Source organism: Bidens hawaiensis, unplaced genomic scaffold (genome assembly GCF_021521415.1).
Source record: "Bidens hawaiensis isolate Kalapana, Puna unplaced genomic scaffold, B.hawaiensis_p1.1 tig00009540_1, whole genome shotgun sequence".
Classification (NCBI taxonomy): domain Eukaryota; kingdom Viridiplantae; phylum Streptophyta; class Magnoliopsida; order Asterales; family Asteraceae; genus Bidens; species Bidens hawaiensis.
Window position 1 is genome coordinate 182,044 of NW_027491708.1, and position 72,089 is coordinate 254,132.

A 72,089-nucleotide genomic window follows, 5' to 3' on the forward strand; every position below is an offset into this window, starting at 1 on the left:
CCCTGTTGAAGGTGAGTCTTGCGGGTTCAACTGCGCAGACGTCCCTCTTTGAGGTGAGTCTTGCGGGTCCAACTGGGCTCTGCTGGGACCTACCTCTTCATTAGGTTAAGTTATATAAAGAGTTAATGGTTCAATGTTGAATTATTGAGCAAGTGGATCAAGAAACCAAACTCATTTGCATAAAACTTATGCGACTCTTTTTATTAATATAAACGAGAACATAAATTAAAACGAAAAGTACTAATGGGCTTATATAACACTCAAATCCTATATCTACTCAAACATTGAAACAGTCCATTAAAATAAAAAAAACATAAATTTATCTTTAGCATAAACTAAATCCAAGAAAACTAAATTGTCCCTTGAAATTTGGATCTCCTCCAAACCGCTCCTGCAACCGTTGCATTCAGTTTTGGACAAAAGCATACTCAAAACTAATGAGTTTACGGGAAAGGGTTCTCATGTTAACACAAAAAGAAACAGAAAGAAATTAACAAGAAGACGCGAATTTTGTTCCTTAGCAACAACTAATTATCAGTAATTAGCAAACATGAATTAAACACAATGACTTTATTTATATTTTTGTCCACAGATTGAAAAGAAGCTGCTTCGGTGCATTCGGATATCTGCTTTACTTAGACTATCACAATCAACTTCTTTCAAGTCATCAGTTTTTAGGGTATAAACAAACAACCGTTTCCCTCCATTGGAGGTCAACAATATGTCCCCGTCATCGTTCCAACAACCACAAACCACCACATCCGTATACCTCGGCCAATCTAGATCAAACCGACACCGCAACACCCATTCTTCCCGCTTCAATACCCATAGCTCGATACGAATGCCATCATCCTTATATGCAAATCCAACTTCACCGTTTAGGTCAACCAACTGACCATATTGGCCTCCTTTAGGAGCATCTGTTAACCCGAATTCCTCCATCTTGACATCAAACCACACTACTTTTTCTCCATCGTTGGCCGACTGGAAACAACCATTACTATTGGACAACCAATGCAAGCGTCCGTGAGCAAATACGCCTTCACCGCGTATTGGAAGAGCAGGGGTTTGGGGTATCTCTCGCCACGAGCTCATCCCCGAGCGATGAACCATGGTGCATAGTGGTGGACTAATGCCTGGTAACCAGAATGATTCTTTACGAAGAACACACACCGTGGTTAAAGTGTTGGTGGAGTCATCAAACCCTATCCCTGCTGCTTGTAGTGAACCGGGACAGTCCCATTGGGTCTCCCTAAGCTTGACGGATGGCAAATCGTGACGTTGTTTAGTAAGAGGATTAATAAGTGTAAGCAGGGTTCCATGCCAGGGGGTTTTCTCATAACAGACTAGGGTTATGCCGTTGCATGAACCTAAAACCAGAGTTTGGTAAGGCCAAATCTTATAAGGAACATACAAGACGTGGTCTTTTTTTTATAGTCATAGTATTTTGGTCTGCACACAAAAAACTGATTTTGCATAGATTTTTGTTCTTGTTGGAATTAGCAGACGGAACCAGTTGGAAGATGACTGGCGTGGGTTCTTCTTTGAAACGATGAATGGTTTGGAGGTAAGGGTCGCTGATATATTTGAGCCATGACCTGCATACACACCGGAAACGAGCCAATGATTTGATCGGCAGTCTTGACAAGACTCCGTATATAACGTCTGGAGGAAACTGGTCACCCATTAATATTATAATTGAAGGTAGGATAATTTGATGATGATCGATAATATAGTGGTGATATTAATAGGCGAGTGAATCCACTAATGTAAAAGATTAGGGTTCATGATAATAAATAAATAGTGGGAAAATTCCCAAAATACCCATTTTTATCCACCTTTTTGCAATTTTAGCCCAAGACCAAAATAAATTCCAAAGATAGGCAAACTAATCCGTCGGATCTAACAAAAACCATTTTGGATCCGACAAAACAATAAGCCTATCAAGACGCGCCACGAAACATACTATTCCGTCAGATCTAATGGTTTTCCATTTTCTCAGATGGAGTAATGAAACAAACCGACGTATTAATAAACAGTCGGATCTGACGGTTCAGTTCATGCTTTTGTCGGATCCAACTATTTAAATTGTCTAATGAACCATAGATTTTTCAATTTGGGGATTCTTAATTTTGAGTTTTATAGTGAAATTGAACACTATGGTTGTGTTCACCTCGAAAAACTAAACGATTTACACTATTGATTTGCTTTATTTGGTGGAGAAATAAGAAAGATGGAGATGGAGGTTGGTTATCTAGGTTTAGGATTTAAGAGGTAGAAGATAAGAATTCCGTCGGACGCACTAAAATTTTGTTGGATCTATTAATACGTTGACATGTTGCGCGCTTTTTAAAAGTCCAAAATTTCCGTCGGATCCGACATAAAAAATAAACTATTTTGGGTTTTTTTTTGTAAATCTAGGCTACTTTAAAAAAAATTGATCAAATAAAGCCATCTTGATAAATTTCCTAATAAATAAAAGCGTGATTAGATCTCAAGAATATTATTGGTGTTAATAAATAATAATTTTACTATTAGTTATAAATTTATAAATAAAAAGAATGAAAGTGAAGTTGTGTATTACATTACATTAATAACAAAGTTAAAAGTTAAAAGGTGAATTATAATTATGTTTGATTGGTGCTAACGGAATAGAGAAGGAATTAAATGAATGAAAGAATAGAATAGGCAAAAGAATGAATTGACGTATTACTGTTCCATATCATTTTTGGTTAACCTATATGAGTAACATGAATTATTATTTTATTTTGTTTGGTAGCAAAAAAAATAAAATAATAAAAAAACGTATGAATGAAATAGAAACGATAAAAATACTCATATCTCAAAATTAAAAGAATAAAAAAATAAAAAAAACTACAATGGCGATGGTGGCGCCGGCAACAGCGTAGAAAGACAAATGTTGAGCACAAAAACACAATGACGAACAAAAAGACACAGTAATGTAATTTTATTTTAATTTTATCTTTAACTAGCTGGTTTACCCGCGCTTCGCGGCAGGGTAGTGTAATTTACCCGCGCTTCGCGGCGGGGTCATGTAATTTACCAGCACTTCGTGGCGCAACGTGAAGTTGTCAACTGCTATTTTTGTTTAGTTAATTTTAGTATCAACCTATCAGGGAAAACAAAGTACACTAACTATTATATCCATGGTTTTACATAGAGGAAACACACATTGTTTGCAACATTCTACCAGTATTGTTTTAGTAGTAATCAACATATCAGATCCTATAGTAATACCATCTGATTTTTTTATCGTCAGCATCGAAAGTCAACCTAATATCTAACCGTAGCCACGCCATCGACTGCAATCGTAAGCCTCTGCCACTTTAACTCTTTCAATAGTAGCTAACTGGGTGGATCAGAACCCACAGTAATCGTTTCAATAGAAATATCCATTAAAAAAACTCACTTTGCCCGGTATTGGAGTTTTGTTTGATGTCTCTGTTAAAAAAAAATCAGTTTCTAGAAAAGAAACCATTAACACAAAAACATATAAATTAATTTTGTATAACATATTGTTCAGCATCATCTAAACTTTTAACACCGATTATACACTTTAGTAATCTAATTTCTTTTTTATAAGTCCAATAATGCTCCTTTCGGTTCACTTCCGTACTCAGATAATTGACGCTTGGGATCTAGTGGTGCCCAAAGTTTTATCACAATTATAAAAAATATTTTAAAACCTTAAAACTTAAAAAAAACTAAACTAAGTTTTGAACTATTAAAACTGAAAGTTAACAAATATAAATGAATAATTTTAAAACAAATGTGGTTCGTGTTTGTGGGTTGACGGGTGCAACTGACATAACTCAAAAGTTGAACATGTACCTGAACCCGACAACTTAACGTGTAATCCAATCCAAACAAATCAAACTAATTTTAAAACATACGAGGTTCATGTTTGCGGGTTCAACCTAACAGAAACCCGAAAGCTGAACATAAACCTGAACCCGACCAGTTAATGGTAGTCCAATCAAAGCATCAAACGCATAAAACTTGAAAAAAATACAGAGGCTATGAACTTAATACCTTAACTTTAGATCAAGATTGGATACAACATCACACTTGAAGCAGTTACAAAAACGACAAACAACCTCTTCTAGAGTCTTTGTATCGTTGTCACAAAGTAAAAGTCTCACTTTACTTAAATCAATAAATCCCTCATCAGTCTTTCCGTCCGCATTTCCTTCACTACTACCTCTGTTTAACAGTTTGGATCCATCTTCCATATCAAACAACTCCATTCCTTATATCTCTCAGAAACACAAATTCACCAAAATGACACCCTTATCTAACTGCTAACTATCTAAAATACAATAAATGTTAGAGAACTTACATTAATACACAATCTCAGTTACTAAAATTGATAATTTAACAACAATAAGTAGTATAAAAGATGATGGTTCAGTGAAATATACGAGGCAACAAATCTGCAAATACCATCATCAATAAATACCAAAAGAAACTAAAACTTGAAATTCATCCATGATTTAATAATAACTATAAAGAGGCTCAGACCTACTGAAACATTGGTTCAAAAGATTCAAAGTGCCATGGCTGCAAAAAAGTTTGCAGGGGTACTTGCCATCCTGCATTTTTGCCACGCCAGGCACAGATCCTGAGCCGATGATAACTCAAATAACATTAGATCATCACAGCCACTAAACCTACTTTCATATTTCAGGCGACCACCCAAAATCCCCAAATCACATGCAAGTGACAACCAATTGCTCTGCCAGTTAACAGCCAATCGACATAGACAGAGGCGGCAACTGGCGTCAGAAAGCCTAGATTTGATAGCCATCACTTCCCCACACCAGATTACAGCCACCACCGCACAATCATCGCCTAGATTTCGCATATCGAATCCGGTAAAAATCGGCGGAATCAGGCGTCGTAAACCCTAGATTTAACCGCCGTCATTTTCCAACACTGAAGCACCGCCACAACCACACAATCGCTGCCTAGGGTTTGTAAATCGAACCCGGTAACAATCGGCGATGATGGCGGCAATCGATAGAAAACCGACTGGCAGAAATCAAAGATGATGGTGACAACAGATGAGAGAATGAATAATTGTTCGTGGGAAGGTGGAGAAATCAGAAGCACCGCCCAAAACATACAATGAGAAGCTACAAAAAATTAACGCTTTAGGAATTGTACCAGACCCTTGAAAACTTGTCGGGGTAGCACAATAACAATCTGTGAGTAACTGAAACTTTACAAAATATATATATATATATATATATATATATATATATATATATATATATACATAATATGAGTTAAAATTAGAAAACACAATTAACAAAATCTATAATACAATGCATAGAAAAAGTCAATTATAAAACACAATGAACAACCAAATAACACAATATAAAAAAATTCACTAACTTTTTTTTTATTATTTTTATAAAACAATATGACATTCATATTAAAGATAAAAAAACGCGTGTTATTATGGTAAAAAAATTCTAAAATAATGATATATGAAAAAGTTATAGATGTTTTAAAATGATGGATAAATTGATATACTAGAACTCACTCAGTGTAGTTGACTTTTAGTATGCATGCAGATACTTATGTTTAATGAGCTCGCATGAGGATGACACATGACATGGATTGAACGTCTGACATCTGAAGATGGAAGAAATGATGTTTAAAATATGAAGTTTTATGTTATGTTTTAAAGTCAAGTTTGGATGTTTTTGTAACGAATGATTGAAGTTAACGTTTCCGCGAAAGGTTTTAATTAACTCTGATTTGTAGAATTGTGCTTATGAGTAAATCCGACGTTCAAAGTGAGGCACCGGGAACAGGGCCTTACAATGAAGCTCATGATTCTTGTAGGAAGGTGGACTTTATATTTATTTTTATTCTACTGATTATTTATTTTTAAGAGGGCTGGTAATGTTGATTTGGGAAGAGGAAAAGGTTTCTGAAATTTGTGTATTTGGATCGATTCAAATTAAAACATGGTGAATTTGCTTATGCTCACATTATACAACGGGTTAATCTTATAAAGCTTGTTAACTTATAATTGTCCAAATGAGTTAAAGGTCATGTTTGTTTGGATATATTTGTATGCTTGTTGTTTTAACCAAATGAGTTAATTGTCCAAATGAATTAACGACCGGACACAAACAAGAATGTCTTGTTCATGTTTGTGGTTACACCTAACAACATCAATTGTTGCCGAGTTATTTAAAATAAGTTGTTAGACTTGGTAAATAATTACATACACCGTAACTGATCACATGTTTCAAGCATACAATAGCTTTTTATCATTGTCAAATAAAATTTTGTTATCTTTTGAACATAGATTTTTTTAGCTTATTGCAGATTAAAATTTACATGGAAAAGGGTAATTTTCGTGTTTGTTTATGCTGTTAGTGCCTGTTGTTTTTAAGTAGTAGCATGTTTAGGTGTTAAGGTTGTCAAGTAACTGCTTTGGGTACTACGCTTTCAAGTAAAGGACGTTAAAACTTAACTGAGAAATCCTTTGCGAAATGGGTAGTTTTGTCATTTTAATTAAAACAAGCCTTTTGCCTTATTTTAACTTTGTAAAGTCAAAATGGGGCCAAAAAGGTTGCACTAGAAGTTGTGGCTGAGTTCATGGTCTGTCTTCTGAAGTCAGCTGTAAAGATTTTTAATATTGATAAATCCTTCATATTGTTCGGGTTATTCTAAATTGTATCTATTATTTATTTATATTTAGATTTGGCAAGACTCGACAATGGCTACAATGAATGAGCTTGACGACTTGAAGCATTTGATTATGAGATTAGTGCTGGAACTTTTTGATAGATTGTTTGTAAGGACCAAATGATTCCGATACACGTTAATCTTCGATCTATGTATTTTGATGATGTTATCAATATATTTAAATATGTAGAATTTGTATTTTGGTATAAGATTTGGATTTTGATGTTGCTGGATAATTTTTAATTTTAGATAAGCTGAACATTTATTAGCTATAAAGCTGAATATTAAGCTGATATTGTTCTGGAACCGCTGTAAACAAATTGGAGCTGAAAACCGCTGTAAATAAATTGGAGCTGAAACCGCTGTAACAATTTGGAGCTAGAAACCGCTGTATATGGAACCGCTGTAAATAGGTTTGAAACCGCTTCAAAGACAAGACCGCTGTTTATGTGTTGTTTTGTTACAAAAACAGCGAGGCAATATACAGCGGTTCAAAACCGCTTTTTACACAACAAATAACCGCTGTAAAAGTGCTCTTTTTGTAGTAGTGCCTGTCGCTGCTAAAAGTATCAGCGGTGACATTTGGGGTCTTTAGCGACGAATTTTGTCGCCGCCAAAACTCATTTTTTTGTAGTGGAATTAACTCGGGCTTTTGGGCTTATGAAAATTCGAATAATATTTATCTGGCATTTGAAGATATATATCTTTGTTACCGATGATTGACAATTGTTTTATTATATGTGATTATGGACTTAGTTATTCCTTCTGTCAATATATATCTGTAAATGGTTATTTTTGTGTCAATATGATCATTGATATCAATCATCATTAAATCAAGAATCAAACTAAGAACAAGAGTAGAACAAAGAAATTTTCAATTAGGGTTGTCGCCCATAAATGTTACACGTCCGTCGGTTATATACGATCAATTTTACTGACGCGACGCTTCACAAAGCATCTCAAACATACGTATTACATTTTGCAACTCTGGTTTGGACATATACAACCCCTATACTAAATACAATGACACTTTAGACTCAATATAACTATTTTATAATTACATGAACAATGTTAAAGCTTGTATAACAATTAACTCCAACAGTCCATGAAGATCCATACCTTGAATTACTTAACTAGGAGGACAAAACTGCCAGGTGGTAGGTGGCTAACGGGCTTAGGCTAATTATATAAAGAGTTGATGTTCAATGTTGAATTATTGAGCAAGTGAATCAAGAAACTGAACTTTATGCGACTCTTTTTATTAATATAAACGATAACATGATACAATTAAAATGAAAACTACTATGTAACACTCAAATCCTACTCTACATAAACAGTGAAACAGTCAATTAAAATAATAAACATAACTTATCTTAAACATTAAGATAAGCATATAAACTAAATCCAAGAAAACTAAATTGCCCCTTGAATTTGGATCTCCTCTAAACCGCCCTGCAACCATTACATGCAGTTTTGGACCAAAGCGTACTCAAAACTAATGAGTTTATGGGAAAGGGTTGTCATGTTAACACAAAAAGAAACATAAAGAAATTAACAAGAAGACCCGAATTTTGTTCCTTACCAACAACTAATTATAGCAATGAGTTTATTTATAGTTTTGTCCACGGATCGAAAACAAGCTGCTTCGGTGCATTCGGATATATGCCTCACATCGACCATCCAGCTTAACTTCTTTCAGGTCATCAGTTTTTAGGGTGTAAACAAACAACCGTTTCTTCCCTCCATTGGAGGTCAACAATATGTCCCCGTCATCGTTCCAACAACCACAAACCACCACATCTATATGCCTCGGCCGATCTAGATCAAACCGACACCGCAACACCCATTCTTCCCGCTTCAATACCCATAGCTCGATATGAATGCCATCATCCTTATATGCAAATCCAACTTCACCGTTTAGGTCAACCAATTGACCATATTGGCCTCCTTTAGGAGCATCTGTTAACCCGAATTCCTCCATCTTGACATCAAACCACACTACTTTTCTTCCATCGTTGGCCGAATGGAAACCATCACTATTGGACAACCAGTGCAAGCGTCCGTGAGCAAATACGCCTTCATCGCATATTGGAAGAGCAGGGGTTTGGGGCATCTCTCGCCACGAGCTCATCCCCAAGCGATGAACCATGGTGCATAGTGGTGGATTAATGCCTGCTGGTGACCAGAATGATTCTTTACAAAGAACAAACACCGTGGTTAAAGTGTTGGTGGAGTCATCAAAGCCTATCCCTGCTGCTTGTAGTGAACTGGGACAGTCCCATTCGGTGTCCCTAAGCTTGACGGGTGGCAAATCGTGACGTTGTTTAGTAACAGGATTAATAAGTGTAAGCAAGGTTCCATGCCAGGGGGTTTTCTCATACAAGACCAGGGTTAGTCCGTTGCATGAACCTAAAACCGGAGTTTGGTGAGACCAACCCTTATAAGGAACATCCAAGACGTGGTCTTTTTCAATAGTAATAGTACCTAATTGGTTTACACGCAAAACACTGATTTTGCATAGTTTGCTGTTCTTGTTGGAATTAGCAGACGGAACCAGCTGGAAGATGATTGGCGTGGGTTCTTCTTTGAAACGATGAATGGTTTGAAGGTAAGGATGGTTGATGTATTTGAGCCATGATTTGCATACACACCGGAAACGAGCTAACGATTTGATCGGCAATCTTGAAAATATTTCGTATATAACGTCTGGAGGAAACTGGTCACCCATTACGATTGAAGGTAGGAGGATTTGATGATGATCGATAGTATAGTGGTGATATTAATAGGCGAGTGAATCCACAAACGAAAAAGATTGTTCATGATAATATACATAGATAGTTGGATGTGGCTCAATATTAGAGCACTCACTTCTCTAGTGAGAGGTAGAGGGTTCAAACCTCACTATCACCAACTTATATGGGAGATATGAGGGATGACCCTGGCTTGCCATGGTTCGAGTCCTGATCTCACACGGTTTACCGGCTCCTCGCTGTCGTGTCGTTTGGCGGGCGTGGGGGTCGGGTTTTATCCGGTGAATCCCTCAACAGGTGGACCGCTAGGGGCTCCGTCCGTCTGGACTAGTGGCCGGCTCGGGCTACCTTTAGCCAATTGGGCCGCGTACGTAGTACCCGGTGTTACTTAGTTGGCCGTTAAAAAAAATAAATATAAGCGAGATTAATTAGATCTCAAGAATATTATTATTGTTAATAAATATTAATTTTACTATTAGTTATAATCTATAAATAAAAAGAATGATAGTAAAGTTGTGTATTACATTACATTAAGATTTTTTAAAGGTTAATCTAATTTTTTTAACCTATAACTAGGGATGAGCTCGACATCATACCGATACTGACCTATACCAATCCCGATTTTCTAAAAATGCTTGGTACTGAAATGCTTGGGTACTCTTACTGTTACCGAAATGCTTGTTTTGGTACTAATACCATTTTCTCATCCCTACCTATGACCCACAGTGCCAAAACATTATAATTGAAGACCCGGGTTAACTTTTATTGTTGTATTCACGATCATATGATGACTATTATCTTTTAATAATCAACTTGTTACAAACACTAAAATCTCAACTTCTTTTAACATTATCTTAATATCATATTGATATCTTTGCTAGAAAAAACCTTTTTATATAAAATTAATATCAAATTGATATTTAAATGATGTGATGCCGTTTAAAAAAAATTAATTCACTGAAAAAAAAATCTTCATAAAGAGATGATAAATTTAGCCTTTGAACAATAATAATATTAAAATATTAGTTTAACATAATTTAGACTAGTAAGAAAATATTATTCAAAAATTTAAAAGAAAACTAAATGCTTATTCTGAAATTAATAAACTAAACAAACTCATAAAGTAAATAAAACACAACAAACAGTTTTTAAGAAGTTTGTTTAAAAGAAAGAAACAAGTGGTTTATAAGTCTTATTTAACTTTCAGTCTCTCAATATCTAAAAAGGCTCATACCATACTTATATATTGAAATGGGCCATGACTTAGTTGTTTAAAATGGTCCAGTATTCCTATATTAGTATTAGCTTATTAGGTCATCTTCCTCACTTCAGTCATTTTATTGTTCCTGCTAGTAGAGCCTTTGGTGACACCATAAAATATAAAATCCTGTAGTCTAGTTTCACTCTTTTTTTCATCTCGGTACTCTCTAGGGGTAACCTAGTATTAATTAGGGGTATTCTAATACATGAAAACAAATTTTACTCTAATTTTGTACTTAGCCATGAAAGTTGAGGGGTAACCCGGGCACACCCTGGATACACTATAGATTCGTCCCTGCCTTAATGACAAAGTTAAAAGTGGAATTATAATAAGCAAACTTACAAATAAAAGACTAATTGGATTTTGATAATCTCAACTATCTATTATTGGATGATTATAATCTCAACTTAGTTTATTCTCATCAATGGCCCCAATTTTTAAAAAGTTGGCTTTCAATGGTTCATATTAAAAAAAACCTAATGGCATTAATTTTTTCAAATTTGAAACTGATTTTATAGGGCTTTTTATCGAAATGAAAATACGAGTCGGTTGATGTAAAACTTAGCTTGAAACGATACTCCAAACAACTTAATTTTTGTTAATTTGAAGTTCAAACACCCGATTTAAAGCACTAATCAAGCCGTTTGGAGCATCGTTTCGAGCTAAGTTTTACATCAATCGATTCGTATCCTCCTTCCGATAAAAAAACCCTAAACAACCAGTTTGAAATTCGAAAAAAAAAACTTAACGCCTTTAGGTTTTTTTAACGGGGGGCATTGAGAGCCAACTTTTTTAAATTTTGGATTAATTGTGGGAATAAACTAAGTTGAGATTATTATCAGTCAATAACATTTAGTTGGTATTATTAAAATCTAATTTGCCTTAATTGAAATCATAAATCTCTAAAATATTTTCTTTTGTATAGCATAAGCTTTATATATTATTTGTAATTTTATCATCTAAATATATGATATTAGCAAAAATATAAAAATTAGACGGCCAATTATATAAACATTAATTTGAAAGTTCAAGGGCACTCACATTTAAGTACTATTCTACTGCTATTATTTTTCATGCAGAAGTTACAAGTCGTATATACACAAAATTGATGACACGTTGTATGATACGTGTTTTGAAGAAACACTAATCGACCCCGGGCAGATTATGGATAATCTGGGGGTTAAGTAATGTTTCCTACGAGGGTTAGGTCCGGCAAAGAAGGATGTTCTTCAGATGACCTGCAAAACAGACACCGTAAGCTCGTCACTGAGAAGGGGGGGTTCCTCCTTGTGACCACCCTCCGGCGTGAGAATCAGACTAGATTGCTCTGAATATAAATGTATATTGAGAGAAATAGCTAGTGAAGGTAAAATACCAGATGATCCTACCGTTCCAAGGTGTTGGAGTATTTATAGCCGAAGGTAGGTTTCCAAGCAGGTACAGCCAGCTGTAGAATATTCCTGTTCTACCAACTATGGGCTACGCACGTGCCATGCTGGTTGGTGGGTAGGCAGCGGCTGATAGTGACCAGGCCGGCTGTGTACTATTCCTGTTCCACCAACTGCAGGCTATGTGCGTGCCACGACAAGGGTTGGTGAGTAGGCAGCGGCTAATAGTGACAAATAGTACTAGAGCATGCTCCTCGTACTGTTTGTCGGTGAGCTGTCACCCTGTGATTGGTTCATGGGCTGCTTTGGTCAGATCTTGTCTATTTTGTCCATACCTTGGCAGGTATAGTACAAAAGATCTTCCAGAAGCATACAGACTGGCTCATTTGGGCGGGAGTATTCCCGCCTTGCTCGTTCCTTCAGGTGACACTGAATTATTGAGTTAGTGCCTTGTGCGTGTAGCCTTGCTATTAGTGCGGGTAGCCTTCCCTGATGGCTTGTATCCGCAGCTGCGGGGACAGGCGGGATACTTCACACCATTGGGAGGCTTTCCCTGCGGGAACAGCTGGCGTACTGCGCGTAAGGTCTTCATCTCTGAGCATGGTGGGTCCTGCGGAACCAGTTGGTCCTTGCGCAAACGTCCCTCTTCAAGGTGAGTGTTGCGGGTCCAACTGCGCTCTGCTGGGACCTACCTCTTCAAGTCCCCCCAGTCCAATGTTCTTCTCATGAATTGTTAATAAGTGAGGTGAACTTTGGACTTAATCAAGGGGTTTTGAAAAGTATTTGGTTTTAAGGTTGTCCGTGGGGATTCTTCCCGCGGTTTCCCTAATGTCACACAGAAATTCCCGACTTTTCTGCTTGATCTTTGGGTATGATGCGGGTAGGTGTGTAACCTCCTCGCAAGTCAGGAGCGTTGAGTTCCACTTGTGTAGATTCTCCATGAGGTTTTGGTAGTTTTGAACAATCTAGTTCTCGACGTTCCCACTATGCGGGGATGTTATTCTCGTTTCCGCAAGCATGGCCCAGAAGATCCTTCTTGGTTTCAATTCCCTGCGGAGTGCTAAGTATGTGAAGGGTTTCGCCTTGACACTGTACCCGCACTCGTCTTATAGTTACTTTACTTCCAAGGTATTCCTGGCTTCAATTCCCTGCGGGTGCTAAGTATGTGAAGGGTTTTGCCTAGACACTGTACTCGCACCTGTCTTATAGTTACTTGGTTGCCAAGGTAAGGGGTATTTTCCCGCTTACTTTTGAATCTTTTTGAAATTCGAAGAGTTGGTGAAAGGATAAGAACAGTCCAAACTGTTGAAACGTCGTCCGACGGTTTCTTCTGACAGTGTCAGGACGTGCAGGAAGTTATGGCGACGTGACAGTATATGGTCATTCCAGGCGCTTTTTCAGGCGCGTGGGCGCGATTTTTCTGGCGCGTGGCCGCGAAATTAATGGCACGCGTCCTTTCAACAGCTGTTGCCAGCTTGCTCTTTGCCACATGTCATAGTTTCATTGCACCTGCGATTTCTCTCTCTTCCGCATTAAATTCATCGCATTAATTGCGATGAGTATATAAAGGGCGAGAGGGTGCACCTTAGTCCACACTTTCACTTCTCTCTTCATCTTCTAAACGATTTCCGGCGAATACTCACTATTCCGTCGAGCATTCTTCTGAAATCGTTGTTCTGTACATCCAAAACATGTCTTCTACCCGTGATTTTGAGGCCACTGCCGAGGAGTCTGAGTTGTTCGTCGAGAACCTGACGTCGACGTCCGAAAGGGATGACAAGAGCACTGCTGGCGAGTGCCAGTGCCATCTTCCTATTGACCTCTACCAGCACATCGTCCGGAAGTTCATGCTCGAGCCTTTCGAGCCTGAGTTTCCGGAGCCTCATCAGACGGTGTACGATGCCCCCAAGGACAAGATAGGGGTGTACGCTGCATTCTTCGTCTATGGGAATCTGAGGTTCCCATTGACGAAGTTTGTGTACCGTGTTCTGGAGAGACACGGTGTACACTTGACGGAGGTACACCCAATGGCGATCGCGAAGATCCGCCATTTCGAGTGGGTGTGCCTCATTATGGGTGTAGAGCCCCATGTCGACCGCCTGATGACCTTCTACTCCTGGAGGTGCATCCAAGGGTGGTACACCCTGGTCAACCGGATCAAGGGTCTGAAGATTTGCGCCACCGAGCGTAGTCTTCGGTCTTGGAAGCGGGAGTTCTTCTATATCTCTGCCCGTGTCGTCCCTATTGCGATGACATTCAAGAACGGGAGAGCACTCCCCAACCTTCACGCCTCCAACTACCAGGAGGCGGAATGGTTCTCCAAGATTTCCCGGATCCAGACTCCGGTTTACCGGTTTGCGGAGTCCGGGATGGTGATGCTCGGAATGAGCCGGGTATGGAAGGATGCCGGCTCTGAGACTCCGCAAGTGCCGATCGTCCTCGAATACGGTTTGAACTCTGTCCCTTACGGTATGCTTTATTTTATTTGCTAGGTTAGGGTTTTTGTTCTAACCATCTCTTTATTTTCAGAGGGAAACGACTTGCAGTCTCTCCTGCAGCCGCGGGAGGCTGGTGGTCCAGCTCGGATGGGTACTCGCGCTCTTGACGAGAACGAGTTGCCCATCCTTGAGCAAACGGCGGATCGGTTCGTGGAGGTCTACCCGCCAGGCCACGAGATCCTGAGCGCCAGGCGGCCAGGTAAAGAACTTTTTAACCCTCGCCCTGTCAATGCTGAAACCTCTGCGGGAATTCCTCTAATTTTGTCATCTTCTGATGAGGAATCCGCAGATGGTCCTTTCTTGGCGAGGAAGAAGAAGGCTGCCGGCGGGAAGGGCAAGGCGAAGGTTGCCTCCACTGCCGATTCGGTGAATCGGTCTGACTTAGAGACCGAAAGTGAGGAGGTGGCGGGGAACCCTGGTGGTGAGACCACTGTTCCGGAGGTTCAGACGGCTGTCACCTCCGAGCAGCCCCGGACGACGACGGTGACCGGCGTGAAAAGGCCGGCTCCATCGGGTTCGTCTTCGCCTGTTCGCACCTTCAAGCTCAAGAGGACTTGTATGTGTAAACTTAATAGCTTTAACTTCATATCTTTCTGGCAATGTTTTTAATGTCTTGTCTTCATGCAGGCGTGGATGCAACTGCATTCCAAAGCGATGCGGGGAGGAGCGGTTCTAGACCCATGACGGTAGGTTTGGTCAACCTACCCGAGGCGATGACCCAGGCGGCTGCGTCTGTATGCAGTATTGGTTCAGTTGCCCATCCTTTTGAGGCAACTGTTCCAACTGTATCGTCATCCCCGCCGGCTGTCAGTGCCATATTTACTGAATTTTTCACTGAGCCGGCGGTGACTATTTCTGCGGGCGCCTCCGCAGCGGCGACCACGGTTGTGAGTTCACCTCCGGTGAGTTCACCTCCGTTGGTTTCCGTTGCAGCAGCCTCCACCACACCTCCTCCGGCGCCGGCGACTACGGCCGGTCCTTCAGGTATGCACGGGGTTGGGGCGTCTAGCCAATCCTTGCCTCCTTACCATCTCTCTGACCTTTTGGATGGATATCCCTTAGGTTCAGGTGATGGGTTTGGTAGCTATCGGCCTGTTGTCGACCCTACAGGTGCGTAGGGTTAATTTGGCCTATATTCCTTATATCATTTCTTTTGCTAACTGTTTTTTGCTTTATTGCTGTTCGTGACTCCAATGAGGTGTACGCTCCTCGGTGGAGTATCCGCCGGGGAACGACCCTCCGGACTGCTGAGGATTGTGTCGAGTGGACACGCCACGCCGCCTCCGCTGGTGCGCTGGGGGAAGCCATGGCCAGCTACCAGGAGGGTAGGCTGTCCAACGAGCTTCGGATTCTCGTTGCCCGGATGCAGCCGCGTGTCGAGCTGCTTTGTCGTGAAAACGACAAGTTAAAGGCGGCTCGTAACCTGGAAGTGGCTCAGGCGCGGGGTATCCGGGAGGAGAATGCGAAGCTTGCCGCCGTTGCTGCGGAAAAGGAGAAGGCCTTCAAGGCCCTCGAGGTTGAAGTTCAGGCCCGGCTTGAGGCCCGTTCCAAGGCTGCCCAAGCTGTTAACAAACAGCTTCGGCTGGCCAAGGAAACTGCACGGAACGCAACCGAGAGGGCCACCAAGGCTGAAGCTGTTGCTGAGCCTCTACGCATCGAAAATGAGGAACTTAAAGCCAAATTGGAGAGGCTCCAGCAGGCTCATGATGCCTTGGCCATGGAAGATGCCAAGAAGCTCCAAGAGATCTTGGACCAGAGGGGGGTGCTTGACCATACTGAGCGTAAGCTAAAGGGCGTCGAAGAGGCTGCAGCCAAAGATGTGTTGCTTGCCAACCTTACCAAGAACGAAGCCGAACGAGCCCGTAATGAAGCTCAAGCTGCCCTCCAGGAGGCTCTGGTTGCCAAAGCATGGCTTCTTCGAGAAGCGTTGTCGCAGGTATGTGCAGCTTCCTAACTTCTCACTTCTTTACGCTTTTCTTTACTCTTGAGTTTGACAAACTTCTGTTTTGTAGGTTGTGCATCGGGTGTTCACGAACACATCATATGACGATGCGATGAGCGCAACCCTCAACGCTTCTCATGAGGATGGGGAAAAGGCTGGCTTCCTGCTTGGTCTAGGGTTTGTTGAACAAGGCATCCCGCCTTCCAACTTCCCTCTTTACAATGTGGATACTGAAGCTGCGTATGACCAAGCAGTGAATCAGTATGCTGCCTTCCCGCATCCGGTGGTGGAGAAGGTGAACGAGATTGCTGCTGCTGATGATGGGCTAGTTATCCTTAAAGCTTTCCTTGAACCGTCACACTCTTAGCTATCCTTAAAGCTTTCCTTGAACCGTCACACTCTACTGATGGTGCGGGTCCAAGTGGAAGTGGTCCTGAAGCTTGATCCTTTAGATCCCTTTCCACCATTAGAGTAGATTTTTATTTTTGTATAGCTTCTCTTGTATGCGGGTATGTACCCAGCAATCCTTGTAATATTTGAATTTCGATGGAATAAAGATTATTTGCTAATGCCTTGCCTTGTTTATTTCACGCATATTTTGATTTAACTTAGCAATTTCTTAAGTACTTGGATAAGTTAACTTTTCAACGTGGCAGATAAATAAGTTAAAGTTTTGCTTCCTCTTTCGTGATTGTGTTGGTATGACCTTCACTTTCACTTAATAGGATGGCTAAACTTTACTTATATCTGTCATGCGTGGAAGTTTTCCTCATCTTTTCCTTATAAATTTTCTAAGTTTTTTGAATAAGTTAGCCTTCGTACGCGCGGTTGTTAATTGGTTAGTGTTCAGTTTCCTCTATCATGATTGTGCGGGTAGGACCGTCACTTTCATTTAGTGGGATGACCAAACTTTACCTATAACTGACCTGCGTGAAGGTTTTCCTTATCTTTTCTTTAGATATTTTTATCGTTTTATGTGTTTATGCGGGTTTTGCCGCCTTCCACACGCAACGACTTACTTCTTCCCATATTTATGCGGTGAATACCGGCATATCAATGTGGGAAGTTCATAAGTATAAAGGTAAGGCTATCAACACAATGTGAAAGGAGAATCATTTCCATTATAAGTGGCTCTAGGCCTTTTCTTTACAAGTTTGGAATTGATCTACATGTAACATTTGCGTAATTGAGCTCCATTCCATGTTCTTGGGATGGGAGTGCCATCGAGCCTTTCGAGCCGGTATGAGCCCTTTCCCAGAACTTCTTTGATAATGTATGGCCCTTCCCAGACCGGGGCCAGCTTTCCTGGGCGTTGTTGGTTCGAAGCCTCGTTGTTACGCAGTATGTAGTCTCCTACATTGAAGCTGCAGAGTTTTACCCGCGTGTTATAGTACTTTTGCATTTGTCGCTTATAGTTCTCTTCACGCACTGCGGCTAAGTCTCTGCGTTCCTCGGTTAGCATAAGGTCTAACCGTCTTTCCGCATCATTGTCTTCCGGCTGAATCAAGACCCTCGGTGAGGGTAAACCAATTTCGACTGGGACCATTGCTTCAGTGCCATAAGTGAGGCTGAACGGGGTTTCTCCCGTACTGGCCTTTTTCAGCGTTCTGTTTGCCCAAAGGACGTGTGGAACTTCGTCCACCCAGCCGGATCTGTGTTCCAAAAGTCTTTTCTTTATGCCGTCGACGATGCTCTTATTTGCTCTTTCCACCTCACCATTACCCTGCGGGTGTGCCACTGAGGTAAAGGTGTGGGTGATTTGAAGTTCTTCCAGCCACTTCTGTAGCTTCTTGTCAGCAAAGTTGGTGCCGTTATCGCTCACCAAAGTCTGTGGAAGTCCAAAACGACAAATAATAAATTCCCAAATAAATTTTTTAATATGTTTTGCGGTTGTTTGGGCTAAGGGTTTTGCTTCTATCCACTTGGTGAAGTAGTCGATGGCCACCACTAGAAACTGAACGTTCCCTGCTGCTGTGGGAAATGGGCCTGTCACATCGATGGCCCACTTCTGAAATGGCCATGAAGAGGTGACTGGAACAAGTTCATTCTTCGGGCGATGCGTGTTGGGTGCGTAGAGCTGGCAAGACCTACACTTTCTGATGTATGTCAGCGCATCCGTATGCATCCCCGGCCAAAAGTATCCCGCGTTGTTTAGCTTGGCTACAACAGCGCGTGGACCTGCGTGTACTCCACAGATGCCCTCGTGTATTTCCCTTAGGAGGTAGTCAACATCTTGGTTGTCTACGCATCTTAGGAGTGGGCCAAGAAAGTTACGTCTGTAAAGGATGTCATCGATGAGTTGATAGTTTAATGCTTTACAACGTATTTTTCTTGCCTGTGTTTTTGACTCTGGTAGTGTACCCGCTGCAAGGTAATTTATTATTGGTGTCATCCACATTTCTGTACCGGTTTGGATGACACAAATTTCCTTGTGCGGGACTGATGGTGCTTCAAGGAGTTCAATGCAGATGTCCTTTCCCAAATGGGTGAAGGCTAATGATGCAAGCTTGCTTAACGCATCCGCAGATTTGTTTTCGCTACGCTTGACGTGTATGACTTTACAATCATTAAAATCGCGCATAAGGGTTTTTGCTTGTGCGAGGTACAGGGCCATTGTGTCGTTCACGGCCGTGTACGTTCCATTTATCTGATTGGCTACTAACATGGAATCCACGTGGGCTTCCAAGTTTTTCACCCCCATTTTACGCGCAATTCTCAGCTCTGCCAAGAATGCTTCGTACTCGGCTTCGTTATTCGTACTTGGAAAATCCAGTCGAATAGCGTAAGTGTATTCTTGGCCTGCTGGGTTGGTTAATTTCAACCCTGCGCCTGAAGCCTCGTTGCTGGCTGCTCCATCAGTGTAGAGTCGCCAGACATCATTGATGTCCTGTGCTGGGGAGGGTTGAGCCTCCTCCTGGCACACTTTCTCCCGCGAAGCGGGGACTTCTGCAATAAAGTCGGCCAGGACCTGGCCTTTCATAGCTGGTCTTGGCTTGTACTTTATCGCATATTCCCCCAACTCAATTGCCCATTTGGCTAGACGTCCCGATACTTCGGGTTTGCCTAGAACGTTTGCGAGTTTGAAGTTGGTGAGAATGGTGAATGGGTGACCCTGGAAATATCGTCTTAGTCTGCGTGAAGCTTGTACAAGTGCTAAGACTAATTTTTCCAGGGTGGAGTACCGGGTTTCTACGTCTGTTAGGACACGGCTAACATAGTAGATTGGTATCTGGATGCCTTTCCGCTCTGCTAGCAAGACTGCTCCGTTGCTCTATCTGTGGCGGAAACGTATAGGATTAATTCCTCACCCGCTTCTGGTGCTGTGAGCGTTGGGAGTTCAATCAAGCGTGACCGAATCTCCTGAAAAGCTGCTTCCGCTTCTGGTGTCCAGCGGAAGTGCGTTTTCTTTAAACAGTTCCTCAATGTTGACACGAAAGGAAACGACTTATCCGCATGGTTTGCCAAAAAGCGGTTAAGTGCAACTAGTCGTCCATTCAGTGTCTGAGCTTGCTTGATGGTAGTAGGTGATTCCATTTTGATAATGGCTTCGACCTTTTCAGGGTTCGCTCTGAAGCCATCTTTAGTGACGATGACCCCTAAGAACTTCCCTTCTTCCATCCCAAAGGAACACTTGCTCGGGTTGAGCTTCATGTTTATCTTCCTGAGCGTGTTGAAAGTTTCTTCGATGTCTTTCAACATCGCTTCTGCGTCAGGGCTTTTGATGACCAAGTCATCCATGTAGACTTCCAAGTTCCTCCCAATTTGGGCAATGAACTCTTTGTCCATCAGGCGTTGATATGTGGACCTGGCATTCTTAAGTCCGAATGGCATCATTTGATAACAAAATGTGCCATCGGGCGTCCGGAAAGCGGTTTTGTCCTGATCATCAACGGCCATGTGGATTTGATGATACCCCTTATACGCATCCAGGAAGCATTTAAGGCGAAACGGTGCTAACGAATCTACCTTAAGATCAATTTCGGGTAACGGATAACAATCTTTGGGGCATGCTTTGTTTAAGTCTTTGAAATCTATGCACATGCGCCATTGTTTGTTATTCTTCGGTACCATAACGGGATTTGCAACCCATGTTTGATATCTGCTAACGCGTACGATGCCCGCGTCAAGGAGTTCCTTGACTTGGGTTCTACACGCGTTAGCTTGTTCCGCCCCCATTACTCTGCGCTTTTGTATGACTGGCGTAAAAGCCGGGTCACACTTCAGCTTATGCTCTGCCTTACTTCGAGGTACACCAGTCATGTCAGCTGGTGTCCATGCGAAGATGTCAGCGTTTTTCAGTAGTAAGCGTTTGAGTAAGGTGCGCGTGGGATCAATGACTGTTGGGCCAATGGTAACGGCCTGGTCAGGGTATTTGCCATTGAAGGCCCATTCTTCCGGTTCGATGAATGTTGGTTTAGCCATCTTTGGTTTGGGTTTAGATGAGACAGATGCGATGCATACCTGGGGAATGCCGGTGATCATCGCTACACCCTCAGCTGTGGCCATCCCATCATGCCGTGGACTGAAGATACCACGGCGTTGAATCTTGCCATCCCGTCTCTCCCGAAGAGAATGTCGTATGTGTGGTGTGGCTTCCTTATTACGACAAAGTCCACATCTTCTGTGCGGGAGTGTTTCCCGTCCGTGAGAGTGACGGGGAAAGATAGGATACCCAGGGGGGTGTTTGTGCTGCCGTCGAACCCTTCCATCGAGGCGCAGACCGTTTCTAGGCGTTCCTTGTCTTCGTCATCTAGCTTGTCAAAGAACTGCCTGTACATCACCGTTGACGAGGCGCCGTTGTTAGCAAGAGTGCGTGAAGTGATGTAGTGCCCCAGCTGGTTTTTGATGACGATAGGGCCTTCTTTGCTGGGTACTCCTGACACTCGCGGGAAGCGCACCTCAGCTTCCTTCCACGCGCATGGCTCTGTCGTTCGTCTTTTTCTTCCTGTGATGTTAGTATGAACCATGTGGATGCTGATGTCAACGGGCTTCGTCCATTGCCTTTGTACCGTTTCTCATTCCTCCCTCCATTCTTGATTGATGCCACGAGGTGCGTAAGTCTTCCATCCTTGACGAATGTTTCAACAACATCCTTCAAGGATGTACACTCCTCAGTGTTGTGACCCTTTGTCCCGTGGAAGTCACAGGATTTGCTCTGATCCGCATTAGGTCGCTGCCGGATCATTGGAGCTTTTGGCCATGGGAGTTTTTCGGTGGCAAATATCTCCGTGACGCTTTTGGTGAGTGGCGTCCACCGGTGTTTTTGGCTTGAAGGGTGCGTGTTATCCCTTCCGCCAACAAGAGGGCGAGAGCTGGATGAGGTGTCAAAGTTTACCCTTGACTGCCAAATACCTAGCTTCCTCTTTTTGTTCTGCCGGGCGATCCGAACATTGTTTTCTCTGGTCCTCTGCGTGTATAGGTGTGTACTCTGGGGGAGATCCCTACCCAGTTGCTTCTCCGTCTCGGCAAAGCGCTTGGCCGCCGTCATGATGGCATCCCATGTGGATGGCATGCCGTCCTTACCCGTCAACGTGCGGATAAGCTCTGGGTATTTGGCACCCTGGATGAAAGCGGCGCGAACAAGATCTTCACTTATGTTGCCCAGACTCAGCTTTTTGGAGTTGAAGCGAGTGATGAAGTCTAGTAAAGATTCATCCTCCTCTCTGACGCAGTTGAGGATCGTCCACTGTTCTTCAGTATATTTCCTCTGTTGACTGAAGTGTTGGCTGAACTTGTTCTGAAAGTCCGTCCAATCATAGATGTGGTGGACCGGTAAACGATCGAACCACGCCCTGGCCGCTCCAACCAGCGTCATCTGGAACATATAACACCACGTGGGTTCCGTCCAGCTGCTGACGGTTGCCCCCGCTATGAATCTGTTCAAGTGATCATCTGGGTCGGACATACCATCATAAGTGCCGATGTTGGACATCTGTTTGGCACTTCTCGGGGCGATTGCTTCCGCAATGTCCCTTGCAAACTTGGACTTTCCCGCATTTGCGGCAGCTGGTCTAAAGGTTTTGGAGAAGTCACGTGGGTTTCCTCCCGCGGTCCTTGGTTTGAAGGTTTCTCCAAAATTCCTTCTTGGTTGGAAGTCCGTTTCCTTACGCTTCCCTTTCGCCCTGTGGCGAGGGTTTGCGTCGGTGTCGGATTCCTCCCGATCATCGTCCGAGTACTCGCACTCACTGTTCATGTTGAGCTGTTGTCGAGTACTTCCGAATTCGTCAGCCTGTTGGAGTGAACGCAAACGTTCATCCAACTCAGCTTGGAACTCTTTCTGACGTGCTTCGGCCCACGCCTTAACTTGATCGAGTGTTTGGCGAGGGAGCCTCGCCTGTTTCTCCAACTGGGCATCAGTGAACCCCAGTGAAATATTGTTTACTGCACTTGCCCCGGCTTGGGTAACCGGGGTAGTGTTCGTAAAATTTGTATAACCGCCGGTTTTCCCCCAGTAGCTGGGGTTGTGGTTACCGGGGTTTCTTGGTCACTTACTGGCCTTGGGACCGGAGTAACGTCAACCATTTCTTCAAAAATTTTGAAAAAACTGAGAATTAGTTCTAGCTTTTATGCACGGATAGCGCCAATGAAGAAACACTAATCGACCCCGGGCAGATTATGGATAATCTGGGGGTTAAGTAATGTTTCCCACGAGGGTTAGGTCCGGCAAAGAAGGATGTTCTTCAGATGACTTGCAAAACAGACACCGTAAGCTCGTCACTGAGAAGGGGGGGGGTTCTTCCTTGTGACCACCCTCCGGCGTGAGAATCAGACTAGATTGCTCTGAATATAAATGTATATTGAGAGAAATAGCTAGTGAAGGTAAAATACCAGATGATCCTACCGTTCCAAGGTGTTGGAGTATTTATAGCCGAAGGTAGGTTTCCAAGCAGGTACAGCCAGCTGTAGAATATTCCTGTTCTACCAACTATGGGCTACGCACGTGCCATGCTGGTTGGTGGGTAGGCAGCGGCTGATAGTGACCAGGCCGGCTGTGTACTATTCCTTTTCTACCAACTGCAGGCTATGTGCGTGCCACGACAAGGGTTGGTGAGTAGGCAGCGGCTAATAGTGACAAGCAGTACTAGAGCATGCTCCTCGTACTGTTTGTCGGTGAGCTGTCACCCTGTGATTGGTTCATGGGCTGCTTTGGTCAGATCTTGTCTATTTTGTCCATACCTTGGCAGGTGTAGTACAAAAGATCTTCCAGAAGCATACAGACTGGCTCATTTGGGCGGGAGTATTCCCGCCTTGCTCGTTCCTTCAGGTGACACTGAATTATTGAGTTAGTGCCTTGTGCGTGTAGCCTTGCTATTAGTGCGGGTAGCCTTCCCTGATGGCTTGTATCCGCAGCTGCGGGGACAGGCGGGATACTTCACCATTGGGAGGCTTTCCCTGCGGGAACAGCTGGCGTACTGCGCGTAAGGTCTTCATCTCTGAGCATGGTGGGTCCTGCGGAACCAGTTGGTCCTTGCGCAAACGTCCCTCTTCAAGGTGAGTCTTGCGGGTCCAACTGGGCTCTGCTGGGACCTACCTCTTCATGTTCTCTTCTCTATGATATGTGTTATGTTCTCTTTTCTCTGATATCTCCCTTACCTGTATCTCATATCTCTTCTTTCTTATGTTCAAGCTTCTCTCTCTAAAGCCTCTCTATCTTCACTCCTTTTCCGGCATGTTTCTATCGCTGCTTGGATATGTGATGTCTATAGAGAGAGTGACAGAGAGGGAGCGATCGTGATTCAAGAGAGAGAAACAAACAAATGGTCGTTGGCCTCCCGTTGCCGGCGGTTCCGGCCGTCCTTGGTGGCGGCGCTTTTGAGACTGTTTTGCCGGCGGATTTGAATCTGTGTAAAAACGTGACAGTTGGCTAATGTTGCCGACGACTCCATCGTCTATGGCAGTGCGAATTCGATTATGTGTAAAAATGTGACCTTTTTTTTGTTGTTTCCAGCGACTCCGGCCGCCTGTGGCGGCGGTGGCGACTTTGAGTCTGTTGGTATCGTCTATTGTGGAAGTGGCTTTGAATTGGCCACTCCGGCCATTGCATGTTCATGAACCTCTTATGTGTTTTGTGATTTAAACTTTCAACTTTTTGGTTTGACTCCATGATAGTAAAAATGTGTCTAGGCATTCCACTGTCGGCTCCAACTATCTATGGCAACGGTTTTGTATGTTAAAGGCTATGATGATATTCTAGACTTATCTGAGCCTCTTTAGCCACGATAACTCAGTGATGATGAGCATATCTTTGTCTGAGAGGTGTTTGTTTACTTTGTTGTGATTTATATTGTAGTTTGTTTCTTTGAACTTTTTCGCATATCAATTTGTTTCTTTGAATTTTTTTCACTTGTGTATTTGTTGTGATTTTCGTTAATTTTTTTATTCATTGTAAGTTGCTTTGTATGAGTTGTGTGTTAAGTTTGATGTTTTGGGTTTTAATTTATCTGATTGGCATAGGCAGAAATTCTTGGCTGACATTCATGCATTTTTTCTTGGAACTATTCAGTACATCTACCATGAAATTGGATCCTGATCTCTTACTCATAGATCAAAGAACCTGATCAATAGTTTCAGCGAGTTTAATTACTTCTTTTTTTGTTAATAATGATACAAATTGACGGCCAAAGTAGGGCTTATGGCACTAAACAAAGGAAATGTATTGATAAATTTAAATATGCCTTTAATTGCTCTTAAGAGAAGTATTAATTTGCAGTAATGTTTATTGCTCTTATGAGAAGATAGTATTACCAGCTCTAAAAATTCAACATTCAAGCGGAGAGTACTTTTTGTAATGATTAAAAAACACACTATGGGTAGAGTTAGCATACTTGTGAAATTCGATTACGAACAATTGATGTTAAGACATGTAACATAATGAGGCGTAATATGCACCAACAACGGGCAATTTCATGGCCACGTCGCGGAGCGTGGGTAAACATCCTAGTTTATATAAAAAGATGATGGTTGGTTAGGAAAAACTAAGCAAACATCCAAACTTTACATGAAGAGAAGAGGGTTACGAAGTCACCCGTCCAAGAGATATTCATGTTTTTGTTTCTAGTATAACAATCTGTAAAAAACAAAAAAAAGGACTATTGAATAAAAAAATAAGCTCTGTCTTCATATCATTAGTATTGTAGATAGCTTCATTCTTATGCTTCCAAATCACCCACCACATAATACAAATAACTCCTAAGACTGGTTTCTTCTTCTTTAATACAAATCAAACTGCCCGAGCCAATTTTGTATCTTATCCGGTTGCATTGGGGAAGTAGCTGAAATCTAATATTAGTAATTTCACTTCATCTCTAGCTCTTTACTAATAGTAATTTCACATGCAATTGAACATGAGTAAACATATGTTGTTTTTAATAAAAACCGGGACTCTCGGTAGTGCTTGTCCTAAGATTATGTCAATCGTCACTGCAAAACATACTTTAGTTCTAATCTCTAGCTCTTTACTTTAGTCCATTCATAAAATATATACTCCCGTGATTAATCGTTTTTGCTCAATCAGTATATTTGTTTATTTTCATTAAGCGTTTTTGGGCAATTTGATGTTCATTATTCGTTCGTGAATTAGTAAACTAGCTGTTTTTTAGCAATAATACATTTTATTAGTTATGATTTTTTGGTTTCATAACTGTAATTTTTTTTGATACATGCGAGCTTTTGGTTAGTTCTTGAATTTGTGAGCGTTTAGGTTTTTAAAAATGAATTTATGAGCGTTCGGGTTTTAAATATGAATTTGTGAACGTATTAGCTTTACTAATGGACTTGTTAGCGTTTTAGGTTTACAATTTGAACTTCTTAGAGTTTTTAGTTTGGTTAACTTTATGTTCGTATTAAAAACTAGGCGTTTATAGGTTTAGCTAAATGCTCATGTAAGTATGATACACTTGAGTTTTTAATTTTATAAACAGTAATTTAATGTAAGTATGATACACTTGAGTTTTTAATTTTTGAGCGTATTTTTGTGTGTGCCTTTTTGTAGATAATGACGGTATCTTATCAGAGCATGAAGAAAATGTTATTTATATCGGATGTTGTTTCTTCTTGTAAACATGTTAAAGGACTGATATTCTCGTCAATAGAACAAGCATACGATTTTGTTGTGAATATGAAAAGAAGGTTGGTTTTGGTGTTCGTAAAGGTGGATCAAATATGTATGAAGGTGTACTAAAGATTATGTATTTTACATGTTGTAAAGAATGACACAAGCCAGCTAAAAGTTATGATTTATTGCTAAAAGTTATAATTTAATTGCTGATTTTAATTATTCAACTAATGAATATTGGTGTTCGTAAAGGTGAATCATATATGCATGAAATTGTCTACATGTAACGTGTTTCTAAAACTATAGACTGGCTTTGAGGCTTTTATACAAGAAAGTGGTAAGAGTGTCCAAAGAGTGGATAAAACAACTAATGAATATTGTGAAAGACGACTCGGGTTTTGATAACTTATCAACATTGAACTATAACGAAAAAAAAGGGATACATGTGTGGTTTCAAACCCAAATGGGATCTTCAACCAATACCTAGATTTGTTTGCAAGAAATTTTTGACGGTAAGATTCTTATTGAGTTTCTTATATACATGTATATATATACTTATATCGGAAAAAAGTTAAAATGTAAAGGGAGACAAAAATAAGATTTGTGAGAATAATTTGTAGCTAGAAAAAAAAACCACAAAAAAATAATTCAAAACAATACTAACAAAATCATAACACAAAATATAAATAAAAAACTTAAAAATAAACTAAAAAGTTTTCCTCGTCATTCCCGTTCCAAAAAAATGATGAAAATACACAATGCGGAGAAAAAAGACACAATAACGAAAATAAATAAAAAAACACAACGATAAATAAAAAAACATAATAGATCGCAAATATAACACAATGCCAAACAAAATATAATACAGTATTGACTATTAGGAAAAAAACACAATGTTAAGAAAAAAATACACAATCAATGACGAAAATAAACAAAAAACATAATGATAAATAAAAAGACACACTGATATTTTTTCTCAGAATTGTGTATTTTTTTAACGAGGAAAACAGTGAAAACATTTTTGTGTTTTTTAATTTTTGTGTTTTTTTTATTAAATTTTGAGTTATAATTTTTTATTAATTTTTAGGGTTTTATGTCTTTAAACCATTTGCATCCTTCTCTTTTACGCCCCCTTTGTAGAATAATATGACCCTACTTATATAATACTTAAAAGACATTAATTTTGTAAATTCAGGATTCATGAAGCACTAAGCACTATGATGAATGTGTAGCTGAGATCGATAACATGGTGGCATATGAAAAATTGACAACTATTTTGGTTGATTCAAAACACGACACACCTCATCGTTAGTCTGATATATCATTCTTTGAGACACCTTAAGAGCTTCTTCAATCTTTTTGATATCCCGGTTCGTCAATCAAGTAGAAACCTCAACATCTTTGATGTTCTCTTTCGTTATCACAATAATCATGAGTTTGATGCATTATAGAATCACCCCTTGCCATTCCATGCAATACTATGAAAGATTGTTTTAATTGAAATGATCAAGACTGCTATTAGCTAACCAGATTATGAAATCCAACAAGATTTTACTAACATGGTTTTTGGAGTAGTTGAGTAGAGTCGATTGATAAATCTTATATCCAAAACGAATGATAATGTGTAACGGACTCTAACCATTGCAAGGTATGAGACTTATCCAACATCGGTTGTATGGGCAACTGATGTGGGGTTTTAAGCCACATGGGTTCCCTCACCTATCATACTAGTCTTTTGGGTTGAGTTCTTATGTTTGGCTTGTAACATTGGTATCTGAGCCAATCTCGGAGTGGTGGTCTAGAGTGAGCCAGCCGTGACCAACGTGGCCGTGACCAACGAGGACTTGGAGTGGTGGCCTGGAATGAGCCAGCCGTAACCAACGAGGACGTTAGCCCTTAAGGAGGGTGTATTGTTACGGACTGAAACCATTGCAAGGTATGAGACTTGTCCCACATCGGTTGTATGGGCAATTGATGTGGGGTTTATAAGCCAAATGGGTGTTCCCTCACCTATCAGATTAGTCTTTTGGGTTGAGTTCTTCTGTTTGGCTTGTAACATATTGAAATTAGCAAAGGCAACTAATTAAACAGATTATGAAAACCCCAAATCCAACAAGATTTTATTAACCTAATTGAAGTGATTGATTAACATCAGTAAAATCTCTTCAAGATGTAAAAAATCTGATGTCCTACTGTGAGGTTAACGATGTTGTGTTCCAGGAATCTTTAAGAAAAGGGAATTCTCTAACCCTTAGTAAGCCATTATCCTTGTAACAAAATGGACGATGGCATCATATATGTGCTGCTCTGTTTTTTATTTTTTTTTCGAACTATGAACTTTTATAAACAAAGTCCGGAGCCGCAATGTCACACCCTGACTAGGGGGCTGGACGTGACGACTAAATACCAACCAAAACACAGCAGGAATAAGGTAACAAATTTATATTAAGACACTAGGTCAACGTTACAATCAAATGTCTAATACAACTACAAAACTAAGAATTCAACTACCATCTAATTAGGTGAAAATGTTCTACTATCCATCATGGCTTCTTTGGGTTACGCTCTATGGTTCGACATAATTCTTCTAAAAGTATCTTCTATCTCCAACCGAGCTCTTGTCTAAGACTCTAAATCTCCATATTCGAATAAAAAGTACCTGAACACATGCTTAAAATAATTGGGTCAACTATAAAGTTGGTGAGTTCATGAGTGTAAGTTATGAAAACATTTAAATAAAAATGATCTAAATAGTATGGTGCACATTAAGCAAGTTCACAATCAAACATGTGTCCACGACTCGTGAACATCTAAAATAAATACCCCTTACCCATACCCCTTATTGTTATGGGTCAAATTACACTTATGTCTGCCCAACATAAGTTACAAATGGCACGGATATATGTCACAAGATATACATTTTATCATTCAGCGGGTGGTCGTCCCATGATGTAGGCCCACTTGTGCGGGGGTCTTCCAGATAGTACTACCCATATATCTCGTGGCTCCTTTCGGAGTTAATGATTGTGCTACAAAGCCGGGGATTGTTTAAGGCAGCTAAATCGGTCTTGATTAATAGTACACCAATAAGTTTAAAAACATATAGAAGCATGTATCCATCCAAAAATTTAAGAAAAATGGTAGTGCATGAACTCACCTGGGTCTATGCGTGAAGATACAAATAATAAGAAATCATGTATGCTATGCCAAAGACGGATCCAAATGACCTAAATCCATATACCATGTCACTAAAAGCAATATGCATGATAATATCAGTGCTCGTGACCTACGTCGTATAGCAAATTCCTAAGGTCGTTTTGGATTATGGTGGATTTTGTTGTGTCAAGAGTTGAAACAAAGTTTCTTTATTTAATAAGTTATGGATTTTAGTGTTTTAATTTATCTAATTTTTGCTTTCCTTTATATGTTCGATATGTCTAAAAGTTTTCAAGAATATGGTTTCATATATTAGAAAACTCTAATATTAGGCGTTTTAGAGTTAGGCGATAATACAATATGCTATTAAAATTCATGTGACAAGATAAATAACAAGTTAGATAAATAATTTCTTATTAAATTAGAGTTTTCAGAATTTGTGAGCTTCACGTTTCTACTTAGTATAGTTAACCTAGTTATTTAAAATAGTTTTGAAACAATAAGACTCTATATGGCATTTTTCTTGATAGACTGTAATTTAAGTATCCCAAAATTAAGTTTCATTCAATAATTAAGTTTTACTTCTAAAATTCTAAAACATATATATTCATATAGTAAGTATGTCTAGTAATAACTTATTGTTCCAATTGTGGCCTTTCAACAAATTATCTAATAGTGATTTTTATAAATATATTATGTTAACTTAGTTTATCTTTAAAAATGCAATTATTTTGACATACCTAATAAATTATATGTGTAATAATATAGTAACGAAAATATAGTTAGTTATAATATTTGTAACAAGAATGCGAAGTTATAAATAATATATGAGTGGATGGTATTATATGTATGTATTAAGTTATATTAATAGATTATGTAATTCAAGTTTGTGGATACTTATACAATTCTATAATTCATACTCACAAACATATATTATACGTGATTAACATGCTTTGTATTCTTGTATATCACACGTTGAAGTGTGTTGGGTTTGGTTTGTATACTTTAGATCGAAAACTCTATGTTTGGTTTTAGAATTTTTGTTTTGATTATTACCTTTGATATGTCGTCCATTGGGACTAATTCATTAGTTAAACTGTGCACCAGAATTTAAATTTTTAAGTTTGGACGGGTCTACAGTTGAAGTATTTATAAAAAAAGGTTAGGCCCTAAAATCAGAGTTGTTACAGCAACCCACCTCCACAACCAGGATGAGGGCACAGGAGCATAACGCAACTGCAACATAGAAAACTTACGCCAATTTGACCAAGTTTTCGATTTGCAAGTTCATCTATGCTTGAACCAAAGAAAACTATAGGATCTAATGTCTTTGATATTCACTTCTTTTCCTTCAAAAATTTTCTCATTATGGGCCATCCAAATGCACCAACACAAGATAATAATGATACCCTGAAAGACCTCCTTCTCCTTATAGCCTAGCCCCGCGTGGTTGTGAACTTCTAGAAGATCTTTAACAGAGAATGCGAAGAAGGAGGAGGTCTCACACCAAGCAATAAAATCATCCAAAACTGCCCTGGTTATCGAGCAGCTAGTGTATGTGCTCGGAAGATTCCTGCTCGACATTGCAAATCACACAGAATCTGAGAGTAAATTTAAGTTTATCATATTTATAGAACCATATTTCTCATTAAATTTAAGTTTTTGTTTCAACGATGTTAGCTATTGTTTCCAATAAAGAATCATTTGTTCATGTAAAATGATTTATTTTAAATAGAGTTTATTTGAGATTCCTAATCACTTGGTGTTAGACTTTATTTTTTAATCACAAATAGGGTAATAGTTTTTAATATTGACGAATAAGTAATTTGGGTTTAGATGTTTAAATGTAAGATAGGTTTTAAATCAGAATCTCTTATTTGCACTTGATACTGGCGAATAAGTTTAATAGCTTTTGATAGAGGCGAATAACATGTGACTAATGCTATTTCCTATTGATAGTGGTGAATAACCTTAATATCATTTGATATTGACGAATAAGGGCTAGTTTAATTGTTAAACAAACTTTTAGTCATGTGTTATTAATTTTTTTTTTTTTCACATACATAACTAATTTGAAAGGTTTTACATAATTTTACACGTCAAGCCAAACAAACCAAAACATGGTAGGATGGATGTATCCTAAAAAAATAAAACGGTACAATGATAAAATCAAAAACAATGATCCTAATACATAGTAGAACAACAAAAACTAAACATAGTAGGATGAAACACGTTAAATATCAAGCGATAAGACTAACACTATTCACGATCGTAAACCACACGCCATCTATATAATTCGTCGGACATCTGACATGGGTACTTAACACATGCCTCTTCAACGTTGTTTTTGAATCGACAAGGGTTTGGGGCACATCAAACACACCGGCATTAGCAATGTTACCATTGTCTTGGGGCACATCAACTTGACTTAAACCAACATACATTTATTTTCTCTCAGAGTGTTTGGAGTGTCGACAGTAACATACACATAAAACTAAAATTTTGTTTAAAAAATAAAATAGCTCTTATTCGTCAATATAAAATTGTATTAAGCTTATTCGCCACCATCAATGGCAAATCGCATTGGTCACGTGTTATTCGCCACTAACAACCTTTAAGTTTATTCGCCATTATCAAGTGCAAATAAGAGTTTATTATTTGACATCCCTCTTACATTCTTTGATACCCCTCTTACATACCTAAACTCAAATAACTTATTCGTCAATATAAGAAACTATTACCCTACTTATGATTAAAAAATAAAGTCAGCCCTAAGTAATTAGAAATCTCAAATAAACCTTACTTAAAAAAATAGAAATAAATAAATTTACATGTAATACAGATTTTAGGACCCTTAAGTCACGTATCATTTCTACATCATGGGATTGACTCAAAGGTTGTTTTAGTAAAATATCAAAAGTTTGTTTTAATAATCTCCAAAGGTTGTTCTAATACATGTATAAACTAATCTTCAAAGCTGGTTCTTTTAACTATTCAGCTTCAAGTTTATTCATCGTCACGTATAGCCTATAAACTTTAAGATGCTTTTCCACTAACGTTTTCATGGAATCTGTCCAGGGTCATTTTATCCCTCACGTGATCCTAACAGTTACCCCGATAGCTTGGATTCCCAGCTAGCTGCAGGATCCTGAATTAACCGACTATGCGTGCTATATTTATGTTGTTCTTGTAGTTTACGCAAGACTCAAACGGTCTACAATGGCTAGATGACTCATTCTACCTAAAAGCTCGGAGAAACAACTGAAATACACATGGGATGAAGACTAAGTCGTCAAATGATCATGGCGGCTAGGGTTCCCGGACTTGTAGGACTTATTGTTATTTTCATTTTCTATATAAATGAGGCTATTGAGAACGTTATATGACACATTCTGCACTTGCAATATTCACACGTGTACTTAGCTTTCGTTCTCAATTAGTTCTCGAGCTGTAACCACCATTTTACATCAATAAATTAGGCAAGGGATAGTTTTACCCTCTCCAGGTTTTTTTACAAGGATCCTCAACAGGATCTAAGGTTTTTCCTCGCTACATCGGTGTGTTCACCTTTACTTTTACCGCACTTGTCTACCATATCACTCACCTCACTATTGAACAACACAGTACCTCCCTTAACGTATTTTCTCAATTATTGCTTCTGTAATTTTTGACCAAAACATTTTGGCGTCCACCATGGGGAAAGTGGTGTTTTTCATACTCATATCCGTATTCACTTTCTTCCTAAACTGTTACCTTGCAAAACTATACTAAAAGATGGCCTTTCAATCATAAACTACATCTTCATTCATGCCGTCCGCAGTTTCCGGAGTTGATCAACCACTTCATCCTCCACCTGATGTCCAGAGGAAGGCGACCATCGCCGGTGTTAGCATCTCAGAAACAGGAGGATCAAACAACATACTTCCTTCCACAACAATGCCTTCTACCGGGGTGCTCATCCAAAGATCTGGGTCTCCCAACACGAGGCCAGTCCTTATGTCTAACGATGATATTTTTTGATGTTTTAATGAAGTTGAATGAGCATATGGAGACTCATAAGCGAACCAACAACCTTGTATTGAGGGAGCTCCCGGATATCCGGGCACAATTGAATAAAACGGTACAATGATAAAATCAAAAACAATGATCCTAATACACAGTAGAACAACAAATACTAAACATAGTAGGATGAAACACGTTAAATATCAAGCGATAACACTAACACTATTCACGATCGTGAACCAAACGCCATCTATATAATTCGTCAGACATCGGACATGGGTACTTAACACATGCCTCTTCAACGTTGTTTTGAATCGACAAGGGCGGCTTGGGGCACATCAAACACACCGGCATTAGCAATGTTACCATTGTCTTGGGGCACATCAACTTCACTTAAACCAACATACATTTATTTTCTCTCAGAGTGTTTAGAGTGTTGACAGTAACATACACATAAAACTAAAAATTTGTTTAAAAAATAAACTAGCTCTTGTTCGTCAATATAAAATGGTATTAGGCTTATTCGCCACTATCAATGGCAAATCGCATTGGTCACGTGTTATTCGCCACTAACAACCATTAAGTTTATTCGCCATTATCAAGTGCAAATAAGAGTTTATGATTTGACATCCCTCTTACATTCTTTGACACCCCTCTTACATACCTAAACTCAAATTACTTATTCGCCAATATTAGAAACTATTGCTCTACTTGTGATTAAAAAATAAAGTCAGCCCTAAGTAATTAGAAATCTAAAATAAACCTTACTTAAAAAGATAGAAATAAATAAATTTACATGTAAAACAGATTTTAGGACCCTTAAGTCACGTATCATTTCTACATCATGGGATTGACTCAAAGGTTGTTTTAGTAAAATATCAAAAGTTTGTTTTAATAATCTCCAAAGGTTGTTCTAATACATGTATAAACTAATCTTCAAAGCCGGTTCTTTTAACTATTCAGCTTCAAGTTTATTCATTGTCACGTATAGCTAATAAACTTTAAGATGCTTTTCCACTAACGTTTTCATGGAATCTGTTCAGGGTCATTTTATCCCTCACGTGATCCTAACAGTTACCCCGATAGCTTGGATTCCCAGCTAGCTGCAGGATCCTGAATTAACCGACTATGCGTGCTATATTTATGTTGTTCTTGTAGTTTACGCAAGACTCAAACGGTCTACAATGGCTAGATGACTCATTCTACCTAAAAGCTCGGAGAAACAACTGAAATACACATGGGATGAAGACTAAGTCGTCAAATGATCATGGCGGCTAGGGTTCCCGGACTTGTAGGACTTATTGTTATTTTCATTTTCTATATAAATGAGGCTATTGAGAACGTTATATGACACATTCTGCACTTGCAATACTCACACGTGTACTTAGCTTTCGTTCTCAATTAGTTCTCGAACTGTAACCACCATTTTACATCAATAAATTAGGCAAGTGATAGTTTTACCCTCCCTAGGTTTTTTTACAAGGATCCTCAACAGGATCTAAGGTTTTTCCTCGCTATATCGGTGTGTTCACCTTTACTTTTCCGCATTTGTCTACCATATCACTCTCCTCACTATTGAAAAGCACAGTACCTCCCTTAACGTATTTTCTCAATTATTGCTTCTGTAACTTTTGACCAAAACATTTTGGCGTCCACCATGAGGAAGTGGTGTTTTTCATACTCAAATCCATATTCACTTTCTTCCTAAACTGTTACCTTGCAAAACTATACTAAAAGACGACCTTTCAATCAAAAACTACATCTTCATTCATGTCGTCCGCAGTTTCCGGAGTTGCTCAACCACTTCATCCTCCACCTGATGTCCAGAGGAAGGCGACCATCGTCAGTGTTAGCATCTCAGGAACAGGAGGATCAAACAACATACTTCCTTCCACAACAATGCCTTCTACCGGCGTGCCCATCCAAAGATCTGGGTCTCCCAACACGAGGCCCGTCCTTATGTCTTACGATGATATTTTTTATGTTTTAATGCAGTTGAATGAGCATATGGAGACTCATAAGCGAACCAACAACCTTGTATAGAGGGAGCTCCCGGATATCCGGACACAAGGGAAGAAACCGGTGGAGGAATCTTTCACTCCATTGCTACCTAGTAACATGAGCTTTGATGTGTCATAATCCCAAAGGAATCGCTATGATGATTTCTTTCTCATGCAATTTGCGGCCAGGACGATTGATATCGTCCAGTCCACCAGGATCACTCCTACTCGAGAATTTAGTGTTTTTTCGGGATCCCCATATAGGATTCCGATACTAGTAATTTCAATATATTATGCATATAACTAACCATGATGTTGCGCAGGATTCTGGTATTAGTCTAGTGATTCAGAAGGAATTGCAGAAGCTGAAATAATTAATCTCCAGGGTACCTGGGATAGTCCAGCCAATTCTGGAAGTGGCTCCAAGTAGCCACAGGATGTCAAGATTCGCACCCCCAAATGTGATGCTGAGATCCCGAAGTGATTCCGGACTCCAAGCATGAAGCTGCACGATGGAACCACGGATCCTTAAGAGCATGTCGCCCAGTCCCGAGAGAGAATGGAGATCAACCCCATACCTCAGAATCTCATGGAAGCTTGCGTATGCAAAGGCTTTAGCTCAACACTCACCGGAGCTGCATTGAAATGGCTCCTAAGTGTCCCTCCTTTCTCTATTAAATCTTTTGCTCATTTAGTTAACTTGTTTAATAACCAATTTTCTTGCAGCGAAAGTTTTGAAAGGTTAACTAGTGACTTGTATAGAGTAACACAGGGCAATGATGAAACTCTTAGGGATTTCGTCGGCAAATTCAGCAAGGAAGCTTTAGAGATCCCCAAACTGGATATTACAACAGTTGTGCAAGATTTCAAAATGGGTCTCAAGAAAGATACCCCTTTCAATGAGGATCTCATAGTGAATCCTTGCAGGAATCTGGACGAAGAAAGAAACAAGGCTCTAAGGTTCATTAGGCTGGAAGAAGATATGGTGATTCAGTAGAGGCTGGATCGTCCTAATAGTTACCACCACCCGAATAGGAAATCAAATTCCCCATAATCTAAACCAAATTGATCCAAACCCTATTCTAGAAACGACAGGGTCAATGTAGTGGACAATGATGAGGAACATGATTCTTATATGTAACACCCTGGCTTAAGCAGAAACGCTGAGTGTGACGTACATATTTCTCAAACACATGTGTAACACCCCGGCTTAAGTGAAAACGCCTGAGTGTGACGTACATATTGCTCAAAACATATGTGACATTATTAAGTGACAATATTATCTTTAATTCATAAAAAGGCATCAAATACACAAGTTCATAATAAGGAAAATACAAGGAAGTGAATCATTTCAAACATTTATTTAAAATAACCTAAGTCTAGTGTCATCATCCATGTCATCCTCTAATAATTATACATGTAACATACATATAAAATAATGTCAACTAACTAATAGTTGGTGAGTTCATACAACATTAATACTACATAAAAAGAACTATACAATTCCATGAACTTGTAAAAACGCAAATAATGGTTCTTTACACTCGAATCAATATACTGAGTGTAAAGAATAAATGAAGGTGCTTTCCCGTTAGTACCAACCAACGTACTCGGATCAGAGTCCGTTTTCCACTCGAAACATGGTCCTGGGTGAAAAAGGGGCGCATGATCATACTTATCAAAGAAATCCATCCACGCAAGTTTGAGTAACTAACAAGTAAATACACAAGTCCATGATATGAATTGTAGTTTTGTAAATGAATTAGTAAAAAATTGATTTGATAGGATATATATGTTACCCCCAAAATATTTGAAATATTAAAAAGGGGTGTGAGAAACTCACATGTTAAAGTAAGCGAGTAAAAGCAAACTATGCATTTAAGCGAGCTGAACCAGACGAGTTTGGTTCGACAAGCGGTTCTAGAAAATATGTCTATGTTCAATATAGGATTGAAGAAAGCAGACGAAAATAGAAGACTTAAAAGAACGCGGTTCATGGTTTAGTGTATTAAACCTTTAAAAGATATATATATATGTATGTATGTATGTATGTATGTATATATATATATATAGAGAGAGAGAGAGAAGATGGAATACACTGATCCCTATCGTACAAAACCGTACGCGACAACAACAAGCGTCGATCTACACTTATCATTCAATTGAAAGCGGTTGAGGAGATCCCGTGTATTTTTAAGCGAGAAGGGTACGATTGTCTTTTTGATTCGTCATTTAAGTACTATATGCAGAACCAGTTGTTCAGTTATCACAAACAAGCTTACCAAACGCTCATCAAACGCACAAGACCAGTTAAAGAACATGTCATTCAGTAATTAAGAACAGTTACCAAACGCTCATCAAACGCCTAATACTATATGCAGAACTAGTTGTTTAGTTATCACAAACAAGCTTACCAAACGCTCATCAAACACACAAGACCAGTTAAAGAACATGTTATTCAGTAATTAAGAACAGTTACCAAACGCTCATCAAACGCCTAATACTATATGCAGAACCAGTTGCTCAGTTATCACAAACAAGCTTACCAAACGCTCATCAAACGCACAAGACCAGTTAAAGAACATGTTATTCAGTAATTAAGAACAGTTACCAAATGCTTATCAAACGCTCATCAAATGCCTAATACTATATGCAGAACCAGTTGTTCAGTTATCACAAACAAGCTTACCAAACGCTCATCAAACGCACAAGACCAGTTAAAGAACATGTTATTCAGTAATTAAGAACAGTTACCAAACGCTTACAAACAGAGGTTAATTGACAACGTAATAACCAACAATTAAAAACAAATAATACAATTTAACATAAAATTAAACCCTAAAACGATTACATCTATTGATTGTTGTCAAAAGCTCATGAAAACAACTGTTAAAATCTCTCTAAAACCTAAAACGATTACAGGAATAATAAACAAACACCTGATTTATTAGTAATATGAGGTTTATCTTGTTTATGCTTTGATCTTCGTTCCTTTGTTGAAGCAGATAAGTAGGGTTCTTTGTTTTATCCATCTTCATTACGATTGAATGTAGTGTGCTTCAGTTGCTTCGTCGCCGGAACAGTTGATAGTTTTAGTTGATTGAATGAGTATGCTTCGTCTCCGAGATTAGTTGATTAATAGGTTGATTATTGCGAGTGATTTTAGGAAGACTAATTGACAATGTTACCCTTTTTGAAGAAAGAGGCGCGTGTTTTAAAAAACTTGATCGGACGCTTGATTGTGTCGCGTGCTGTTTGTATGATAAGGGATTAATGTATCGTTCTCTCTCTCTCTCTCTCTATATATATATATATATATATATATATATATATATATATATAATACATACTTTATAATTGCCTTTTTAGACTTTCCATCGTAAACTTTATAAGTTGGTTATTTTTAATTGTTTTATAAAAAGTTGGGTTATAATATATCTTAGTCACATTAATAAGTCGCATACATTTCGAGAAAAATACGAAACGGCCCAAAACAAGTTTAAGCGAGTGGTTCATTTCCGGTCGGACCCGAACTCACTTTATGTTGAGTTCATTTCCGATATGGTAAAAATATTATATTTCAGAGAGTGAGATGAAAAGAAATAGTATTAGATGTCGGATAAATAAAATAACTAAACCGAACCGAATAAATACATAAGCGAGTCAAGTTCGTTTTTGATGAGCTAACACTAATGTTAGATAAATTTTAATATAACATTAAGTTCTAAACGACCGAACAAGCAGTGGCAGATCCCGAAATTTTCCCAGTGGGTTCACTTTTGTTAAATGCTATCATTTTATACGACCGAGAATAAAATATTTCAGGCCAGTTCGAAGATTCGGGTCGAGTAAAGTTCATTACATAATATAAATGCGCTAAATTAAAAAAAATATCCTCATAGAAACAAAAACATGCATAATAAGGATATGATATAAGCAATGCACTTTACCGGCATGAGTAAATCAACACCGTACCCTTTCATTCACAAAACCATCATTGTGGCCAATTTCATTGATCAAGTAATAATATAAGCAGCACACGCTATCCGTTTTGACATTATATTCTAACCAATTTCCATGTCCTTGTGTGTACCAATCCTTACTAAAACGTCTTAACTTACCGCTAAAATTTGTTTGTGGAAACTCATGCTTTGTTGGCTGACGTGGACCTTTAAGCAAATACGTTAGTCTGATATCATCTTTTTTACTGGGATGATAAGATGAAATTGGTTTCCTTTCTGAAGGAAACCACAAAATATCATCCAAATCTATTCTTGAGGGTTGTTTACTACTAGATGATGATTGAATGTTTGACGATCACTTTGTCTCTTAATATTCGTAATGCCCACAAATCAAATTTAAACATCACTAATTGTCAAATTCAATTCACATATTTCGACATAATCATTCTTTTGTAATTTCAGTTTCAATAAATAAACGAAAATAAGCAAAATATGAAAATAATTAATTACCTAACCCCGAAGACTGAAGTGAATGACTGAACTCTGAAGACAAGGGTGGAGACTATGAGAGAGTCTAGGGGCAGAGGGCGGCGCATGGAGGTGGAGGACGATCGGAGTTGGAGTTTGATGGTGGTTGTTAGGGTTTAAAGTGGTCAGGGAGATGTTTATGTTCTTGTTATAGAGATCTGGCCGTGGGGTAAAAAACATAAACCCCAACTTAGTTAACAGGTAAAAAAAAGGATAAAAACAAATGCTCTAAGAAATAAAAATAAAACTAACGTTGGCATGAAGATTCGAACTCGGGTTTCCTCAAATAAAAGTAAGGGCGCTTACCAACAGAGCTTGGCTGCAAATTGTTTATGGGTTCACTCTGAAAATATATAGGGTTTACTCTCATAACTTATATAGGTATTCTATATAAATTTCGAAACTCAGTGGGTTCCCGTGACACCGTATCTAAGCATGTAGATCCACCCCTGCAAACAAGCAGAAAATACAAACATGACATACCCGGAAAAAGAACTTAGATAATAAAAGAAGAAATCTTAAACTTCATGGTTTGACTTCATAAATCAAAGTATGTTAAAATCACCAAAATAAGAGCATAACAAAAATCTTTTGTAAATTGAGTTATGAGAAAATGAGAAGGAATGAAGCTCGATTGATAAGTGAATTGAGCTAGAGGTATTTTAGTTGAATTAAATTGGTCAAAATACTTAATGAATCATTAATACCCTTTAAAGCTTGTAATTGGTCATAAAAATTAAGTTGTAACATACAAATTATATTCAAACAAATTTATTATCATCATAAAGAATTTTTGACCAAAATTTTAATGTAGTAGGAATGTATTTTTCATCTTTTAAAAAAATAACTTTAGGTAAAAATAAATGTGACATAACTAAATTAAAAAGATGTACTTTGATTATGAATTATATTTATGTGATATTTGAATAAAGAAAAATCATGAGTGTTATAACTGATATATATATATACCTATATAGGTCGGGGATGGATCTTACGAGAAGTGATATTAAAGTGAGAAGTGCGAGAAGTGAAGGTGCAACTCCATAAATCCCTAATTTCACTCTTTCTTATGATGTTACATATTTATGTCTTAGCTACACACATTCAAACCTACCTACACACATATACATGCGTACCTACACACATTTAAACCTACCTACACACATACAAACGTACCAAGCCACATTCAAACCTACATACCTACACACATACAAACATATATACAACGCACCTACACACGTACATACGCACCTACACAATAAGAAATGGAGTGAAATTAGGGATTAATGGAGTTACACATTCACTTCTCGCACTTCTCGCTGTAAAAAAACTTCTGAAATGATCCAACTCCTATATATATATATATAGAAGTAACGATTAATATCATTAAATAACTTTAGGAAAGAAAAACTTATGTAACATACGAGTATATGTATAACTAACCGAATCACATCGAATAATATAACGGGTCGGTTTAACGAATACAATACAAATAATAGAAATTGATGAATGTCACATGAAATACATAAAATACATAAGACGAAACCGCTAGATCAAGAGATCCAACGCTCCAGATTTCTTCATACACTTCTTAGACATACCTTACTTTTAACAAAAATAAGAAATGTAAGAATCCATATTAATTGGCATGTGTCAAGTGATGATCAATGAAAAAAAATGTATAAAAGTAATAGTATATTTTTTTTCTCTCTCCACATACAAGTCACATGTTAATTACCCTATTATTTTAACACATTTATAACTTTTTCATATGATATTTGAAAAAAAAAGTTCACCATAATAACAAACTTTTATTTTTATTTTTAATATGAGTATAATTTAGTTATATAAAAAAAATTACGTCATTGTGTCTTTTTGCTTACCATTTTCTCTTTTTTCGTCATTGTGTTCTTATGTTTATCATTGTGTTTTTTAGTCATTGTGTCTTTCAAATCATCATTGTGTTTTTTTTAAATACTAATAACACCGTTGTGTAATAATAATATGCAAATATAATAAAAAAATACCAACAAGTTATCTAATATATAAACACAATGATGAATACATATTACACAATAACCTTAAACGTAAAACACAATTATGAATACATATAAAACAATGACGTGAAACGTAAGACAGAATGATGAATACATATAACACAATAACCTTAAACGTAAAACACATTGAAATTGTGTATGCATTATATATAGGTTTCAATTGCATGGGATAAATATTAAAATTGCCAATAGGCACATGCTTCCAAGTTGGCATTCAATGAGAAGTTTTTAAACTTAAAAGGACCAGAGAAGAAGAGGGGTTGAGAAAATGATGTTTTGAGGCATTCTTTAATACAACTGGTTACCTAAGTGGCAACCATGAAAGTAAGCATCAATTAAAATACAAAGTTAATAATAATATCCAAATGTTTATAACTTTATATCAAGAGGATAATTGTTAGACGCGGGCTAACCTAATAAAAGAAAGTCAACTTGCAGTTATATCGTTTTCTTTGAAACAGTAGGTCTAGGTGGTTGTTGTAGACCATCAGACGTATAAAGCGAACTTGTCAAATGGCATCAGCATATATCAAACAATGACATTTTCAATTTATTCTCCGTGTTAGATGTTAATAATATCTAAATGCTTATATGATCAAATATATATTCCTTCAAGATCTCATCGTGTGCCTTAGGTGTCATTTTTCTCTTTTTAACACTAGCGAATTGAACCCTCATGGCCGGCCTCACCACATTTTTATCCAACACATTGATACAGCTTGGTTGATTTTTATTATTTGGTAATAGCTTATCGTAAAACACTTTCAATGATAAATTCATCTAAGAAGTCGAAGCTCGATCAAACATCAATAAATGATTCATCTCTATAATTACCTGATCATTCCTTAATTTCATCGTGCCTTTATTTCCCCTAACAAGTTTTATACGTATGTGGAGCTCATATAACTTTGCGTATTTGTTGCCTGGTTGGTCTAATCAAAGATTAAATTGTAATGTTAATGTACAAATTTGATTACCCTTGGGAGTTTTGCAAGATTTGATGTTTTACGCAGATTGACCGCGGGGAATCAATGTGATAGATGCTTCATGAAGTGTTGCATCCCTTTGAGGCTTTGACAAGCGTAATTTAATCGGCATGTTCCAAACGCTGTGTTTTAATCGGTTGCTAATTATTAACTTTACAAGTTTACGTAATGAAACTTTTAGCTTCTAGTCTTAATTTGCAAATAAAACTTTAATGTGTGTAGATGTTTATAATACATGAGATTGAAAATAGATAAATCTTATAGTCGATATATGCATATATCAGCCAGAAGATATGTTCTAATCACATGGTATCTTAGGAGTCATCTTATAATTTAAATTACACAAAACATTTACGTACATATTGGTTCCTGCATCATTTGCTATGATTATTTATGTATATAACCCTCTACTACACATTCAAATATACACATGGATACGTTGAAATGAGAACAATCCTATATTTGAAAGTTGAAACAACCACCATCTACCTCGTTCATTTCTAAAAATATTGAGCATTTGCGGTAGAAATCGCACTGACTGAGTGATTTAATAGCCTGAAAAAACATGGGCAAATAAATGAAAATAATAGTCGGTCGCAAAGATCGCAAAATTTGTGACCTTTTCTTTTTGGTCGAATTAGTCGCATAAATCGATGGAAAATATACAATTAAAATTAGGTCGCAAACTGGTCTCAACTTACGCCCATTTCATTCCGATCTATTCCTTTACACTGTGTTCCCGAGTCTTATTTAAGGAGGGGAGGGGAAGGAAGGGGAATTAGAACATGAAAGAAAGCTAGGGGAAGGAAAATGTGTGATTTTATTTCGTGTTCCCGAGTGTAATGAAAAGAAAAGAAAAAGAAAAAAAATTAAACATTTTACGTGTTTCCGAGTTAGAAGGAAAAGAAAACAAAATACAATTTTCCAATTATACCCCTTAAGTAAACTATTCTTGAGTTTTTTAACCAATGAAAGAAAAGGAAAGAAGAGGGAAGGATAAGAAAGGAAAGGGAAGGAATTTTTTTTTAATTAGGTATGTTCTTTATCCTTAGTAATCATCCCATTTTTAGGAGGATAACTTATTGGGAAAATACATTAATTTAATCTCTCCAAACTCCTCCTACTCATTTCCTTTCCATCCTAAAAAAAACTCAAGAACACCCATTTTTTTAACTATCCTTAGTTTTCCTTTCCTTTCCCTCCTTTAAAAAAACTCAAGAACAGGGCGTAATAGAAAGTTAGATATGAGGATAATTTAGTAATTGATAAGAATTAAAATATTTTCTCTTCTAATCTCTCCAATTTGGGAGGATGAATGTATGCTCCTATTTTTCATCATTTTCCTTCCTTTCCCCTCCCCTCCCTTTCTTAAAATATCTCTTATTCATGATTATTTTATATTTTCCTCTCTTTTCCTTCCCCTCCCTTTGTTAAATGAGACTCGGGAGGGAAAAAACTAGAAAATTTAAGTCCATACTCATCCTCTCAAATCGGGGAGATTATGAGAGAAAATCCTATCAATGACTAAATGACCCTTAAAACTAATTTTATTTTAGTTTTACTTAAAGGGTATAATAGTAAAATTCTAACTGTATTTTCTTTTCCTTAACTCGGGAACACATGAACTATTTAAATTCCTTAATTTTCCTTTACTTCCCTTAAACTCGGGAACACAAAAAAAAGCTTTTCACCTCATTTCTTTTCTCTCCTATTTTTTTTTTCTTTCCCCTCCCCTCGTTAAAGTTGCATATTTCACAACCATTTAGTTTCGATCATAATGCTATTTCATTTCGGTCGCGAAACAGTTACAAAACTAAGGGAGGCACATTTAAAAAAAATTAAGGTCATTCACGTAAATTTAAGGTTAAGAGTAAAAACTAAATTAAACTATATCAAAAAAAAATTATTATGTTTTATGCATATACAATTTTCTTTGGCGCAATGAATTTCCTCAACGACGTTTGGGAAATGTCATCTAACTATACTATCGAAGCAATAAGGTTTTTGGACAAATGACCTTTACTTATTGGTCAATATGTATATATTCCATATATACTAAGCCTTCTTATAATTTCTTGATATTCAAATAATTCAAAGCTAAATTATTATATTTTCTCAATAAACCGTTTTCTTTCCTTTATTACCAGTTAAGCACTTAATGCCAATATTAATAACTAGTTATGCAAGTTGATTTAGATTATGTAGATTTTATGTTGTATCTTTTAGTATAAATAGGTGACTAAAGTGTCTTGTAAAAGTGTGGTGGTTTAATCCCTTTAATAGTAAAAAGCAGTTTTGTGACTTTGATTGCCAACATGACATGTACTGTACAACTCACCTAGTTCCCACTTTGATTGATAATATCAACATCAACATTATCAGCTGCATATCAAATTTAAGCCTTAAAATATTTGTTACTGAAAGCCTAACCAAAGCAATTGGTCACACAATTGATGGAGAGAAACATAAAACATACATACCTGAATCGGGATTGATGATGAATGTGGTAATAGTAATTGATGAAAAATAAGGAAAATAAGCTGAATTAAGTAAGAACACGCCACCACACACCACCGCTATGGTTATGAAATGACCAGCAACCACCATCTGATATAACACTGCCCACACCACGTTACGAACGGTAAGAGGCCACCAGACTACTACAGCCACTGTAACACATTACCGGACCACCACCGCCACCTAGGGTTTCCAAGTAGAACCCGGCAGCAGTAGGTTGGCCTCGTACACCCGGCGGAAAACACCACCGTCACCTAGGGTTTCCAAACACAACCCGGCAGCAGTAGGTTAACCGGAGATAAACAACAGAACACCACTAAGGGTTTCCAAATGGAACCGGAGGGGTTGAAAATGGAGGTACAAGATGTATTAAGATGGCGGCGTTGAAGATGGAGGCCGGAGGTGGTGAGGCCAGTGGTGGTAGGAAGAGAAAGAAGCCAAAGAGAAAAGCTATGTGGTGGTACCAAAAGTGTGTCAGAGGCTTATATGTGTCTGCCTAACAGAAAAACTCGTCATTGAAACGTGTAAGCAAAGCAGAAATAGCCAGGACACCGGGCAATAAAGCAGACTACCAAATTGTGTACAAACGTAGAAGCATCTGGTACAAATCATGGTGCACAACACTCCCGATATTGTAAGTATATAAATATTTGGTGTTACTAAACGTACCCGCCTCCTCTTCATATTTACTAAATGTACCCCCTCCTTCAAGTTTACATTAATACGATTTAAGCCTGTATGTTTATTCATTTCCATTTTGTCATCTTTTATTATCATTATTAATTAAAAAAAAGTTTTTTTTATTATTTAAATAGTTTTTCTTTTCCTTTTTGTTTGCATATTATAAAACTTTTTTTTTGTTTTTCTAAATAACAAAAATTGTTTATGTAAAATACATTTTTTAAATCAAAAAGAAGAAAAAAACATTTTTTCTATAAATGGTATATACTTTTAGGGTTTGTTTTTCTTTTTACATAATATCTATAGATAGCTTAGTTTAAAAAAGAAACACATTTTTTTCATCAATAAATTAAACAGATTAAACAACATACGACTTAATCAACAAGTTGGGTATTTTCTCATGAGACATTAATTTCATGCATTCGAACCTATCAAAAATATTTAAATGATCTTTTTGTCGGGTGTGAGGCGTATGATAATATAAGTATAAACAAAACGTTTTATCGTTTTTATAAACTTATAAAAGAAAGAAAGTATATTTAAACTAAAGGTTTAAAAGAAAATATAATCGAGGTAAAGATTATACAAAAGAGACTAAAGGTCTTAAGCCGGATTAAAGATCTGGTATTAATAAAAGGTTATACTCGTACTATAGGTCCGAGATAACAAGGAAGAACCGGTCAGTGTATTGAAGCTGATTATTCAAAGAAATGTGAATACGCCCAACTTTATAAACATGTTTAATCGAGTTAAATTAAAAGTAATTACATGAGATTACGTATCTCTAAAACATTATAAACAAATGTAATTATTGGCCCTCAGGCTGTCGCGTACGTTTGTTTGGATCCTTACATATGTGGTAAGTTGGTGGGCACACCGCGCCACACCTAGTTATTTGCCTCCGCCACGATGGGCCGGACCTAAGTTACGTCCGAGTGAGGGTAATTATGTGTATACTGATGGTATCTAAGTTATATCGAACGTTGCGGTGTTTGCTAAGCGGTTTTGAGTAGAGCTAAGTTTATAATTGTGTTTTATTTTAAGTTGATTATTCCTAAGCCACGATGGGCCGGACATAAGTTATGTCTCAAGGGGTAATCAAGTAAAGAAAATATTTTATGCGTCAGCTTATTCACCAGCATGTGTTGCTGACGTATTTTTAAACATTTTACAGGTAATGAAGATTAGCCGCTTGAAGCATCAAAGTTGGAGTAGGCGATCTGATGGCTCAGATCATTTTTGTTAAACATTAAAATGTGTAAATAATGGTTTAGATAAGCAAGTAATATTTTGTAAACATTAACCGAGAACTTTTAAATCCTGTGTTTTGATGATATGTAAATATAATATTTTAATCCACGCCAATATTTCCGCACAAAAACCGTAACTCTGATTTAATTACAAAAACGGTACCAATATCTATGTCGCACGCCAAGGCTGTGGTTTGGGGTGTGACACGTCCAAACCTAATCCTTGGCCTGCTATAACACGAAATCAGGATCCTAAAGACAACGATATCCCTAATATTCAGAAAGGATAAGGATGATGATATCACCTGACATACTTCCGTTTGATAATTGTTTGGATTTCGAAGAAAGTAAGACCTCAAGCTAGAAGGAGAGTTCTACCTTGTGAATCCCCAAAATAACAGGAATCCTCTTCAGAGCGGCGGACGTAGGAGTCACAAGATCTGAAAACCTCGCTGAAAATCACACAAAAAACAAGATAAGTTTCATTTATATCCTTTGTTCCTTAAAATCCTAGATATATTTCCTACCCTTCTTAACCCATTGGTAAGGAAGTTCATCACCTCCAGGAATAGAATCCCTATGGACGAAGAAGAATCACCTATACCATTGCCCGTCATTTCTTTTTGTTTCTAGGATCATGGGGACTTGGGCAGATTTTACTTGAATCACAAAACGACTAGAGCCCTGGGTTCTAAGGTTATAGACGGCGGCCAAATCAGGTATTTGCAATTCAATATTATGGCTTGTGATGAGCTTATTGAGCATGTACAGAACCCTCCATAACATTGGCATGGCTTGAATGTAGCTAATGCCTGTGACTTTGAAGACACGAGTAATGAAATCAGGGAAAGGGTAAGTTAAGGCGATGGTGAATGGATAAGCAAGAAAGCCAACCCATTTCTTGGAAATACAGTTGGAACGGAAAGTCTTGTCAAAAGGAAGAAACTTGGCTCCAGGGGGAAAGCGCTACCAGATCAAAGGTACAACAGGTCAAGGTCGGAGAAAGTACAGGTTTCAAATCAGGATCGGTAAGGATATGTTGGCATTCTATATCAGGGTGTGTGCTCACGTTGCGGGAAGCGGAATCTCAAGATCGCTTTCTGGTCATGATCGGTAGAAAGGGATAAAAGAAGAAGAAACCTTAAATCAGAGAAAGGGAAAAGTACCTAAATACGGAAGATGAGTGAAGATTCTAAACAAATTAAGAGTAATTATAAGGGTCTCCTAGGGATTAAATGAAAGGCGGTTAACATGCCTTTGAAGTTGCGCTATGTCTTATCAAGTTACCTCAGCCCGTCAAAATTCAAAATTGTTATCGAGTGGAAAAAATGTGACAGTTGGGCATTAATGGTTAACATCTGTAACATTTTTTGGGGACAATTTTTAGGGATCATTTTTGTGACACCCGGCTAAAAATTAGCCTAAACCGCGACTAATATAATATCGATTAGCAATAAAATTTCGTCATTATGAGAAAAGTATTCTTTATTAGTGATCTAGACGTTTCAAAGTTAACAAAAAGTGCAAAAATCGCCACGTAACGAGCCTGGCGTGGAATAACCTCGGGTAACGAGTCAAAAAGTAAATAAATCCTTAACGAGGCTAAATGATCTTGAAAAATTAAAATACTTATTAAAGTAGTCGAGACAATGTATAAACTTAATTTTAGAAGGCTCGAATCACAAAAATTTCAAAATAAGTGACCAAGTTTCGGTGGACGACCCGGTGAGGACCCAACGTCAACTATTTCCAAAAATTAGTTTCTTAGGCTTGTATTATCAAGAATCCAATTTCGTTCAAAGTCTGAGAAAAATTATTAGGAACGGGATTCGTTTGATTAGCTAAAATTCGTTAGACGTTAAAACGGAAACTTAATATTATTGTTTAAACACCTACTTACTAACCCAAACCCATGTGCCCACCCATTGTTTTCTCAAAACCAACACCCACACATGACACATGTAATGATTACCATAATCATTACCATAACACTTGGAAGGCTTCACTTGTTGACAACACACTTATCCAATGATTGAACCTTCTAGAAGTAAATGTGTTGTATCATTCTCATCCACACACCTTTAATCTCCAATCATTACCCTAATCATTTCCTTTATGTGTTGGCATCCCCACCACCACACATCTTTCAACCTACTCACTCCCTTTCTCTCTATAAAACCCACACCACACCCACACTTTTAAACACACAAAAATCAAATTTCAAACATAAACACACATACTAATTAAGAGATATGAAGATCTAAATCAAAGAACAAGAGGAGATTAAGCTACTAGGAAGAATTAATCTAGGAGGCACACTACACCACTCACTCTTAACACCATTTTTCAAAATCTCAAGAAACAAGTAAGTTTTATGTTAAGATTAATTAAGTATTAGTTATGGATATACAAGGTTTGATGTTCTTGAGTTGATTGAATGATTGAAAGCTTGAATAAGTGAATAGGTATGTGTGTGTGTGTGTAAATGGGATAATCAAACTCATTACACATACACACATTCATCCTAAAGATCCAACATTGGTTGCTAAGCTTGATTTTAAGTATTGTTGGATCTCTTGATTGTTTGTTATAAACTTGAATAAACTTAATATTAGGATTTGATATTAGAATAGATTTTGGATTATTTAAGGAATTTGGATGGATTTTTGAATTAAGAAATGATATGGAATAGGCTAATTGAAAATAAGATAGGATATATGCTAGAATCAATAGTTGGTACTTGAAGATTAACAAAGATTGTTAAAATTGCTAATTAAAGAAACTTTAATTTAAGAAAAGTTGAAATTTGGATTTTTATGTGAATACTTGTGATGAATGTGATGAATATGTGATTAATAACAACATTGAACTAAGATAGGGTGCATGATTAGAAGTATGGATTAGTTAACATCTTGGTTAAAATGGACAACAACTTACTAAAAATAGAAACTTTGTTGCTTAACTAACTGAAAGATCAAAAATTGAATAGAGCATTAGGGTGCATGAAACTATATCAAACAAGTGGATAATATAAACTTAGATCCATACTTAATCAAATTTGAAATATTGAATTAGGTTGAATTATCAAAAATTAAAAGTTACTATAATAGGAAACGTTGTTAGTTAAACATTTAGAAAATTCATAATTTGATTGGTTAATGAACTACTTGAACTTATACATAAATAATATGATTTGAACCTGGAAATTTAGGTAGTAATATGATACTGTTCATAAATAAATAACAAGTTAAACTAGTAACATTGTTAAGGTAAACAAAAAGACGAACTAGGAACCGAAAAACTAGATTAACGTGTCTTATGAACATACATGGTCAAAACTGATATTTATGGTGAATTTTATGTTATTATATGTGTGTTTAGTTCATAGGATGATTAGTATAGACTTGTGTAATTTATTTGCTCGTCGGTAACTTAAACGGTCGAAAAATCGGCTTTTTAAGCAAAACCGACACAACTATTAGGGACTGTTTTAGAACAGCCCCTAAAGTGTTAAAACACTCATGTATAACATAAGTTAATACATGAGAAAAGGACAAGATGATAAAACTTAGTCCTAAACGGTTCGTGTCGCGAAAACTGACACGAAAACGTTAAAAAGTTGCTATTTTAAGAAAATATTAACAAAAACGAAAATAATATATTTTCACAAGTTAACCTGTAAAAATTGACTAATATTTATGTAACAAGTATTTTCTATAATTTATAAGTTACATTTTAAACGAAAAACCGAAATAACGCAATCTAAGCATAAAACCGACAAAAACCGACAAAACCGACATGTTTTGTGAGAAATAGAAGATTAATATTTTCTTAAAACTTTCTAGCAACTGAAACTTAAAATATATTTATATATTTTAGTTGTTTATTAATTGGGTCAGTTATTTAATAGTTAACGGGAAACCGAACTATGTGTACTCGTTAACATTATAAGAACTTAATTGCTTATGTGCATGTGTGGATACTAGGTTAAGATTAATAAACTAAAAAGAGTTTATTATAAAAACTAAAACCAAGTTTTTTTATTAACGAAACGTGTATATAGGACACGAGATTTCGGAACGAAAGGCGGCAAACCGTGAGTTTCTCTATCGAACCCCCCTCCCCTCGATTTTTAACTGGAAATGTTTTCAAAACGATATTTAATTGTGTTTTGGGGGAAAAGCATATTCTTTATTATATATTATTTCGTTAATGTTTTATAAAGGCATTTTATTACAAATTGGTGTACAATGCGGGATGAGTCTAGTTGGGATAAGTAACAGTTAACCCTAGAAAGGGGCACAGAAATATTGGTAGATCTATTGGGGTGACGCCCCCCACTTCCATTCGCGTTGGGTTAAAAGTGAGAATATTTTGAGTATTGTATGTATCGGGTTATCAACTATGATAGTCATACGTAATGTTGTATTCTTTGCTCGTCTACAACAACTCAATTTGTTTAAGAAGTAAAATGCCTATTATTTTGTTATGTAATGACGGTAAATCATTACACACGGATTTGTGATATAATGGCGGTAGACCATTATACATGGAATATTTTGATATAATTCGTGGTGTAGTGATGATTACACACGAATTGATATCGGATTTGATTGTTAAATGGATTGTGTTTTCGACTCATATATATATATATATATATATATATATATGGACTATTTTTGATATAAAGGGAAACTCACCAACACATTGTGTTTATCGATATTTTAATATGCTTTTCAGGTAAATTAATGAAGTATGGAAGCTTCGCGAAGAGCGTGGAAAAATTGTGACGTGTGTTTGAATGGAAAATGTTGACTTTATGTTGAACTTGTAGTTTGAATAATAATCATGTAATATGGCACGTGTGATAACTCTGATGGTCAAATAAAGTTCAACTTTCATTATAAATGTGCACTTAGTTATGATTGGCTGAAACGACGCCTGTCACCACCCGAATGACTTGGTCAAAGTCTTCCGCTGTCTTAATTAAGATTTTCGGGGTGTGACAAATTTATCCCTAACGCGATCCTGACAATTACCCTGATAGCTTAGATTCCCAGCTAGCTGCACGATCCTGAACTAACTGACTATACTTGTTATATTTATGTTGTGCTTGCAGGTTACGCAAGACTTAAACGGTCTACAACGGCAAGATGACTCATTCTACCTAAAATCTCGGAGAAACAGCTGCAATACACGTGGGATGAACACTAAGTCGTCAAATGACCATGACGGCTAGGGTTCCAGATTTGTAGGAATTATTTTTATTTTCATTTTCTATATAAATGAGGCTATTGAGAATGTTATAGGACACATTCTGCACTTGCAATACTCACACGTGTGACGTGTACTTAGCTTTCGTTCTCAATTAGTTCTCGAGTTGTAACCACCATTTTACATCAATAAATTGAGGCGGGGGATAGTTTTCCCCTCCCGAGGTTTTTTTTCCAAGGATCGTCACCCTAATCTAAGGTTTTTCCTCGCTACATCGCTATGTTCACCTTTACTTTTACCGCATTTGTCTACCATAGCACTCACCTCACTATTGAAAAGCACACTACCTCACTTAACGAATGTGCTCAATTATTGCTTCGATAATTTTTGACCAAATCAACATCATATTTGAATTTAAAAGAGTCACATATTTGTTTCAGCCTATTCACCTCATCTTGCAAATTTGTGATCTTGTAATGGAAATCCTTGATATGCATCCTGATATTCTTCATGTTGTGACTAGTTTCATTTTATTTGTTTGATGCAATTCTCGATGGACATCATCGTCAATATTCCATGCCATATTTTTCGATGCCTTAAGTTCCGACTTAATCATACTAATATTTATTATCCATGCTTGACAAAAAGTAGCCACATGCAGCACACCATTCTTTTCTAGTAAACCTTGAAGCTTTTGGCTTAGAGATGCCATGTCTTCTTGGTTTCAATGAGGCGTTAGCCATCACGTCACTAAAAAGCTAAAGGTCGTTTGATATACTAATATTTATATATATTTCCCTTGTATATTTTATATAATATTTTATTAGTTTTTGTTTGGTTATAGTTAGAATTTGTATACTACTAACATATTTGTGTTTTGTAGGTTCCGGGAGTCGAACGTGATTGAAAAGGGCGAAAAACGAGTTGAAATGAGCTAAAACGAGGAACCAGGACGAATCAGGATTGAACCGGAAGAACCAGCCGATCGGACCGGCTAATGGGCAGCCTTGAGCAAGCCACGCTGTGCGGCCAGGAACCCATTACTTGGTCGCGTAGCTCCAAGAGGTTAAAATTCCAGAAAGTTCTCGTTTTTTCAGGTTTAAGGCCCGGTTTTACTATATAAACACCCTTAACCTTAACCTGAAAAAACCCTTAAACCACCTGCTGATTTTGAATTTTCTTGGAGCTTAGGATTGTGTATTTTGGCGGTTTTGAAGGCAAGGAATCTTCCGGAGAAGTGCTACTTGTTCTAGATCGAAGACTACGGGTTTTATCGCCTTTAATCTTTCGTTTCTACTATTTTTCACCATGTTTTCCTTTATTATTTTGTTTGATTTTCCGATACTAGGCTAAACGTTATAGACTGTCTAGCTATCGATGAACCTCTGTTAATGTTTGATTTTATTTGGATTATGTTTTTCGTTATGGTTTTATGAATCAGTAAATTGTTTTGTTTTATTTAATTGATGCACATGTATGCTTGGTTTTGATTGATGAATTTTATTGTACGTTCCATATTATCCTTGGTGATTGTTTCATAGAATATGATTTTGTTAGGTCGTCTACTATGTGTTTTTGACTAGTTTATGATTGAATTCGAATAAGATCATATGAACAATATTATTAATTACATAAATAAAAGTGTGTTGCTAACCTAAAGAGTTGTAAAGTGATAGGTTATTTGTTAGATCTTTGTTGATTAAGATTGCTAGATTTAGTTCTTCGTAAGGAGTCTGTCTCGGTTTTATTGGTTAACATTGTCTATTGAGTCAATTGAGCTTATTAAACTATCGATTTCTGCGTTGTAAGGTAGGATTTCATTATAAAAGTACTCGATCATAATTAATTAAATAACTGTAAGGGAGTTTAATATATAAATCTGGTGTGTCTTAAAACTTATTAGAAACCCATATATGTCTTCTTGAAAAGGGTCAGGGGTCATGTTCGGGTTTTCTTTTACGTGTCTATTTTTTTATCTCGGTTTCATAACAAGTATTTTCCAATTGATTGATAACTGCAACTAGGCCTTGATTTATCTGTTAAACATGTCCATTAAAAGCGAAGAAAATTCGCTCTTGAGAGGAACAAGATCATACAAGAAGAAGTTGAAAAAATTCTTATGGTCGGTATGATCAGAGAGGTCCAATATCCTCGATGGCTAGCTAATGTGATCGTTTTTTAAAAAAAGAATGGAAAGTGGAGGGTGTGTGTCGATTTTACCGATTTAAACAAGGCATGCCCTAAGGATCCTTTCCCATTACCACATATAGATTCCATGGTGGATGCAACGGCAGGACATGAAATGCTTACCTTTATGGATGCTTCCTCTGGATTCCAACAAATTCAAATGGAACCATCTGATCAAGAGGATACATCATTCATGACTCCTACCGGCATATACTGTTATACTACTATGCCGTTTGGACTAAGAAATGCAGGGGCAACATACCAAAGACTAGTCAACATGATGTTCAAGGATCAGTTAGGTAAGACTATGGAGGTCTACATAGATGATAAGGTGGTGAAGTCAAAGAGAGCTGAGGATCACCTCAGAGATCTTGAAGAAGCATTCAATATCCTCGACCAGTATAACATGAAATTGAATCCGGCAAAATGCCACTTTGGTGTTAAGGCTGGAAAATTTCTAGGATATATGGTGACTAAAAGAGGAATTAAAGCAAGCCCCGAGCAGATTGAAGCCATCCTCAATTTAAAGTCTTCTGCAAACGCAAACGATGTCCAAAGGCTCACTGGAAGAATAGCCGCTCTCAACAGGTTCATCTCAAGATCCTCCGAAAAGTGCAAGGACTTCTATGATATCCTTAGGAAGAATAAGAAGTTTGAGTGGACGGAAAAGCATGAGGCTGCGCTTAAGGTCTTGAAGGATTACTTATCCTCGGCTCCAGCTCTAATGAAGCATGTGGATGGAGAATCCTTGTATCTGTATTTAGCTGTCTCGGGAAATGTAGTGAGTGCCGTCTTAGTAAAGGATCATGAAGGTGAACAACATCCCGTTTACTATGTAAGTAAAAGTCTTCTAGATGCTGAAACCAGGTATTCTCATTTAGAAAAGTTAATTCTTGCACTCATTATGGCTTCTACTAAACTGAGACATTATTTTGAAACTCACCCTATTATTTTGAGAACTAATTATCCTGTGAAGAATGTTCTTAGAAAACCAGAGTTATCAGGTAGAATGGCCAAGTGGGCTGTGAAATTAAGTGCATATGATATCCAATACGAGCCGAGAACATCAATCAAGTATCAAGCACTGGCAGACTTTGTGGCTGATTTCACTAGTGACCTACTGAAACAAGCTGACTTGGAGGTCCAACAACTAGAGAAGACCCAGGATCCTTGGATACTCTTCACTGACGGCGCTTCTAATGTAAGAGGAACAGGATTAGGGATCCTACTGTAATCACCACAGGGGGACATATTACCCCAGTCTATAGCCTGTGAGTTTCAAGCAACAAACAATGAAGCAGAATACGAGGCTTTGATCGCAGGTTTCCAATTAGCTAAGTGCATGAGGATCAGGTATCTTCAAGTATATATAGATTCATTGTTAATTGCTAACCACTTTAATGGCTCATATGCTGTTAAAGGAGAAAAACTAATCAAATATCTAGATGTTGTGAAGGAACTAGCAAAATCCTTCGAACTGTTTAGTATTGTGCAGGTACCAAGAGAAGAAAATGTAGGGGCAGATGCTTTGGCAAATCTAGCCTCATCTCTGAAAATTCCAGAAGATACGAAGATTCCAATCATTCATGTTTTCTCACCAGCAATAGGAGAACAAGAAGTTGGAGAGATAACGAATGACAAAGAAATTGTACTCTGGGATTCATTATCCTCAAATAACCGAGAATCATGGATCCTTCCGCTCAAGAAGTACATTCAAACAGGAGAGATTCCAACTACAGAGAATCCCAAATCCTTCAAACTCAATGTATCACAATATATTTTATTAGATGATATGCTATACAGAAAATCTCTTGCAGGTCCATACTTGAGGTGCATCGAGGATCCTAAAATCCAAGAAGTACTAAAAGACTTTCACGAAGGAGATTGCGGCAACCACACATGAGGAAGGGCATTATTCTCCAGGATACTTAGAACGGGGTACTTCTGGCCAACAATGAAGAAGGATGCGGTAGAGTATTCGAAGAAATGTGATGCCTGTCAAAGGCATGCAAATATCATTCATCAACTAGCAGGACCAATGTATCCTATATCCTCTTCATGGCCTTTCATGAAGTGGGGAATGGACATTGTTGGTAAACTACCAAAGGCACCTGGTGGAAAGGTCTTTATGCTTTCCATGATAGACTACTTCTCTAAATGGATCGAAGCAGAGGCATTCGTACAAGTCTGAGAAAGGGAAGTTATATCCTTTATTAAAAGGAATATTATAACTATATTTGGCATTCCTTCTGAGATTATATGTGAAATGGTTCCCAATTTATTGGGAAAAGAACAACTAACTTTTGTGACAGCTGGGGCATAAAGATGATTACTTCAACACCAGTGCATCCTCAAGCTAATGGTCAAGCGGAGTCTAGCAACAAAATCATCATCAACAATTTAAAGAAGAAGCTAGGATCCAAGAAGGGAAAATGGGCCGAAGAACTACCATATGTTCTTGGGCCGACAGGACAACACCTAAGAATGCAACAGGCCAAACACCTTTTTCGTTGGTATTTGGATCAGAAGCAGTGATCCCTACAGAGATGGTGGTTCCTACAGCAAGAACGAGCATCCGTGATCCAAAAAACCAATGAAGAAATCCTTCTTGAAGACTTGGATACTATTGAAGAACTTAGAGACCTAGCCAAGATCAGAATGGGAGCTTATCAACAAAGGGTAGCTGGGGCATACAACAAGAATATAATGATCAGAAGATTTCAAGAAGGATATCTGGTCTTGAGGAAAGCCTTCCAAAATACTACCAATCCGACTGATGGGAAGTTAGCACCCAAATTGGAAGGACCTTATCAGATCGAGTCGGAGGCAGGAAAGGAGGCATGTCATTTGCTCACAATGGAAGGCAATAGATTACCAAGAGCATGGAATGCTATCCACCTCATGAAGTATTTTTTCTGATTAGGATCCAGTATCCTGAGAGGATATATTATCCTTAAAGGATCAAGGATCCCCGAAATTGGTAATATCTATCCGATTACTTATCCTTTTCAATTTCTTATTACTAATCTAAGGATAACGTATTCTTAACATTTTATCTTTTCCAAGTTTTAAGTATCAATGCAGGGTTATAATAATATCTTCGATGATCAAGAGGTTTGCCACCTCTCCTTTACATTCAAGGTACTATCCTATTTCCCTTGGCCTAGCCCACGTTTGGGTATGACCCCCGATGGTCATATCCTCTAAGGTTTAAAGGTTTTCACCTTTCTAATAAATAGAGTTTATACACTCTCGCCTGGAGCACACGCTATCCAACGTATAGTCCGGGGCGGCGGGACCAGTACACGCTTAGTGGCTGACAATTTCGTTGTTTTCGGCTATATGGAGGATCCTACGAATTATGGTAGACGTACCATACCACCGGTTTATAACGTTTTCACGTTATCTCAAGACAAAGGTTTGTAACATTTTCATGTTAGCTAAGGTTTATAACGTTTTCACGTTATCTTCATTTGGGCTAAATCCCGGGTTGGGCGAGTCCCCAGTTAACATCCTGTTTTGGGCTTGTCCCCAGTCACGGGCTTGTCCCCAGATTACACAGGCTTGTCCCCAGTTGCACGGGCTTGTCCCCAGTTTATTATTTGGGCTTGTCCCCAGCTTAATGGGTTTAATCCCACTAACACTATGAGTTATTTGCAACAGATTATCTAAGTTCATTGTGAGGATTAAAATTCTAAGGATCCAGAATCCTAAAGTTATTCCTTCGAGGATCATTGAGAGTTCAGTACTTATGGTAACGTAGGTCTACCTAGACCTTCTGGTATGGTCTCTATTAATGAATTTATGTATTATCTTAGCTGCAATAATTTTGGATATTTCAAGTTAGAAAGTTACTCCTTTGAAGATATTTTATTACTAAAATCTTTTACCTGTTTTTAAGGATACTTTATCCTAAAATTTGTCCTTTAAGGATATTCTTTTATATAACGTTTATCATCTCTTAAGGATACCTTATCCTACTGTTTGTTCTTTAAGGATATTCTATCCTAAGTTATTTTCATAAGGATCTTTTATCCTGAAATCTTTTACTTAAGAATATTTTTCAAAACTATTAATAATGCTAAAGTCATATCTAATAAACTTTTAGAAATAAACAACAAACAAATAGTTAAAGGATTTATATTAATTAAAATAAGCCACATGGACTTATCCAAAATTCTTAACCCGGATTTCACCATGCAAAAGATGGACCATCCATCCGGGTTAAGTGAGTACTACTAACAGTTCATAAGTGCAGGAAAATAAAAAGACAGGGGCAACAAAGGCTTCACCCCACAAATAGAGGATCTCCACCTTTGTCACCCCGCAAATTGTCTTAAGGATCATGGATCATTCATCCTAGTTACTACTGTTTATTACAGACCATAGTAATTGTTCATAAAAACATCATAAAAGCAAAATAAAACGGGTTTGGGCCTTGTCTTCTGTATCCTTCATTGCCCGTTCATGTGTTTGCTTCCACCTCCACCGTTGCCTCATTTCCTCCTTCAACTTCATCCTGACCCTTCACACCGCTTGTTCCTGCTTCACCTGCATCAACCATCTCACCTTCAGCTTCATCCTCGCCTCCACCCAAGTCAATCAGAGCCAGCTGCCACTTCTTGATTTCCCATGAAGATTTTTCGAAGGATGGATCATTGGCCTCAATCACCAATTTGATTCTTTCTTGGAGAACCGACTTGGCTGCCCAGACCTTTGCCTCTTCGGTAGCCTGGTTGATCTCGTCCTGCATTTGGACTGCTAGTGCGGCAGCATTCTCCTCTATCTGTCTCTTCTCTTTGGTCATCTTGGAGAGGGCCTTATTCTTAGCAGCAGCCATAGACCTCATCGCAGCGAGGGTCTCTTCATGCTCTGCAACAGACTTCTCATAATGGCTTCGGGCAGAATTGATGGCCTATAAAAGAAAGCAGGATAAGCTTAAGAGGATACTAGGATAATAAAAGTTGGAAGAATTAAGGATCCTTACAGTCGAAAGCATTTCCAGGATCTGTTTCTCAGTGTTAAAGGGGTTCTCTGGATCCGAAATCTTTTTCCTCTTAGCTCCTGACTTGGCTCGGGTTGTGATTGGACGAGGTTCGGAAGTAGGAGTTAGTTTTGGGGTCTCCTTCTTGTTGAACATGCAGTCGATATTCTCAAGGGAGAACTTGGAAGCAGTTTTTTGTAGACCGTTGAACACGTGTAAATAGTAGTTCACAGATAAGTTTTCTGATATTTCTCTTTTTAATATTAAAATTATTACTCTTACTTAACATGATTGACTCTGAGTTTGACTCTTGAAAAGCTTCAATGAATTTGGCTTGAAAGGTCCTAATTGCAGGATCCAGTGAAAGGAACTTCTTCACTCTATCTTCAACTCCAGGTAGATCAGACAGCAAATCGAAATTTTCAACTACACAAGCAATGAAAATTATTAGCAGAAGAACAAAGTATCCTACCTTAGTTACCTAAGGATCCTAGATCCTACCCTTTGGTATCCACTTTTTGGGAAGGTTAGTTCTACCCGGAATGGAATCCCTTCTTACGAAGAAAAATTGGTTTTTCCAGAGGGTACCATTAAGGGTGACTTTGAAAATAGGAATTTCTTGGTGAGGTTTTGACTTGAAGACGAAGCGTTTGGAACCATGGGTAACAAGGTTGTACAAGTATGCTAATTCTGCTAAGCCGAACTCGACTCTTTCTTCTTTGGTTATCCTCTCTACGGTATGAAGGGTTCTCCACAACATCGGCATAGTCTGTATATAGCTAATTCCCGTTAGGGTGAAGAACCTTTGGGTGAAATCGGGAAAAGGATACTTGTAACCTATGAAAAACGGTTGGGCCGGAAAGCAAACCCAGTTTTTCGAGATACTATCGCTACGGGCTGTAGAGTCGAAGGGTCAGAAAACTGTATCGGCTGGAAAGTGTGATCGGATTTCATCGATTTCCGGATCTGTGAATTTACAGACCTCGGAAGAGGGGGCTTGGAGGATGCCTTGTGGATAAAGATCATCGGGGTCGATATGATTGAAAGAAGAAGACGAAGAGGGTACAGAAATAGTCGACATGCTGAAAGAAAATAAACAAGAGGAAAGAAGGATACCTGAGAAACGCCTGGATCTGTGGTTATAAAAGAGTTATAATCATCGCATATATAGGCGGCGTATAATTATGGTTTGTAGATATTAAACCGCCTGACATACGTCTAATCGCCTTCTTTTTTGCAGGGATTTGAAATTCAAAATGACAGTTGTTTTACACAATCACCCGCCATTTTGGGGGAAATTGTTAGGGCATGAATTTTATGCTGAGGACCCTTAATCCTTAACTATCTTGTGGATATTTATCCTTGAGATATATATCAGAATATAAAGGATCGACGATCCTCAGTATTATTTCTTTACTAATGATTGCATTTAGTATGGTGATGTGTTAGAGCATTCTCATCCCACTCCCTATCTTCAAACCAAAAATTACACTCAAACTCACTTTATTTTCTCTCTCCATTTTAATTAAATAATACTTTTTATACATTTTATCATTACCTTTTCTCTTTCCTTCACTCACAACCACTTTCAAAATATGTTAAAAAATTATAGGGGATGAACAGTAACTTTTCAAATATACAGAAAAATCACTACTTTTTCTAAAATATAAAAACTCTCCATTCACAACACCCTGAATCACTCCCTAAATTATAAAAACACCCCTCACATAATATGAGGGGTTGGATGAGAATGCTCTTAGACAAGTATAACAATTCTAAGACGTACTTACATCAATTATCCTCATGGAGTCTCATCTAGCTGGAGTATGGATCTAGGATCCTCATTCAACATAGCTATTAATGGACGATTTCATTTGAAGACGGATGTTTAAATATCAACAACGGCTCTTGGACTTATTCTCCCGCTTATCTCGCTATCGGATTTCTGTGGCTCGTGGTCAATTAGCACGTTGGAAGAAAGTGGAAGACTAGCGAGATTATAGGAATAGTTGTTAGTTAGTTACTTAATATATTTCTTTATATAACTGAGTTATGATCAACATTAGGCAGACACACGCTCACATTTACTCTAGTATTCTAGCTGCTAGCTCATCAGAAAACACACACATAGCTTTCATTGTATCTGTTGATCAATAACTCCAATCCTTGTAATCACCTTTAACTATTAATAAACTTGACGGTGATAGTTTTCACCGTCCGGGGGTTTTTTGTGCCGGAAATTACTATAATCACGTACCATACGACCAAAGATTACCTTGTTAATCCTTGACCGAAGCAATTCGACCAAAGATTACCTTGTTAGTTTTTTACCAAAGTAAATATTATCGTAATTAAGGGTTTTTTCTCTCGTGATCAAATCCTTTTGTTCATAAAGATTTCGGTTATACATTCATTGTCATCGTGTTAGCACTATACCTCACTTTACAAATTTGGATACATTATCCTTAGCAGATTTTTGTCCAAAACACATAGGATTTACGAATCCTTAAAACTTTATATACAATAATAAGAAACGGACACTCTGATTAAGAGTATACATGTGTCTGGATCCATTCATACATGGTGACTCGGCATTTCCCTAAGGCCATGCATATCATCAACATGCCTCTGAAGATCTACGGGACTGTTAAGAGAAATGATATTGTGTATATAATTAATTGTACATGGTACTTAGGGTAATTTGATCCCAATTTAGTTGGGTGCCTAATGAGTAGTAACAAATGTATTATTGTTGATTTCACAAAGGTATTGAAAAGATATTTTTAGAGTCAGCGTTATTCACCAACTGTGTGCTGACGTATTTTTCCCACCCATGTTACAGAGAAACAAGAAAGGTTAGAACATACAAGCAAGAAGGAATAGAAGATTGGAGTTATAGTCATTAGATGCTATCCGGTGGCTCAGATATTTTACTTGGAAATATTATAAAAGAGTTATGTTTTCCAAAGAAATGTATTTGAAATATCAAACAGGTAATTAAACCCGAGTTTTTAATAAGTTTTCAATATAATAATATTTTACTAAAGACTTCCATTAAAACAAACCCGCAACTCTGATATATTTACAAAACAGGTACCAACTATTGGTCACACGCCTAGGCCCTAAGTTGGGGTGTGACAGGTTGGTATCAGAGCCATCAATCTTAGCGAATTAGGTATTTAATTATACCTAGGCTTTGATTAAGGATAAGTTTTGAAAACTTATTACACAAATACTGATTCAGATAATTAGTTGAAAAGTATCAAGAAATTACACAATACCGATACGGATAAGATATAAACAAAATAAATAGGAGCGTCTTCCTATCCCAAAAATCTAACCTCGCGCAGATGTCCGATTGTCAATCTAGCCAAAGATCATGTCAGCCTCGATCTGGTAAAGGAAAAGGATTTATGGGTACGTCTTTTCTCCCAATTCCTATATCTAGCGATGAAAGTACATGCCAAACGAAAATGGAGGAAGATTCAGATTCATTCGATTCTAACATTCCGCTAGCTCAGATTATTCCAAATCGAAATACGTATGGAGACGTATCAAGTAGATCTAAGAAACCAATAATGCCAAAGGAAAAATAAGTATTGATTTATCCGGAAAAATATACTCAAGATCCTTACTTTGCTTACACTCAAAATGAAGAAACAATGGAAGAGATGAAAGTGGAAGAAAAAGAAATGGAGGCTAGCAAAAAGAACAATAAAGATAGCAAGATTAAGAAATTAGTCATTCACTGGAAGAAATAAAACCTTAGTAATTATAGAGAATATAAATAATACGCACTTTTGTAACTATAATAAGATAAATAAAAGATATGTTTTGAATTTTTCGAATATTGGACTTATCTTTTAAAATTTTATTGTAGTATGTCAAGATAAAAAAATGCAAACTCTTACAACAGTCCTCCCAAGAAATCGGGAAATGAAGAAAACATTAATAATAAAGATAAGGATAATGAAATTCCCGCCCAATATAAAGAGGGAATTCAAAAGATGGTTAAGGAAGCTATCAAAGACATTTCTATAAATCAAAGTCAAACAAAATCCAACAAGAAAAGTAAAAGTGAATCTAGAAAAGAAGAGGCTTATGGTAGCTCTACAACTGATAATAACCCAAGGAACAAGAAACGAAAGAAACGTAAGATCCAAAAAGGATGCAACTTTAAGAACTTTAAAGTTTACGATCCTAAAGAATTTCATGGAGACTCGGATGGTATAGCCGCTATGAGATGGCTAGAAGAACAAGAATCAATCGTCACCATAAGCAAATGCACTGGTGAAGAAGCTATCCAGTATTCTTCACAAATGTTCAAGGGAGAAGCTCTTGAATGGTGGAACACCCTGATTCAAACCAAGGGTCGAGAAACAATGTATAACTTAAGTTGGGAAACATTCAAAGGTCTCATATTAAAGAAATTTTGCCCAACTCATGAAATAGATCGAATTCAAACCGAGTTATGGAATCACAAGGTTGTTGGCACAAATCTTAGGGAATATAACACTAAATTCCTAGAGTACTGCCGATTGGTTCCACATCTAGTAACTCCTGAATATAATAAAGTAACTCGTTATATACATGGACTACCAAGAGAAATAAGAGACATGGTACGATCCAATATGCCAGAAACAGTTGATTCAGCTATGGAATTAGCTGGATAATCAACAGTATGATAAGGAATCAAGAAGAAGAAAAGATGAAAGATAAAAAAACTAAGAAATCAAAAGATTCCGGAAAGTTAGAGAAAGAAGAAAGTACTCCCAAATCAGCATGTAAGACTTGTGGAAGAAAACATACTGGAAAGTGTCGACTAGAAAATACAAACCATTGTGCATACTGCAAGAGAGCAGGACACACAATAGAAGAATGTCGTAAGAAGCTAGGAGTATGTTTTACATGTGGAGAAACGGGTCACTTTAAGACTGAATGCCTGAAAAGAAAAGCTAGTCAAGATTAATGAATGACAAGATCACATCAAGGAAATGTCAAGATAGACTAGCTAACTTTTGTATATTAATTGTAACTCGTTCTTAAACGAGAAGTTTTGTAATCAAAGAAGGGTATTTAATTCCCTAAAGTTATAAATGAAAAATTAACATATAGATCGTGTTAATACACAAAAATGCTTATATCCATTACCTCGAAAAGACAATAAGAGATTTGGACACCGAAAAGTTATATTCGGAACTTAGAATAAAAAAAAGGCTTTAACCTATCATCTAGGAAGATGATTAGAAAATATCGTTCAAGAATTACAAGGACAGTATATCATCGAAAAGAATTCGTTCAAGAAATGCGAGTGATGGAATGTTATACTACCAAGAAAGGTTGATCAAAAAAGTCAAAGAAAAAGAACTTGAAGATATTCAAGAAAATACAATTGCTAAGTATAGCAAATGAAATTAAGTTAAAGTACAAGAGTACTGTTAAAATATAGAGAATGTCATTGATCAAGATCAAGGATAGAATGGATTCGATAGACTGAATCTAAACAACAACTTAGTGGAATGAATTCGACAGATTGAATCAAAACAACAATATAGTTGTTTCGGTCAAAAAATTGGCAAAGCAACTTTTGATCAAATTAGTTCGTGAGGTGAAGTGCTTGTTGACAATAAGATTGAACACAACGATATGATTACGAGGGAAAAAACCCTTGATTATAATAATCTTACGTCGGTCAAAAATTAACAACGTAATCTTTGGTCGAATTACTTCGTTCAAAGATTAAGAACGTAATCTTTGGTCGGATTCGTATGTGATTATGATAATCTCCGGCACAAAAAACCCCGGACGGTGAAAATTATCACCGTCGACTTTATTAATAACGAAAATAGGTGATTACAAGTGGTGGAGCTGATAAGTGATCGAATGCTAAGTGTTGCAAAGTATGCTAGTAGCTAGGTAAGTGAATGTGTGTGTTCTAATGATATTATCAGCTCATTTATATAAGAAAAGATTACAACTGTTATCCCGAAATAACCGGAAACCCTAGACTAATTCTTCTTTAATCCGTTAGTTGCCCACGTTCGAATGTGACGAAGTCCAGATAATATCCGTTGCAGTCCACGTTCTTATTATCACATTTACCACGTGTTCTTATCTGCAAAACAAACAAGAACAATATAAGACAATTAAATTAGTCAACGTACCTTCCTCAGAAAAGCAGATTAAGTCGTTATCCCTAAGTGAGGCTCAATTCCGAGGATAAAAACTCGCACCCAACAATTGCCCCCAATTTTTACCGCGTGACAGCTGTAAAAATTTTGAATTTTAAAATCAATAATATCTCTGCGATTTGAAAGGACGTGCACGTGGATCAAGGAGACTCTATAACCATTTCTTTAGGTTATAATTAAACCATTCCCACTTTTCCAAATCATAATACTCTTCCACCGGTTCATAATCAGGTTAGTTCTTATCTCTTTTCTTCTTAATTTCTTGAAATTTTTCTTTCGATTCAATCGATAATGAGGAAGAGAACCCCTCGAGCACCCAATCCTCTCTCTTTCACAACCTCGGATGATTTTGTCGACCAAGCTCTTATTCTGGCCACCGATGAAGACCAGTGTCTCTTTAGAGATCGTGACATTTGATTTCTAAAAGATGCAGGCCTGTTACCTGCCGAAGCCATTATCAGACCCTACAATTCTAAAGTCAAGGCTGACTTCTCTTCCAAAACCTGGGTGTGCCTTTTCTATTACCCTTTTTCAATCGGCCTTTCATACCCTTTTTCCCCGCTTATCAAGGAGTTTTTTGACGTCACCGCGTTCTCGTACTCACAAGTCATATCGATGGTGTGGAGAGTCTTGGCCACCGTAGATCGATTGAATAAGACCCATGGGTTGTCGATTGGTATACCTGAGATAGCTGCCACCTATAATCTCCGTACACACGGGTCTTTCCGCTACTGCCTTCAATACAAATTCAGTCGTCTTTACATGGTTTCCAAGGTGTCCATTAGTGACCCTGACTGGAAGAAAAAATTCTTTTTCGTCCGTCGTGACTCTATTCCCGATGGAATGAACTTGCCTATTAAATGGGTTCACAAGGGTAGGAAATCTTTAGGATAGAATTTCTTTTGCAAATGTGTTAATATGGTTTCTTTGTTGGCAGTTGTGTTTGAGGATTTGGTAAAGTATAGGAAGGATACAAATAGAAGGCTTAAGGCATTGTTTAAGATTCCACCAGAGGATAGGGAGTTCTGGTTAGAAGAAGAAACGGGAGAGACAAGTGTAACTGCTGCAAAGTCTGTTGAGAGCATGTCTTCTGGTAAGTTTTTTGGGTTTTTCATGAAATCCTTAAGATTTTACTTTCTTGGGAATAACTTGATAAATTGTTGTATAGGGATGCCGAAGCCAAAGTCTTCTTTTAGCTTAGTTGATATGGACGATCTCATTGAGGATAGGACCATGGTAAAGCAAGAACACTCCAAGACCGCTTCTCCGATAGTGAGAGTTCCGATGACCCGTCAGAAAAGCGCGGCACAGAAGAAGAGGAAAGCCACTACTTCAGCTGAGACCGAGCCCTTTGCCGATATGAGCAATACTGACGCTATGGAGAAGCTGCAAGCTCTTGCCAACTTTCTTGGGACAGTAAGTATTTTTGCTTATCTTGAAAATAGTAAACTGCAGAAAACTTATGTTAATTTGAGGATAACAGAAAACTGAAGGTTACCTTCAGAGATCCCAGGATGCTGAGTTGGCCCAAAAAGATGCTGAGGCTAAGGTTGTCGATCTTCTGCATGCTACTGACATCAAGGATAAGCTGCTCAAAAAGAAGGATAAAGAGATTTCAGATCTCAGAGCCTCATTTGAGTTGGAGAAGACTGAGTTCCTCAAAGATGCCAAGAAATGTGCAGCCACCAGTATCCTGGAGTCGATGCTCAAGATGTCAGAGGAAGTTAAAGCGAAAGGCTACACGATAGATTCCTGGAACTTTGTGGCTTGGAGGAAAAAGCTGAAGATACTGAGGGGTGAGAAGATTGAGGAAGATGATGTGGCGGGCACTTCTGAGGTGGTCAAGGAAGCTGGTGTTAGAGAGCAGGTGAAGGAAAACAAGGCTGGTGAGGTGACGGAGTCGGAGAAGGAGGGCGACCAGGTTGAAGGTGATAAGGTTTAGGCCTGGTTTTCAAGTGGTTTTTATGTGTTTTTTATGGTTGTTTGGACAATTTTTATTCTGGTTATGTAAGGATAATGTAGTATGCTTAGGATAACGGTTTGGGTGGAGGGATCCTGGTTCAGGACGAAGCCCAAACCTTGTATTTCCTGCTTTAAGACAATATGATGGTTCAAGTGGATGAGCTCTTTTTTGAGTGAAACCTGAATCATCCTTTTCCTGCAGTTTTAATATTAGTAGAATAACCTTTTTATGACTTATGTTGGTGTTTTATCTTCGCTCATGTTATCGAATTTTCACAATAAAGTTGATTTCATTTAGAACTTAGAAATCTAAGTGAGATAAGAAACAAAATTTAGGTTTAAGTTAATGAACCAACATAAAGTCATAAAATTCATTAAATAGAAGGATATAAAGAACATTGCAAATAGGAAGTCATACCAGAATTATTTAGTAATCAACTTTGATAAGGTATAGACCACTTCGTCCTTTTTAACAAGATTACCTCTCAGGTTGTTCTTCTAATCATAAGGATATCCTGCAATATTATCCTGAGAATCAATCAATCAATCATACCCAGTGAAATTATCCTGAGAATAATTTCAGAAATTCTGGCGACAAGGCCCAAATATACTGGCGACAAGGCCTAAACTGGCGACAAGGCCCTTGAGAAGAGGTGAAAACCCCTTAAACCTTAGGATTAAACTGGCGACATGGCCCTTGAGAAGTGGTGAAAACCCCTTAAACCTTAGGATTAGACCGGCGACATGGCCCTTGAGAAGAGGTGAAAACCCCTTAAACCTTGGGAAATGGTACGTCTACCATAAACTTGAGATTCAAACCAATAATTGAGGATAACGAGGTAACAAGTCACTATATTTCATGTGTTGGCCCCGTCTCTCAAACTATGGCCGAATAAACGTGCGCTACAGGCGATCGTAAGAAGAGGTGAAAACCCCTTAAAACTTAGAAAGTATTGAATAATACCTTTAACTGACGACAAAGGCCAACTGGCGATAAGGCCCTTAAGAAGAGGTGAAAACCCCTTAAACCTTAGGATTAAACTGGCGACAAGGCCTAAAAATACTGGCGACAAGGCCCAAATTAACTCCATTCCATGTTGGGATATCACATATCTTCAAGCTACAAAACAGTCAACTCTAGGTGAGGGGTGGGTGTTAGCCTTGCTAAAACCCCTTCGATGCTTAAGTCAGTACCAGGATAGAAGAATAATAATATTGAAAAAATAAAAAAATAAATTAAAATACATACCTTAGTTGTTTAACATTATTGTTAAATTATCCTCGGGATAGAAATCTTACATAAAGTATTTTTTGAGGTGTATAGCGTTCCAAGCCCTTGGTAGTAAGTCACCATCCAAAGTGAACAATTTGTATGCCCCCTTTCCTGTTTCTGAATCTATCAAGTAAGGACCTTCCCACTTTGGTGCAAGCTTTCCATCTGCAGGATTTGTAGTATTCTGAAAGGCTTTTCGGAGAACCAAATCCCCTTCTTGAAATCTACGAACCCTGATATTTTTGTTATAGGACTTCGCTATCTTCTGCTGATAAGAGGCCATTCTGATCTTTGCTAAATCCCTGAGTTCTTCTACTGCATCTAAATCTTCAAGTAGACTTTGAGTGTTATCTTCGGGATTTTGATGACTGACTCTAGCTGTAGGGATAACCATCTCTGTCGGGATAACTGCTTCAGCCCCAAACACTAACAAGAAAGGATTCTGACCAGTAGCATTCTTTGAAGTGGTCCTGTCTGCCCAAAGAACGAAGGGCAGTTCCTCAACTTTTTCTTCAGGTTATAGATAATGATTTTGTTGCTTGACTCGGCCTGTCCGTTAGCCTGAGGATGGACAGGTGTTGAGGTGATCATCTTGATTCCCCAACTGGCACATAAGTTAGTTGTTCTCTTGCCGATGAACTGCGAGCCGTTGTCACACACTATCTCTGCTGGGATTCCAAATCTTGACAGGATGTTGCGCTTGATGAATGAGATAACTTCTTTCTCTCTGACTTGAACAAAAGATTCAGCCTCGATCCACTTCGAGAAATAGTCTGTCATTGCCAGTATAAAGACTTTTCCTCCCGGAGCTCTTGGTAGCTTTCCCACGATATCCATACCCCACTTCATGAAAGGCCAAGGGGATATAATAGGATACAATGGTTCAGCCGGCTGGTGCAGAATGTTGCTGTGTCTTTGGCATGCATCACGCTTCTGAGAATAATTCATAGCATCCCTCTTCATCGTTGGCCAGAAGTATCCTATTCTTAGGATTTTGGAGAATAGTGCTCTTCCCCCAGTATGATTCCCCGAGTCTCCTTCATGGATATCCTGAAGAACTTCTTGAGCTTCTGCCTTCTCCAAGCACCTAAGATATGGTCCTGTAAGAGATTTTCTGTATAATATATCATTCATTATAGTATATGGGATTACCTTTGTACGAAAAGCTCTTGGGTTTTCATCCTTGGGGATAACTCCATCCTAAATATATTTCCTGATCGGAATAATCCAAGAATTTTCATTATCTTCAGGATCCTTGGCTTCCATATCTTCATCATCTTTTGATATTTCATTGACACCTTTCTCTTCTATTGCTGGGCTCAGGATGTGTATGATGGAGATCTTGACACCTTCCGGTATTCTGAAGGATGAAGCTAAGTATGCTAGGGAATCTACTTCAACATTCTCTTCTCTAGGTACCTGTGAAATATCAAACATTTCGAAACATTTTGCTAGTTTCTTGACTAGCTCTAAATATTTCATTAGTTTTTCTCCTCTAACAGTGTATGAACCATTAAAATGATTAGTTAATAATAATGAATCAACATGTACTTGAATAAACCTGATTTTCATGTCGATTGCTAACTGTAATCCTGCTATCAAAGCTTCATATTCTGCCTCATTGTTTGTGGCTTGGAATCCACAGGATATGGATTGAGGTATAATGTCCCCCTGTGGCAATTTTAGCAGGATCCCGAGACCTGTTCCTTTAACATTTGAAGCACCATCAGTGTATAGAGTCCACTTATCTTTGGTTTCTTCAAGTTGTTGGACTTCTAAGTTTGCTTCTTCTTTAAGTTCACTGGTGAAATCAGCCACAAAGTCTGCTAATGCTTGGGATTTGATGGCAGTCCTGGGTTCATATGTTATATCATATGCACTCAAATTTACAGCCATTTTGCCATCCTACCTGACATTTCTGGTTTTCTCAAAACAGACTTAATAGGGTAATTAGTTTTAACAAGAATAGGATGAGTTTCAAAATAATGTCTAAGTTTAGTAGATGCCATAATAAGTGCTAAAATTAATTTCTCAAGATAAGAATACCTGGTTTCAGCATCTTATAAACTCTTACTTACATAATAGATGGGATGCTGTTAACCTTCGAGGTCCTTAGCTAAAACTGCACTCACGGCATTATTTGATACAGCTAGATATAGAGATAGAGGTTCACCTTCTTCGGGTTTTACCAGTAGAGTAGAGGAGAGATAAGCTTTTAAGGACATTAAAGCCTCCTCATGCTTACTGGTCCATTCGAACCTTTTGTTTTTCCTCAGGATATCATAAAATTCTTTGCACTTTTCTGAGGATATGGATATGAATCTGTTGAGCGCTGCTATCCTGCCAGTTAGCCTTTGAACATCCATGACTGATGCTGGGGATTTTAGATTCAGGATAGCTTGTATCTGTTCTGGACTCGCCTCTATCCCCCTTTTGGTGACCATGTATCCCAAGAATTTGCCAGCCTTCACTCTGAAATGGCACTTTGCAGGGTTCAGCTTCATGTTATATTTGTCG

The 72,089-nt window shown here is 37.9% G+C and overlaps 2 protein-coding genes across 2 annotated transcripts; one reads left to right on the plus strand and one right to left on the minus strand.

The window, feature by feature from the left end:
• Positions 1-8,335: 8,335 nt before the first annotated feature.
• Positions 8,336-9,457, minus strand: LOC143532654 (F-box/kelch-repeat protein At3g23880-like). Its single transcript, XM_077027645.1, has one exon. The coding sequence runs from the start codon at positions 9,455-9,457 to the stop codon at positions 8,336-8,338; it is 1,122 nt and encodes a 373-aa protein (XP_076883760.1).
• A 26,882-nt stretch (positions 9,458-36,339) lies between these two features.
• Positions 36,340-36,777, plus strand: LOC143532655 (uncharacterized). Its single transcript, XM_077027646.1, has one exon. It carries the CDS (start codon positions 36,340-36,342, stop codon positions 36,775-36,777), a length of 438 nt encoding a protein of 145 aa, XP_076883761.1.
• Positions 36,778-72,089: the final 35,312 nt, after the last annotated feature.

Excerpts from the sequence above, each read along its gene's own strand:
- LOC143532654 (XM_077027645.1), bottom strand. The coding sequence starts at position 9,457 with ATGGGTGACCAGTTTCCTCCAGACGTTATATACGAAATATTTTCAAGA.
- LOC143532655 (XM_077027646.1), top strand. The coding sequence starts at position 36,340 with ATGGAGATCAACCCCATACCTCAGAATCTCATGGAAGCTTGCGTATGC.